The following is a 71,654-nucleotide window of genomic DNA, read 5'->3' as shown; positions in this document are numbered from 1 at the left end:
GGAGGGAGGGAGGGTGGGCCCTTTGGAGGCCCAAGGGCCAGTCCTCATCTTCCCCCTCCCAGAGATGGAACAGCCCCTCCTCTCTTGCTGGGCTCCACGGGCCAGATCCTGCTGGGGGTGGAGGACTTACGTTTAAGCCAGGCATTTTGCAGGCATCCAGGAGGACGTCCCTCAACAGAGCAGCTGCCCGGGCTCTGGGGGCAGGCCAGCTGACCCGGAGCCAGTATAAGAGTTGCTGTGGAAGGAAGGAAGGAAGAGGAAGGAAGGAAGCAGGCCCTCAGCCCACACCCTCGGACCAGGGCATGGTCCTCAGCACACCCTCCCCCTGCAGATCTGCCCACCAAGGAAGATCCCCAGAGAGGGTGGGCCCCAGGCTCTGGAAAGGGCTCTGTTCCTGTGGGAGAGCTGCCTGCCCCCAACCTGCCCCCTGAGGGGCCCGTCGTCTCCCAGCCTGGAGCCGGGGTGCCCAGTGACCCTTCCAGTTGGCGTGCTCCCACTGCTCACGGACGGCAGCTCCTTGGGAGTCCTTCCCCCAGGAGAGAGGCAAGCCACTCTGCTGCCGCCACAGAAAGCCAAATTCCAGGAATGGGGTTCTAGAGCAGCCAGGTGGGAGGGCCCCCCCATGCGGCAGGAGGGTGGGGGGGATTGTGTTGCGCCAGAGGTGACCCTTTCTCCCCGCTGGGCTCCCTTGGGATCCCCTTGGCCCATCTCCCTCCCACCTTCTCCAGCTACTTACGTCCAGCAGGGTGTCCAGGTGGCCTGCGGAGGGATCCTCGCGGATCAGGCCCCGCAGCATCCTGCGCAGGGCCTCCTCTGCCTTCTGCTGCAGGGCCTGATGGGAAGAGCGATCTGGCATGAAAAGGCTGACCCCCCCTCGCCCCAGGGCTGGCCAGGAAGCCTTGAAGACCACCACTCCATCCTCCAGGGAAGGAGGCCTCTGGATTCGGGACCCAAAGAGGGACCCTGCGTCTTTCGCCTCTTCCGGAGGAGGGACACAGCTCTCCCCACAGCTGGACCTCATCCTCCAGAGAAGACGGGACCGCCAGGTGTGTCTGCCACCCTCTTGAGAAATCAGGTGTCGCTCAAGGTACCTGGCCTGCGGGGTCTGCCTGTATCGGGGGGCCTCCGAGGACCATCCCCAGAGCCCAGGCTACAATCGACTGCCGGAGATCTGTCCTCAGGGGCGGATGGAACTTGCTGGCAGGGCAGAAGGGCCGGGATTAGACTCCGTGCTGGAAGGGAGGGCAATCCCCCAGCCCTGCCGGGGCTTCGTCTGAGGCTCGCCACTTCCCCCTGAGCAGCGTGAGGGTGAGGGTGGAGGAGAGGATGGCAGTGCAGCGCCTGAGAGTCAGGGAGAGCCTCGGGGAGGGAGGCACTGCTCCCAGCTGGAGAACAGGTGCTGCCCTCAGGCACTCTGCCCGCATCGCCCTGAGGCCGGGCAGGAAGCAGCCATGGCCTCCCGTCTCTCCCTTGGGCTGGCTCTGTTGACCATCCTGCAGCCCCAGGACGGTCTCCCTCCCTCCCTCCCCTCCGAGGGCCTGGCACCAAGGTTCCCTCAGGAAGAAACATACCTCAGCTCTGCCACAGCCTCCATACATCCAACCAATCTCGCCTCTAGGGCAAGGAATGACTTGTGCATGATGTCCTTGGGGAGACAAAGGTTTTAAAAAGAAAACATCAGAGCTCCTTGGGCTGGGGCAGGTCTGCTCCTGCCCCCCACTCCCTTTCCTCCCCCCCCCCAGTCCTGAGTCTCACTCACTCGTATTTTCTCTGCAATCCTTTGCTTGCAAGAAGGCAGAGAACGCTCCCGGCCGTGGCAGAACCCCCGGACCGCCTGTAAGAATGCCCGGTCCTGTCTGGGGCCCTGCAAGTGGCGAGAGGCAGGCTGTGAGCCTGGCCATGGAGGGCCAAGGAGAGAAGCAGCATCCCCAGTCAGGGGCAGTCCATCTGGCTGGACACGAGCCGCTGCTTCTCCTGCTCCCGAGGAGGCTCCCTCCTGAAAGTCTCCATGGCTGCCCTGGCCCTCAGGGCACATGGCTGGACCCCGAGGAGACGGCATCCTTTGCAGAAGGAGGCAGGGTAGAGGGTCCCGTCCCTCCAAGAGGTGCGCGTGGGACAGCTGTGGGGCTTCCTAACCCAGGGGCCTGGGAGGATGGGGACCCCGGTCCCTTTTCTGCAAGCACCCCTCTCGGGGGCGGCTGCAAGTCAGTGCGGGATCCGTGTGCCGGGCCCCCCTTGCTCCTGAGACTGCCATCCCTCTGCTACTGGAGCCAGCGAAATCCGAGAGGAAGGGGAACGGAAGGGGAACAGCCTCGCAAGGGAAGGGTCACTGCGCTTCTCCTGGTGCCTCGTGGGGCTTACCGTATCCTTGGCGGCCAGGAAGTGGGCGATGCATTCCGCCGCTCCCCTCTTGGGGCGCCTCCTGCAGGCAGCGGCAGCTGGGGAGGAAGGGCCCGGTTAATACGCGGAGAGATCCCGCTTTCCTTGCGCCTTCCATGGTGCCTTCCCTCAGAGCCCTTCCCAGCGGGCTCCCAGGGGCGAAGAGTCCGCTTGCGTGCCCCTGCGGGCTGATCCCCACCCAGAGGTCGGCAGAGGGAACACGTTCTGGGCTGGGTCCAATCCTGCCCTGGGGAGGGGGGGGCTTCCTTCCCTCTCGCCCCTCAGGGGTCCTCTGGATCATCGCTTCAGCAACAGGTCCAGTGGCTCCCCGGTTTGAGGGTGGGGCTCCATCCACAGCAGGAGAGAGAGCCTCCCCCCATCGACTTCTCTGCCTGTAGTGCGTGGCAGCCCCCCTCGGTGTCCCCCCAGCACCCCCAAGGGGCTCTGATGGCCACACAGCTCAGCCCGGACTGTGGAGCCCTCCTGTGTGGGGGGAGCCCGATTTGGCCTTCAGGCACAATTCTTCAGGGCCCCGACCGTGGGCACTGCTGTCGGGCACCTTCACAGAAACCATCAGGGGAGCCGTTTCGTCTCCGGGCCTCCCTCCGACTCCAGTGGGAGAATCGGCAAATTCTGTCACTCTAGGAGGAGACTCCCCCCCACACACACACCTTCTCCACATCGTGTCCCTTTCCCCCCTTCTTCAAAAGAATGGGGTCCATTAGGGCTACCCTTTTCTCCTCCCCACAGGAGCCCTCCACGAATGCCCCGTTGTCGTCTGTCATCACAGATCCGACTGGCGAAAGGGGCCATGACACACCGACAACGTACCCTAATCAATGGGGTCGTTCTTGAAGGTGCCACGAGATTTCCAAGCCCTGTCGGGCTGGTTCCAAAAGCACTCCTTGTGCTGGGAGCCACAGGGGGCCTGAGCCCTGGGAATGTCACTGTCCTCAACAGCTCTGCCGCTTCCGCCCCCCTCCCTGCCCCTCCCTGCCCTCCGTTCCACTCCTTACCTGCAGGCTGCACCTCTCCTCCGGCCCGGGGGGCGACCTTGGCCCGTTTGAAGAGGGCCCTTAAGCGCTGGAGGCTAGAAGGGAGGGAAGAGAAGGGGAGTCACTGGCCTGGCGGCACCCTGTGTCTGCAGTCCCACCTAACCACCCGCCCTGATAAGAAAGAGCACTTGAGGGAGTCTCTCTGGGATGAGGGCAGGTCCCTCCGTCTCCGCATCGTGACTCTGAGGGCATCGGAGGTCTGGAGAGAATCTCCCCTGGGCACCCGGTGGGGGGCTCTTGGCCCCTCTTGCCTGCGAGGGTGGAGGGACCGGAGAAGGCCTGACACACTCTTTCCCTCCCCTGACACGGAGCTGAGCGTTCGGACAGCCTCATCGCTTGGAGAAGATGAGGTGCCTACAGGTTACTAGGCAGATACTAACCAGTGCCTACAGGTTACTAGGCACTGTAGATCAATCATCAGAAAGGCCAAAGCTGAGAGTGAGCTAAAATTGGCCAGGGAAGCCCATTGATGAGTTCAAATCCCCTGGTCCGGATGAAGTGCACCCAAGAGTGCTCAAAGAACTTTCCAGAGAACTTGCACAGCCCTTGTCCATCATCTTCGGGCCCTCTTTAAGGACTGGAGATGTCCCGGAGGACTGGAAGAGAGCAAACGTTATTCCGATCTTCAAAAAAGGGAGGAAGGATGACCCGGGAAACTACAGACCAGTGAGTCTGACCTCTGTTGTGGGGAAGATAATGGAGCAGATATTAAAGGGAGTGATCTGCAAACATCTGGAGAGCAATTTCGTGATCCAAGGAAGTCAGCATGGATTTGTCTCCAACAGGTCCTGCCAGACCAACCTGGTTTCCTTTTTTGACCAAATAACAGGTTTGCTGGATCATGGAAATTCGGTTGATGTCATTTACTTGGATTTTAGTAAAGCTTTTGACAAGGTTCCCCAATATGTTCTGATGGATAAGTTGAAGGACTGCAATCTGGATTTCCAGATAGTTAAGTGGATAGGGAATTGGTTAGAGAACCGCACTCAAAGCGTTCTTGTCAATGGTGTTTCATCAGACTGGAGAGAGGTGAATAGCGGGGTACCTCAGGGCTCGGTGCTCGGCCCGGTACTTTTTAACATATTTATTAATGATCTAGATGAGGGGGTGGAGGGACTACTCATCAAGTTTGCAGCTGACACCAAATTGGGAGGACTGGCAAATACTCCGGAAGATAGAGACAGAGTTCAACGAGATCTGAACACAATGGAAAAATGGGCAAATGAGAACAAGATGCAATTTAATAAAGATAAGTGTAAAGTTCTGCATCTGGGTCAGAAAAATGCAAAGCATGTCTACTGGATGGGGGATACGCTTCTAGGTAACACTGTGTGTGAACGAGACCTTGGGGTACTTGTGGATTGTAAACTAAACATGAGCAGGCAGTGTGATGCAGCGGTAAAAAAGGCAAATGCCATTTTGGGCTGCATCAACAGGGGCATCACATCAAAATCACAAGATGGCATAGTCCCATTGTATACGGCACTGGTCAGACCACACCTGGAGTACTGTGTGCCGTTCTGGAGCCTCACTTCAAGAAGGACGTAGATAAAATTGAAAGTGTACAGAGGAGAGCGACGAAGATGATCTGGGGCCTAGGGACCAAGCCCTATGAAGATAGGTTGAGGGACTTGGGAATGTTCAGCCTGGAGAAAAGGAGGCTTAGAGGGGACATGATAGCCCTCTTTAAGTATTTGAAAGGTTGTCACTTGGAGGAGGGCAGGATGCTGTTTCTGTTGGATGCAGAGGAGAGGACACGCAGTAATGGGTTTAAACTTCAAGTACAACGATATAGGCTAGATATCAGGAAAAGATATCATGGCAAATAGATGGGGAAGAAATGGAGATAGTGACAGATTTTATTTTCCTGGGCTCCAAATCACTGCAGATGGGGACTGCAGCAAAGAAATTAAAAGACGCTTGCTTCTGGGAAGGAAAGCTATGGCAAATCTAGACAGCATCCTAAAAAGCAGAGACATCACCCTGCCAACAAAAGTGCGTTTAGTCAAGGCTATGGTCTTCCCAGTTGCAATGTATGGCTGCGAAAGTTGGACCATAAGGAAGGCCGAGCGTCAAAGAATTGAGGCTTTTGAACTGTGGTGCTGGAGAAGGCTCTTGCGAGTCCCTTGGACTGCAAGGCGAACAAACCGGTCAGTCCTAGAGGAGATCAGCCCTGACTGCTCTTTAGAAGGCCAGATCCTGAAGATGAAACTCAAATACTTTGGCCACCTCATGAGAAGGAAGGACTCCCTTGAGAAGAGCCTAATGCTGGGAGCGATCGAGGGCAAAAGAAGAAGGGGACCACAGAGAATGAGGTGGCTGGATGGAGTCACTGAAGCAGTAGGTGCAAACTTAAATGGACTCCGGGGAATGGTAGAGGACAGGAAGGCCTGGAGGATCATTGTCCATGGGGTCGCGATGGGTCGGACACGACTTCGCACATAACAACAACAATCAGGAAAAGATTTTTCACAGTCAGAGTAGTTCAGCAGTGGAATAGGCTGCCTAAGGAGGTGGTGAGCTCCCCCTCACTGGCAGTCTTCAAGCAAAGGTTGGATACACACTTTTCTTGGATGCTTTAGGATGCTTAGGGCTGATCCTGCGTTGAGCAGGGGGTTGGACTAGATGGCCTGTATGGCCCCTTCCAAATCTATGATTCTATGATTCTAAGAGCAACCCGTCCCGCTTCCCAACCAGGATCGCTTGGGAGATCGTGAGATAAAAATTGCATAGGAAAAGAATACAGGTGCCCCACTTACATTTTTAGATGTTTTTCAGCCATGGTCTTAAAAATATATACAACTAATATATACAAATGTACAAATAAATCAATATACAAATAAATATACAAATAAATAAATATATACAAATATATACATATATATATATATATATATATATATATATATATATATATATATATATATATATATATATATATATATATATATATATATATATATATATATATATATATATATATATATATATATATATATATAGAAAGAAATATACAAATATATACAGATATATACAGATATATACAAATAAATATAAAGGTAAAATTAAATAAATAAAAAACGAATAATATAAATGAATCAAAAAGAATAAATAAATGAATTAATAAAATAAAATAATTAAAATAAATAAATAAGTGAAATAAAATAAATAAAACAATTTAGTTAAATAAATGGATAAAGTGAAATCAAAAAGAAATAAACCAATAAACCAACAAAACACGATTTTTCTCCACCAATCTCTTTCAACTCCAACTCCAACGCTCCTTCAACAACCCACAAAGGACCCCCCGGGTGCGGCAGCCCAGGGCACCAGCAGGGGGTGATGTCACAAAGGAGGCCCCGTCCCGCCCGTCCCTCGGGTTACAGTGGCCCAGGGGGCTGTTTCCTGGCCTTCCCTCCCACTCCAGCATGGGATGAGTCACTCCCAGGGGGGGACAACAAAATCAGAGTCCAGGGGCACCTTTAAGACCAACAAAGATGTATTCAAGGCGTGAGCTTTCGAGTGCAAGCACTCTTCGTCAAACTAAGAACTGACCATTATAACTGTGGGCATATATAAGCACATGTTGATCTTGTTGCATTAATAAACTGTCTCACAGCAACCAAACACAGCCACATTAGAACTCTCTGCCAAACCAGCCAATCAAACCCCTCGAACCCATTTGTAGTTCACAAGGACATATCTTTAAACCCCACTTTAAACCCCAAGTTTGAAAATGAGCAGGAGCATAAGGGGAGAGATGTCAGGGAAGAAGGGTGGATGAATGAAAACATTTTCTGCTGTTGAAAAGCTCATGTTTTTAACGCCGCTGAACCATGTTTTCAGAACAGCGCAAAAAATGTTAAATGGGCATGGCCAATTCTGTGCGCAAAAAAAGTTACCCTCCAGAGCAAGACCAGAACCCATAGTTCCAGATACAAGTCATTTCTTGGCATATAAAATCTGAGTTACAGTTGGAAGTGGAATACAGAGACAGAAAAGCAAAAAGAGTAAGAAAAAGACACAGTAAATAAACAAAGCCCTCCCAGGAATTGATAAATATGCAAGAAAATTGTCCTGAATAACAGTCCGGACGCTGTTTGATGGCACCTTGCAAAAACCTGGCCACAGTTTCAGATATTTCTCTGTTGATGTCATCCAGAAGGAGGGGAACCTTAAGATGGTTGGGAAGTCCTTATGAGGCAAAACAGGGCACTACAGAGAGCCAGTTTGGTGTACAGGTTAGGAGTGCAGACTTCTAATCTGGCATGCCAGGTTCGATTCTGCGCTCCCACATATGGAACCAGCTGGGTGACCTTGGGCTCGCCACGGCACTGATAGAGCTGTTCTGACCGAGCAGTAATATCAGAGCTCTCTCAGCCTCACCCACCCCACAGGGTGTCTGTTGTGGGGAGAGGAAAGGGAAGGCGACTGTAAGCCGCTTTGAGCCTCCTTCGGGTAGGGAAAAGCGGCATATAAGAACCAACTCTTCTTCTTCTTTTTCTTCTAAAGTTTTCTACGACAACGTCCTCTCTTTCCAGAACCAAATATGATTGAAGGGGAGGGGAACGAAGAAACACATTTTTTTCTTTTTTAAGGAAGCCCACTGGATTCTGTGGCTGTTGTGGGTCCCTTGGCAACCACAGCAGTACTGTCAAACTTTATGCACCCTGATTTCTGGAAAGCTGTGGGAGGGAGGGAGGGAGGGAGGGAGGGAGGGGCGGCCAACCAGTCCCAGAAAGCCCCCTCCCTCAAGACCTTCCATCCCCCGACGGAGTAGGCCCCTACAGCGAAAGGTCCAGGAGCCCCTTCTGGAGATCCACGATCAAGACAATTCATCATGACTTGGCTGCGGTGGCCGTGGAGCCTTAGGCCTGAGCTGACAGCAGTAGCATCCACCTCTCCCTGGGACCTGCCACGACGTGGCCCCTTGCCTGGCTGTCACACAATTTGAGTATCTTAGAAGCGAAGCATGGCCAACCTTGTCTAGTATTTGGATGTGAAACCTCCAAGGATCTGGGTGCGAGTCCCTACAACATACATTGGGGTGTCATGACAGGGAGGCAGACAATGGCAAGTCGCCACCCAAGGTCCTTTGCCTGGCTGCCAGAATATCTGAGTATCTTTGACGCTAAGCACGGCCAAGCCTCGCTAGCATTTCGCCCTCTCTTGAAAAAAACAACGTTGGAACCGCGGGACCCTGCCAACTGAAGCCCAGGATCGCATTTAACGTTCCTGGGACAGGTGGTGGAAAGGGCCGCGGACCCGGAAACTTCAGCTAGTGCAAAATGCAGCTGCGAGGGACCTCACTGGCCCACCTTGGAGGGCCCACATCCAGCTTGTGCAGAGGCAGCTGCATGGGGTGCCCATTGCTGTCCGGATCCGGTTCAAGGTTTTGGTTCTAACCTTCAAGGCTTTACGCGGGTTGGGACCCACATATCTGAGGGACCGCCTTTCGCCTTTCGCTCTGCGGGGGGAAATCTATTGGTCGTTCCCGGCCCCAGAGAAGCGCGCCTAGCCTCAACCAGGGCCAGGACTTTCTCTGTCCTGGCCCCTACCTGGTGGAATGAGCTCCCGGGCGAGCTACGGGCCCTGCGGGATCCGTCGGCGTTCCGCAGGGCCTATAAAACGGAGCTCTTCCGCCAGGTCCCTGGTTGAGGCTAGGACTGGCGAGGGACAACATTGCCACCCCCCTGGGGTCTGAAGTATACAGTATTAGCCTCCATCCCCTAATGCCGTTGACTGGGTAGGGGAGAGTGGCATTTTCTGCCGTGTTGGGTATATTTATAGTCTATTAGTGGGGGTTTTAATGGGGTATTGTAAGACTACTGTTACCTGCCACAAGCCAGTAGGGAGTGGCAGGAAATGATGATGATGATGATAATAATAATAGTAATAATAATGATAATGATAATGATAATAATACAAAGTTCGCCCCAGGGGAAGCGACCTAAGTGGGGGAGCAAACGTACGTCCACCTCGTTCGGCTGTCCCCAGGCCGCCTGGCAAAACGAGCCCCTGGCCTCCGAGCCAGGTAAGCCGCGCTGGTTTACATGCCACCTCTTAGCGAGGCCCCGAACCCCAGGGAATCTGATCACACACCGGACTCCCTGCCAACACGCTCCAACCCATGCAGACCCGCCACAGAACGAAGCCAAACAGGCCCCGTTCCCGCCAACGCTCCATAACCAGGACCAATTCCATCAGGCCAGCCAAAAACCTTGTGCAACCACAGATCACACCCGGGTCCAACTAAAGAACCCCATCACTTGGCAAACCAAACCATCTGCAGAGGGCGCCCCCAGAGGTTGCTAAGCCAATTAAAGAACTGGCCCCCTCAGCTCCAGTCATTTCAGGGACTTTCGCCCCCAAACTCCCACTTCCACTGATCGTTCCTTAATGCTCTGGAAGCCGGGCACCGCTGGCCAGTCGGTCTCACCAGAAAAGCTACCACAACCTCAGGTGCCCCTGCGCCATGGGTATCTTGCATGGCAGTGCCATGTGCCTGGCCACTGTGTGCTGCGATATCCTGGCCTAGGAACATGGATGCAGCCCCTGAGACCCAGGTGACTCCCCCTTGACTCTCTTGCAGCGTTACGAGCACCAGCGGCATGAGAAAAGTCTGATCCGAAAGCCGGCACTCCCCTGCACGTAACCTCCAACCGCTTGGACCTTGTACGGAGTCCCGAGGGGGAGGCCCTGCAGCGGAACAGTTGGGGCAGCCCAAAGGAGCATCTGCCTCCGAATCCCTGTGGTCATCGATGGGGCACCGACACGGGGAACCTCCCTCCTAATGGTGTCCGGAAGGCGAGCCCCTTGATGTCGAGCCAGGGGATGGGAAGGTAGTATCCGCAGACATCAGTGCACATCACCCCCTGGGCCTGTGGCACACCCACTCCTTCGGCACACGCTTCCCTGCCCCACCACCAGCATTAGCAGCCGCGTTGATGTCTGACCTCCGACAATTCAGAAGGTGGAGAAATGCACCTTGGCCCAGCTGCTGAACTCCAGTCCCTGAACTGCTGGTCCACAGAGGGAAAGGCCCTCCAGATTAGCATCCTCCATTGTGCCTGAGCCAGCCGAGGGCAGCACGCCCTTCCCGCTGGGCGGACAAGGGCCTGAACCCGTCCCAGCCCTTCAAAGCTCAGCAGGAGGAAGGTGTCTAGAAGCCCGGCAGCCTGAATGGGATGGCTGGACGACTGCTCTGATGCTCTGATCCTCTGAAGGCAGGCAGGCCTTTCTGGTGAATGGGTTTAAACTGTGATGGGTGGGTGTGGGGTGAAAGGGGTGAGAGTGTAAGGAGTCCCACTGGAGGCTTTTCTGCCAACAGTATTACAAACATTTTATTTTTAATAAATAGAAAACAAACATTATCAAACAGGGAATGAAACAGGGAACCCCCCAAACATTTTAAACAAACTTTTTAAAACAGGGATGAAACAGGGAACCCCCCACCCCCACCCCACCCCAAACCACAATTTTAAAGCGCACTAGTCCCCTCTCCAGCACCACCATCTTCTTAGTAGCTGGTAATCTCTGCTGGAAATAACAGCATCTTACTGCTGTCCCAAAGTAGAGAGAAGCATTTGGGGGAAGAGGCTTCTCATAGCCACCACAGTCAAGTCAGCCTCCAAAACTTTAAATGTAGCCATGCTGTCCACCAGTGGAATTATTCCCTGGAACATCAAATAAAATCAGTGCCTATGTCCTCCACTGGAGTAGGTGTCGCCAACACTTCCTGGCTAGCCGCCTCCCCAACCCTTGCCTGTAGAGTGCTTCTGTCTTGTGTTTGTCAATCTCACAGGGGTGTTACTACAGTGAGGCAGTGAGGTCTGTTCAAGTGCTTTCAGACCAGAGAATCGGCTACTTAGTCAAACAACACAAGGATAGTGGCTGAAGACAAGGTTGAACACAAGAACATTAAACTTTATTTCACATAGCACACATAGGCAAAAGGTCACAAAACCGTCTCCTATTTCTGAAAAGGTAACTGGCCATAGCGTCCCGAACCTTGCACCCCTCCGAATAGATCCTTTTTTTTCTGGCTTGAGGGATGGCTGCTGCATCCTCAAGGACTACAGGGTCTGATTCAGCCACTGGGAAGGGGATGTGATGTCCCTTGTCCTCGCAGATGTTGTTCCAAGATGACACATGCGATGATCAATGGTGTCACATTGTCTATATGCACATGGAGTCGTGACATCAAGCGATGGAACCGAGCCTTCAAAGGGCCAAAGGCACGCTCCACGACATTCCTTGCGCGGGAGTGCCTGAGGTTGTAGTAGCTCTGCACATTTGTCCTCGGCCGCTTATAGGGAGTCATGAGCCAGCGTCGTGTGGGGTAGGCTCCATCTCCGAGCACCAAAGCCGGAACACGCACTCCCTCAATGGTGGCGGTGGGGTTGCCGGGGACAAAGACCCCTTGGTCCATGGTTGCCCTGAGGTTCGATTCACGGAACACAAGGGCATCGTGCCTCCTCCCACTCCACCCCACCTCAAAATCTATAAACCGTCCGGAGAAGTCCACGGTTCCCTGAAGGAGAACAGGACAAAAGTCCTTCCTGTTCCCGTGCTCCTTTATGCTTCCCTCAGGTGCTCGGATCGGGATGTGGGTACCGTCAACCGCGGTGAAACAAGGTGGGAACCCGTCTGAGGAAAGAAAAAGAAAAGAATAGACACCAGGGATTAAAGTTAACGAGGGGCGCATCGAGTATTCGTTGCTCACCTATCAAAAATTGTGGGGACACTGAATGTCAGATGTTAACAGAAAACGCGGATAAGATGCTTTTTAGGTAGCTTGCTGCTTCCCAAGGTAGAGCAGGAATGGCAAAAACTCCTATTGGGCAATGCTGGGAACGGCAGGAGACAGATGCATGGTTTTTTCGCAACTGGAGGACTTGCCAGAAGGCCTGGGAATGCTGGAATATGATTCATGAGGAGAGGCAAAAGAGATTGAAAGGGCAATGAGCACAGTATACAATATGGACGTAAGGAAACAGAACATGAAAACTCCTCCATACGTCCAGCTACTTTGTTCACTACATGGCAAAAGCAGCTGCTAGGATCCTTCATGCAACACGATGGAAAACAGAATCCTGACCAGCTACTACTGACTGATTAGACAAAGCGTTAGAATACGGGACACCAGCAACCCTTGCGTTCTTGAAGCAAAAGGCAAGAACTTTGCAATCCAGAAGAAAGCGGAGTCCCATAGGAAATCAGATTGGGGCGGGGGGGAAGGAGGTGGAGAGAAATCCTCGACTTTCAGACTGGCTATGTAAGCCTGGGGGGAAGAAGCATCAGTATGTCATCTACCGCGTTAGGGAGATGTACAAGAAGAAGAGAAGCATAGGGAAATGGCAGCCTGATGTGTGTGTGTTTTGTTGTTTTTTCCCTATCTTGGAATAGTAGTCCTGTAATATGCAAGCTGTATCGTTTCTCTCTTTACTGAACCAAAACGGTCTAGTAAAAAAAGAAAAGGGCTCGGAGTCCCTTTCGGCCCCTGCGTTCCCGTCCCCGGGGAGGCCGCGAAAAACAGCGGCACGGGACAAAAAAAGAAAGCAGAGGTTTAAGGGGACGGCCCTGAGTGCCTTTAAAGCCCTGCTCTCTGCTCAAAACACGAACCGCCACCAATTCTTGAAAAGTTCATGCAAGTTTGTGACGGCAGGCTAAAAATCGTCATGAACTTCAGTTGGTGAACCGCTTGGTGCCCATGCCTACCCCTCGCATTCACTCTCCGTCCACACACACACACACTCACACACACACACACGTTCTGTCCACCAGAAGGAACGGGCACCCCACCTCAGTCCACACGAAGGGACGAGGCCCCCGGCTCCGTCCATGCAAAGGGACGGGCACCCCAGCTGCGTCCACTTCATGGGACGTGCACCCGTGCTCCGGCCATCTGAAGGGTCGGGCACTGTGCTCCGTTCATCTGTGTGGACTGGCACTCAAACTCTGTCCATGCGAACGGATGGGCTCGCAAGCCCTGTCCGTCCAGACAGAGGAGCGCTCAAGCCCTGTCCGCCGCAGCAGATGGGCACTCAAGCCCTGTCCGTCGAAACGAATGGGCATTCTGTCCCTGTCCGTCGGAACGGATGGGCACGCAGGGTTGCACTCACTCACTCGCTCACTCACACTCTCACTCTGCATCCCTACGCAACCCCCTCCCCCCAGCTACCTACCACTGACGCCCACCCCCACCCCCCGGCCGAATGCTGCCAGCTTCTGCCAGCCAACGTCATCAGGAGCTTCAGGCGTGGCATCACGCCAGGCTTCGGGTCGCCTGGTGCCCCCTGCTTAGCAAGCCCTTCCGCCTCCGCGGAAGAACTTGCCTTCTGGATGCTCCCCCGTCTCTTCGCACGTGGCCCTCCTCTCCCGATCAGCTCTCCTCCTCTCTGGATGGCCTCGATCTGCAAGCTTCCTCAGTCTGCTGAAGAAACAGACAACAAGGCTACAAGGCCAGTCTGAGAACTAAGGGCCCCTTCCACCTCAGCCCGCTCCCCTTCCCACTTCCCGAAAGAGCACACAGTGAGCCCAAGGTTTAGCTCTCCCAGACACTGCCTTCCCCGTTGCTGGCATACAGGTCACAAGCCCTCCTTGCCCATCCCACCCACTGGGAACCAGGAGGGGCAGAGGGGCAAGCGAAGGAGTTGGGGAACATCGCTCACCTCTTTCAGTGGCCACCACTGCCTTGAGGGCTTGCAGGAGAACCTCATCAAAACTCCCCCGGGGTATCCCTACAAGGAAAACCCGTGGTAAGCAGGGACGGCTCCTGCCCTTCCCTCCACCGGCATCCTCCAGGCTCCTCCACTGCCTTCGGTTGGCCAGCATCAACTGGCGGCTGCAAGCCCGAGTACATCTATTTCAACCTGTGCACTACTTCCCCTTCATACCTTAACTAAGGGAGCCCCTCCTCACACACACACACACACACACACACACACCACTCTATTCACACCACTCCCTGCCCCACTCAAACCATCCCCTAGGCATGGGCACCAACCAGGGATATGCGGTTAGGTTCCTGGCTGAACTAGGAACGGAACCGCAATCCGAACGGCGCGTCGGGAGGAGAAATAAGGGGCCGAAGAGGACTAGGAGTTGCCTTGCAGCTTCGCATATGAAGTCCTACAAACCAGCGGCAGCACCGGTTGAGAGTACGGACTGGATTCCGGACCCTCAAGGAAGGAAGCAGTGTGAAAACAGAGAGAATGGACCCTAAGGAAGCCATTCATAAGGACTGAGGATTAAAAAAAAAAAAACTGCTGAGAATGATCCAGAGGAAAGATCAAGAGTAAAGCTTGAGACTGCTTGCTAAACATATCGTTTCAGTGTCAAAAGAGACAAGCCCATCGCTTTGGCCAATGGCTTCGATACGCAAACTTCAAAAGAAAAAAAACAGAATGAGACAGTGTAATTTTGGAGAGGGGAAGGAACGGCAAATTATTAAGGCTGAAGGGAAGACTGTAGCTTGGCTAATTTAACCTCCAGCAGGCTCTACAAGGGAATAACCAGTGACTGTAGGAGGCCTGCTTATGCTCATTTGCTAGCGGGCCATTCAAAACATATCGTTATTGCAGGGTGACTCCAGAAGTTGACAAGTTAAAGACTGCGCGCCACAATGGGCTTGAAGCCTTGGAAAGAAGAGAAGCCTGGCCCAGTGGGAGTCATTGTGGGGACACTGAATGTCAGATGTTAACAGAAAACGGGGATAAGATGCTTTTTAGGTAGCTTGCTGCTTCCCAAGGTAAAGCAGGAATTGCAAAAATTCCTATCGGCCAATGCTGGGAACGGCAGGAGACAGATGCATGGTTTTTTCGCATCTGGAGGACTTGCCAGAAAGCCTGGGAATGCTGGAATATGATTCATGAGGAGAGGCAAAAGAGATTGAAAGGGCAATTAGCACACTATACAATATGGACGTAAGGAAACAGAACATGAAAACTCCCCCACACGTCCAGCTACTTTGTTCACTGCATGGCAAAAGCAGCTGCTAGGATCCTTCATGCAACAAGATGGAAAACAGAATCCTGACCAGCTACTACTGACTGATTAGACAAAGCGTTAGAATACGGGACACCAGCAACCCTTGCGTTCTTGAAGCAAAAGGCAAGAACTTTGCAATCCAGAAGAAAGCGGAGTCCCATAGGAAATCAGATTGGGGCGGGGGGGAAGGAGGTGGAGAGAAATCCTCGACTTTCAGACTGGCTATGTAAGCCTGGGGGGAAGAAGCATCAGTATGTCATCTACGGCGTTAGGGAGATGTACAAGAAGAAGAGAAGCATAGGGAAATGGCAGCCTGATGTGTGTGTGTTTTGTTGTTTTTTCCCTATCTTGGAATAGTAGTCCTGTAATATGCAAGCTGTATCGTTTCTCTCTTTACTGAACCAAAACGGTCTAGTAAAAAAAGAAAAGGGCTCGGAGTCCCTTTCGGCCCCTGCGTTCCCGTCCCCGGGGAGGCCGCGAAAAACAGCGGCACGGGACAAAAAAAGAAAGCAGAGGTTTAAGGGGACGGCCCTGAGTGCCTTTAAAGCCCTGCTCTCTGCTCAAAACACGAACCGCCACCAATTCTTGAAAAGTTCATGGAAGTTTGTGACGGCAGACTAAAAATCGTCATGAACTTCAGTTGGTGAACCGCTTGGTGCCCATGCCTACCCCTCGCATTCACTCTCCGTCCACACACACACACACTCACACACACACACACGTTCTGTCCACCAGAAGGAACGGGCACCCCACCTCAGTCCACACGAAGGGACGAGGCCCCCGGCTCCGTCCATGCGAAGGGACGGGCACCCCAGCTGCGTCCATTTCATGGGACGTGCACCCGTGCTCCGGCCATCTGAAGGGTCGGGCACTGTGCTCCGTTCATCTGTGTGGACTGGCACTCAAACTCTGTCCCTGCGAACGGATGGGCTCGCAAGCCCTGTCCGTCCAGACAGAGGAGCGCTCAAGCCCTGTCCGCCGCAGCAGATGGGCACTCAAGCCCTGTCCGTCGAAACGAATGGGCATTCGGTCCCTGTCCGTCGGAACGGATGGGCACGCAGGGTTGCACTCACTCAGTCGCTCACTCACACTCTCACTCTGCATCCCTACGCAACCCCCTCCCCCCAGCTACCTACCACTGACGCCCACCCCCACCCCCCGGCCTACTGCCGCCAGCTTCTGCCAGCCAACGTCATCAGGAGCTTCAGGCGTGGCATCACGCCAGGCTTCGGGTCGCCTGGTGCCCCCTGCTTAGCAAGCCCTTCCGCCTCCGCGGAAGAACTTGCCTTCTGGATGCTCCCCCGTCTCTTCGCACGTGGCCCTCCTCTCCCGATCAGCTCTCCTCCTCTCTGGATGGCCTCGATCTGCAAGCTTCCTCAGTCTGCTGAAGAAACAGACAACAAGGCTACAAGGCCAGTCTGAAAACTAAGGGCCCCTTCCACCTCAGCCCGCTCCCCTTCCCACTTCCCGAAAGAGCACACAGTGAGCCCAAGGTTTAGCTCTCCCAGACACTGCCTTCCCCGTTGCTGGCATACAGGTCACAAGCCCTCCTTGCCCAACCCACCCACTGGGAACCAGGAGGGGCAGAGGGGCAGAGGGGCAAGCGAAGGAGTTGGGGAACATCGCTCACCTCTTTCAGTGGCCACGACTGCCTTGAGGGCTTGCAGGAGAACCTCATCAAAACTCCCCCGGGGTATCCCTACAAGGAAAACCCGTGGTAAGCAGGGACGGCTCCTGCCCTTCCCTCCACCGGCATCCTCCAGGCTCCTCCACTGCCTTCGGTTGGCCAGCATCAACTGGCGGCTGCAAGCCCGAGTACATCTATTTCAACCTGTGCACTACTTCCCCTTCATACCTTAACTAAGGGAGCCCCTCCTCACACACACACACACACACACCACTCCATTCACACCACTCCCTGCCCCACTCAAACCATCCCCTAGGCATGGGCAGCAACCAGGGATATGCGGTTAGGCTCCTGGCTGAACTAGGAACGGAACCGCAATCCGAACGGCGCGTCGGGAGGAGAAATAAGGGGCCGAAGAGGACTAGGAGTTGCCTTGCAGCTTCGCATATGAAGTCCTACAAACCAGCGGCAGCACCGGTTGAGAGTACGGACCGGATTCCGGACCCTCAAGGAAGGAAGCAGTGTGAAAACAGAGAGAATGGACCCTAAGGAAGCCATTCATAAGGACTGAGGATTAAAAAAAAAAAAACTGCTGAGAATGATCCAGAGGAAAGATCAAGAGTAAAGCTTGAGAGAGAGAGGGCGGAGCTATGGCACTTAGATAGCTTGAATACTTCGAGCTCCTGTTCCACTGAGGGTCAATCGCTGCTGTGATTGACAGAATCGGGTTTTGGATACGCAAATCCACCTACCATCAACTCAGGAATTCCTTGTGAATCTCTGGGGCCTCTCTGTTCCGCAGGGAAATTAATATTCCCTGGAACGCAAGCTCAGTGTGCACAGGGTCCAGTAAGTGCCGTTCGCCATTTTAAAACTTTCATCTTTCCTTACAACTCTGCAATCTACACAGCTCTTACTCTAATCTTCAAAGCTAATTGGATTCCTCCTTGCAAGACTTTTGACTCATTACAACTCCGGAGTGAAAACAACTGGCAGACATCAGATCAAGCCTACAAACAGTGAGTGGGGGTTTCCCTCGGCACCTTCTCTTCTGGAACAAACTCTTGGCGTGCAAAGCTGCTTTCTTTAACTTAAGCAAGCTAGAGATACAGAAAGATATGTGAGAGAAGGTAAAGAAAGGAGTTAAGGTAGCCAGAATATCCCCTCGCCACTGCTTATAAATCGGAGATTGAAAAAATAGATACAAGAATCTCGCGAGAGCTGCTTGCCAGAACGAGAATTGGCTCGGAAAAGCTTCAACAGGTCATTAAAGCGACGGACGACAGCTGGTGAGACATTACTGTAATACCAAAACAGACTGTTGCTCTTCGTTTGGACACCGAAGGACCTCTACTGGTTATATGCAAAATTGCCTACAAAATGTCCATGCTAAAGAGATTTGCTTATCTACTGGAACTACAGACAGAAGACCTGAAAGCACATATAGATGGCTTGCTTAAAGATATGCTCAAGGAGTTCAAGGGTGGTAAGGAAGAAGTCTCCAACAGGAATGATAAATCAATAACAGTGGCTGATGACAGCTCTAAACAAGGTGAAGATATGCTCAAGGAGCTCAAGGGCGGCAAGGAAGAAGTCTCCAACAGGAATGATGAATCAATAACAGTGGCTGGTGATAGCTCTAAACAAGGTGGAAAATTACCAGTAGAAGAGAAATTGGAAATTATGGAGATGGAAAAGGGGATGCCGGAGTTTTGCAGCCTAGATAAGGACTCCCTACCCAAGAAGACATACAGCCACTCCAAAACAACAGTATACAAGAACCAATCAAAAGATATATGGATCTGCTGTGAAAGTAATCGACTGAAAGGAGCTTCTTGGAAAAAAAACTGTACTGATATTGGAGCCCAGGAGGTACAACTGTTTCAAGATTCACCGATGTATACACCGAGGGAAAGACTACAACTCCACTCGAACATGGGTCAGTGGGAACAACAAGATGCGGCAGGCCTCGATATGAGACCCCCTTAAGCCTCCTCCTGCTTTCTTCAGTAGCCATATAGGCAAGCTGAATTTGAATTAACATATCTCTGTAGTGACTCTCAGCTTAAACTTAAAGCATAACTAACAGGAGGCAGCTAACTGAGGAGGTGTAAATGTAACTAACGAAGACCTTATTTTACAAACTAATGAAGACTCTATCTAATCATTTTTTGTATTTAATACTGTACACTTATATAGCTTACAACCTTAACAACCTATACATATATATATATATTTCTTTTTCCATACAATTAAGTAGGCTTTTATTCTTTTGTTTTCTTTTCCCTAGTGGAAATGAGGATGGCTCTGAGACCACGTTAAGTACAAATTGTTTATGATTGTTAAAAGTGTTAAAAACTATGCAAACAAATGTTGAAACTTCTCTTTTTAAATGTGGTGGAAAGGTGAAAAACTTTATAAGCTTTGGGTAAAAGTCTATAATATTGTAGCCATGTGGAGTCTTATAATTTAAATGAAGAGAAGAGGCTTTTCAAGAACAATGGGGCTCTTATCTGATCTACCCAAGAAAATAAGTTAAAAGGGGATTGAAACGGGGTATCAAGTGTATCAATCGAAGAACATAATCTTTTTCTTTCTGTATCAATAATGTAGATTATTTGCATTGTATTATCTTTAAATATTACAAAAGGGGATTGAAACGGGGGACTAAATGTATCAAATGAAGAGCATAACCTTTCTTTTTCTGTATTAACAATGTAGATTGCCTGTACTTTATTATCTTTAATCTTGGAAAACAAAAATAAAAATCTTATTAAAAAAAAAAAAAAAAAGAGTAAAGCTTGAGACTGCTTGCTAAACATATCGTTTCAGTTTCAAAAGAGACCAAGCCCATCGCTTTGGCCAATGGCTTCGATACGCAAACTTCAAAAGAAAAAAAACAGAATGAGACAGTGTAATTTTGGAGAGGGGAAGGAACGGCAAATTATTAAGGCTGAAGGGAAGACTGTAGCTTGGCTAATTTAACCTCCAGCAGGCTCTACAAGGGAATAACCAGTGACTGTAGGAGGCCTGCTTATGCTCATTTGCTAGCGGGCCATTCAAAACATATCGTTATTGCAGGGTGACTCCAGAAGTTGACAAGTTAAAGACTGCGCGCCACAATGGGCTTGAAGCCTTGGAAAGAAGAGAAGCCTGGCCCAGTGGGAGTCATTGTGGGGACACTGAATGTCAGATGTTAACAGAAAACGGGGATAAGACGCTTTTTAGGTAGCTTGCTGCTTCCCAAGGTAGAGCAGGAATGGCAAAAACTCCTATCGGCCAATGCTGGGAACGGCAGGAGACAGATGCATGGTTTTTTCTCATCTGGAGGACTTGCCAGAAAGCCTGGGAATGCTGGAATATGATTCATGAGGAGAGGCAAAAGAGATTGAAAGGGCAATTAGCACAGGATACAATATGGACGTAAGGAAACAGAACAAGAAAACTCCCCCACACGTCTAGCTACTTTATTCAATGCATGGCAAAAGCAGCTGCTAGGATCCTTCATGCAACAAGATGGAAAACAGAATCCTGACCAGCTACTACTGACTGATTAGACAAAGCGTTGGAATATGGGACACCAGCAACACTTGCGTTCTTGAAGCAAAAGGCAAGAACTTTGCAATCCAGAAGAAAGCGGAGCCCCATAGGAGATCAGATTGGGGCGGGGGGGAAGGAGGTGGAGAGAAATCCTCGACTTTCAGACTGGCTATGTAAGCCTGGGGGGAAGAAGCATCAGTATGTCATCTACGGCGTTAGGGAGATGTACAAGAAGAAGAGAAGCATAGGGAAATGGCAGCCTGATGTGTGTGTGTTTTGTTGTTTTTTCCCTATCTTGGAATAGTAGTCCTGTAATATGCAAGCTGTAGCATTTCTCTCTTTACTGAACCAAAACGGTCTAGTAAAAAAAGAAAAGGGCTCGTAGCCCCTTTCGGCCCCTGCGTTCCCGTCCCCGGAGAGGCCGCGAAAAATAGTGGCACGGGACAAAAAAAGAAAGCAGACGTTTAAGGGGACGGCCCTGAGTGTCTTTAAAGCCCTGCTCCCTGCTCAAAACACGAACCGCCACCAATTCTTAAAAAGTTCATGGAAGTTTGTGACGGCAGGCAAAAAATCGTCATGAACTTCATTTGTAAGCACGAACGACTCCTGCCCTTCCCTCCACCAGCCTCCTCCAGGCTCCTCCACTGCCTTCGGTTGGCCAGCATCAACTGGCAGCTGCAAGCCCGAGTACATGTATTTCAACCTGTGCACTACCTCCCCTTCATACCTTAACTAAGGGAGCCCCTCCTCACACACACAAACACATACACACATACACACCACTCCATTCACACCACTCCCTGCCCCACTCAAACCATCCGCTAGGCATGGGCACCAACCAGGGATATGCGGTTAGGTTCCTGGCTGAACTAGGAATGGAACCGCAATCCGAACAGCGCGTCGGGAGGAGAAATAAGGGGCCGAAGAGGACTATGAGTTGCCTTGCAGCTGCGCATATGAAATCCTACAAACCAGCGGCAGCACCGGTTGAGAGTACGGACTGGATTCCGGACCCTCAAGGAAGGAAGCAGTGTGAAAACAGAGAGAATGGACCCTAAGGAAGCCATTCATAAGGACTGAGGATTTAAAAAAAAAAACTGCTGAGAATGATCCAGAGGAAGGATCAAGAGTAAAGCTTGAGACTGCTTGCTAAACATGTCGTTTCAATGTCAAAAGAGACCAAGCCCATCGCTTTGGCCAATGGCTTCGATACGCAAACTTCAAAAGAAAAAAAACAGAATGAGACAGTGTAATTTTGGAGAGGGGAAGGAACGGCAAATTATTAAGGCTGAAGGGAAGACTGTAGCTTGGCTAATTTAACCTCCAGCAGGCTCTACAAGGGAATAACCAGTGACTGTAGGAGGCCTGCTTATTCTCATTTGCTAGCGGGCCATTCAAAACATATCGTTATTGCAGGGTGACTCCAGAAGTTGACAAGTTAAAGACTGCGCGCCACAATGGGCTTGAAGCCTTGGAAAGAAGAGAAGCCTGGCCCAGTGGGAGTCATTGTGGGGACACTGAATGTCAGATGTTAACAGAAAACGGGGATAAGATGCTTTTTAGGTAGCTTGCTGCTTCCCAAGGTAGAGCAGGAATGGCAAAAACTCCTATCGGCCAATGCTGGGAACCCGCTCCCGTTCCCAAATGTCGGGCTGGCTCTTTAAGACTGGGCAGAGGAGAAGCAGTCTGTCATCTATGGCATTAGGGAGGAGTACCAGAAGAAGCTCCTCCTCCCACACACATACACACACAGACCCCACTCATACCCGTCAGCTCACTCCAGTCCCGTCCTCCGTTCTTCTGAAGGGACCGTAACTCAAAGTGTTTCCCTTCAAACTAATGGGTTCACAAGCCCTGTCCACTGGAACGGAAGTGCAGAAAAGCCCTGTCCGTTGGGAACGGATGGGAACGCAAGCCCTGTCCGTAGGAATGTACGGGCACGCACGGTCCCACTCACTTACTTACTCACTCACTCTCCCACCCTCGGATGGTCCTTCCATCTGAAGGGACCAGGACTCAAGGATCCCCCCCTCACAGACTGTTTTGTGCCAGGCATGAACCTCAGTGTTTTCTCCCTCTTCCCCACCAGGGAAGGCCTCAATTTCTCATGACGCTTGTGAAAAAACCATGGTGATATTTTACTCATACATCTTTTGTCATTTCTGTCCTTCGACATTCATGGGCTGGCTGAGATCTCCCTGCTCATCTCCTTTGCCAATTACCCCCTCCCCTTCCCTGCCATTTCCTTATTCTCATTACTGAGCTGCCCCTGTTTGGTTTTTCAATTTATTGAACACATTTGTAAGCCATTTTTTTGCCTCGTGGAACTCAAGGCAGCTTATTATATTTTATGTATCTATGTATGTTCGTCTGCATTTAGATTTTTTTACCCTCCATTCTCAGAAGCCATCTCATGGCGAGTTACCTTAAAAGATAAAAACCCCACATACATTAAGACATTCAAAATCACCATACTCCAGCACAAACTCCGAGAGGTGCTGACTTTTCCAGATACCTCTAGGTCTTTTGTCTGATTGATCTTAAAGATAGTTCTTAGCTGTGGAGGGGCCCCACGATCTTCCATGCCCAGGCCACAACAGAAGACCTGGGGGAAAAAATCCTTTTTACTGGTCCTGCATCGCCCTCAGCTGTCCTGGGAGCTTGTTCCACCAAGTCGGGGCCAGGACCGAAAAGGCCTCTAGTGGGCCAGGAATCCCTTGGCCAGGAATATAACCTCACCTTTCTCAAAACACACTTTAAAAAGCCATTGTCAAACCTAGGAATGTCACAACCTCAACCCTTTTCTCCTTCCTATTCACCATCCAACTTACCTTTCGGGGGTCCCCTGTCTTTAGCTTTCCCCCCTGCTGTTCTCTCCTGCATGGTCTCCCCACAAAAGGTCTCCCTCGGTGGCCTTGTGGTCACCACCTCCAGGCAGGTGCCCGCTGTGTGCCTCTCTTGGCCTAGGCTTGAGCCCCCTCTGCAAAGTCAGGTCTGGTCATCTCAGGGGTGCGTCTCCAGAAGTGGCTCCTGGGACTTTCCTTGGTGAGGCCTCCTGCATCAGGGCATCAATGAACCAGGGCCCTTTGGGGGCTGTTTCAGAACCCCAGTCTAGTCCTGCCTCCATCAAGGCTGAGAACGTCTGCGAGTTCTGCTGGGGTTGCCAAGTGACCCTCAACCGCCACGGAATTCAGGGCTTGGGGGAGGGGTTAGAAGCACGGACTTTTCATCTGGCGAGCCGGGTTCGATCCCGCGCTCCCCCACATGCAGCCAGCGGGGCAACCTTGGGCTCGCCACAGCACTGTCTGTGGTGCAGAGAGGAAAGGGAAGGCGATTGTAAGCCACTTTGAAACGCCTTTGGGTAGAGAAAAGCAGCATATAAGAACCAACTCTTCTTCTTCAGTGATCTCAGGGCTCTCTCAGCCTCACCTCCCTCACAGGGTGTCTGTGGTGGGGAGTGGAAAGGGAAGGCGAATGTAAGCCACTTTGAAATTCCCTCTGCTGGAGAAAAACAGCATATAAGGACCAAATGTTCTTTTCTTCTTCTTCTTCTTCTTTTCTTCTTCTTCTTCTTCTTCTTCTTAAAGCGACAGATGTTGCTTCTTCTGGGGAGTTTTGATTCCGTGAAGCATTGCTTCCCTCGGAATTTTTTCCTCCAGACTTGGGACTCCTTCAGGCTTGAATGGAGATCCCGACCCCACTCCCAGTCTGTCCCTACTTCCACTTTGGTTTTCTACTGTGGGACAGTAGAGACACGGATATATGGCTGATCCCAGGAGAGTTCCAGGCCCCGCCTGAGTAGGATTCCTAGCCCCCAGGTGAGGCCTGGGGATCTCCTGGGATGACCGTCTCTTTCCAGTCTAAGGCATCAGTTCCCTTGAGGAAAATTGATGCTTTGGACACTGGATGATGTTTGAGGGTTCTGATGTCATTGGAGAGATTCAGGGTTATTTGGGAGAGGGTCTGTGGAGAGAGATCTGTAGTGTTTGCTCTCTTTCCAATCTCCAAGCCATCCAACAAGGTGGGGGTAGAGGGTCCCCTTAGATTCCCTCATTTAAACCTTGGTGTTGTAGACACCAGGTTTTTAAAAAAAGAATAAGCACTCAGTAATGCTGCCCTAAGCAGCGTGACCTCCTAAGGCCACTGATTTCAAGCCGTGAACTGAGAAGAGGGTGCCTCTGAGCACAATGGCACCACAGTGTTTGTTGCCTGTACAACAACAAAAAAATTGAAAGGGTACAGAGGAGAGCGACGAAGATGATCTGGGGCCAAGGGACCAAGCCCTATGAAGATAGGTTGAGGGACTGGGGAATGTTCAGCCTGGAGAAAAGGAGGTTGAGAGGGTAAATGATAGTCCTCTTTAAGTATTTGAAAGGTTGTCACTTGGAGGAGGGCAGGATGCTGTTTATGTTGGCTGCAGAGGAGAGGACATGCAGTAATGGGTTTAAACTTCAAGTACAACGATATAGGCTAGATATCAGGGAAAAAAATTTCACAGTCAGAGTAGTTCAGCAGTGGAATAGGCTGCCTAAGGAGGTGGTGAGCTGCCCCTCACTGGCAGTCTTCAAGCAAAGGTTGAATACACACTTTTCTTGGATGCTTTAGGATGCTTAGGGCTGATCCTCTGTTGAGCAGGGGGTTGGACTAGATGGCCTGTATGGCCCCTTCCAACTCTATGATTCTATCTGGCAGGCATGACTGAGAGTTAAAAGCATCAGGCCAATGGCCCATCCAGTCCAACACTCTGTCTCGCACAATGGCCAAAACCAAGGGGCCATCAGGAGGTCCACTGCAGGGCCAGAGCTCCAGAAGCAGTCCCACTGTAGGCCTATGCAGACCAACACATTGCGTCACACCGTGGCCAAAACCCAGAGAAGAGGAGGTGGCTAGAATTCCAGGAGTCTTCCTGTTGTTGCTTCACAAGCACCAAAAACACAGATTGCCACTGCCCCAGATATAGACACAAGAGAAGCCATGTTGGGTCAGGCCAATGGCCCATCCAGTCCAACCCTCTGGGTCACACAAAACCTAGCTTCTGCCAGGAAGGCCACAAGGAGGGCCCGGCTTCCTCTGAGAAGGCAGTGCTGTTCTGCCTAGATTCCTGTTTTCCCCCCACAGCTTTTAAACCACCTTTGACCTTCAGGGATTTTTGCCTGTCAATAACCCATGGTCTGAAGTGACAGAACTAATTTAAAAATGTTTATCCCACGAGGCAAATAATGTCTTTATTTGCCCCATTCTCTGAAATGGATTGACGGCCAACTCCGGATTGCATCCCTTGCTCAGAGGAGCAGCCAACCTGGATGCAAAGGGCAGGATTCCCAGCTGTTGTGCCTTGTAGAATCACACTTAGAAGAGAACTTGGGACCTCCTCCTTATAATAAAAGGTGTGTATGGATGAGAGCCATTCTTTCTGACTTAGGGTGACCCAATGAATCAATATCCTCTAAAACGTCCAGTCCTGAACCGCCTTGCTCCGGTCCTGCAAACAGAGGGTCGTAGCTTCCTTCCTTGAGTCTCCTCACCTCTTTTCCTGCAGCCTTCCAATTTTCCCTGGCGTTATTGTTTCATTATATTGCTAGCAACAAAGCCCCTTGTGCAAAAATAACAACAATAATAATAATATAACGGGCTCTAGAAAACTGATGCTCAGGGGAAAGGTGGACATGTCAGCTTTACATACATAAAAGCAAAGAAAGTAAATCCATCCATCCCTTCATACATGGGTTTCTTGATGGCCCACAAAGGGCTTCCCAAAGGGGTGGGAGTTCATTAATTTTTAATATGTATTTTTGTATGCTATGACCATTGTATTCTCTTGACAAAATTCTACCAGCCTGTGCCCTGCTTCATTTTGTACTCCAAGGCCAAACTTGCCTATTATCCCGGTTTTCTTTTGGCTTCCTATTTTAGCATTCCAATCCCCCATGATGATAAGCACATCATTTTTTGGCGTTGCTTCTAGAAGGTGTTGTAGGGCTTCATAGAACTGGTCAACTTCATCCTCTTCAGCAGCAGTGGTTGGGGCATAGACCTGGATTACTGTGAGGTTGAATGGTTTGCCTTGGATTCGAACTGAGATCATTCTGTCATTTTAGGGATTGTATCCCAAGACTGCTTTTCCTACTCTCTTACTGATTATGAAGGCTACTCCATTTCTTCTGCAAGATTCTGGTCCACAGTAGAATACCTGATGGTCATCTGAATTAAATTCACCCATTCCTGTCCATTTTAGTTCACTGATTCCTAAAATGTCGATGTTCAGTCTTGTCATCTCTTGTTTAACCATGTCCAGTTTGCCTTGATTCATGGATCTGACGTTCCAGGTTCCTATGGAATAAAAATCTTTACAGCATCGGACTGTCTTTTCGCCTCCAGTTGCCTCCACAACCGAGCATCCTTTCGGCTTTGGCCCAGTCGCTTCATTCATTCTGGCGCTACTCGTACTAGCCGTCTGCTCATCCCCAGTAGCATAGTGGACTCCTTCCGACCTGAGGGGCTCATCTTCCGGCGTCATATCGGTTTGCCTTTTGGAACTGTCCTTTGGGTTTTCATGGCAAGGATACTGGAGTGGTTTGCCATTTCCTTCTCCAGTGGATCACCTTTTGTCAGAGCTCTCAGTTATGACCTGTCCATCCTGGGTAGCCCTGCACAGCAGAGCTCATAGCTTCACTGAGCTACGCAAGTCCCCTTGCCACGGCAAGGCAGTGATCCTTGAAGGGGGAATATGCATTTTAAAATCTGTTAAACATTGACCAGGTGATATGACCATATATGGGAGGGGAGCCGCCCTAGGGCATGTCCACAGCTCTGCTTCCCAACCATCTTCTGCACGACTGTGCCACTGCTGGGGTGTCTCGGAGCCTGGAGAAGGTTTCTGGGGTTTCTCAGGATTAAAAAGGGGGAGAGAGGCTGCCTTAACAGGTCGCACAGTTCTATCTCCCCCTGCCTCCCAGGATCTCAGAAACAGGATATGTGCTTCCACCTCCCCCCATCCAAAACCCCCTTGTGTTAGTCTGAGAGAGAGAAAGAGAGCGAGAGCAGCTGGCCCACGGCTACTCAGCCAGTTTCGGAAGAAAGGATCTGAACCCGCTTCCCCAGAAGAGACTTGCTCAGCCTTGGATCGTGGCCATGCGTGTCATTTGTTCTCACCGGACAGCTGAGAAGGTTCCGATGGTGAAGAGGACATCACAGGACTGAGAAACCTAGTTGCGGGTGTGAGAGTCAGCAAAACCCAAAACTCCAAATGAAACAGACAAGAGTCCCAGGGGAAGCAGAAATAAAATATATTTGCCAATATGGGGACAGCACAGCAACAGGGCTGAAATGCAGATCTCTATCCCAGCAAGGCTGGCAAAGATTTTCAATAACTTTCCTTTCTTGTAACTTTGCAATTCACATATTCCCATGGGTCTCGACATCATTCTTAAGTGTGGATGACACCGGTTGGTTGGCCAAGCTCTCAGGGCAATTGTTCTCCCCCCCTCCCAAGTATGGGTTGACTCATGGTGAAGACTTAATATCCTGAAAGTTAGCAGAGCGCCTTAGTAAGGCAAGGAAGCGCAGAGGGGAAGAAGGGGGAAGCAAACAACAAACAAAGAACAGCACACCCACAACGCTGGCATTGAAGTCACAGAGGAGTTTGCTTCAGCAAGGCCAACCACGTAGTCAAAAGCGGAGTAGTAAAAATCAGCTCTGCATCTTGATCCCCAGCCCACAACATCCCCTGGCTTTTAAGGAATTGGCCCACATGGGTGCATGTTCCCACTGCTGTATAGAACATTGTTGAGCAATTGATGTGTCGTAACTGAAAGGTGAAAACTTGGGGCCATTCTGCACAAGGACCAATGTTGCCAATTGTTCACAGAATGCAGAAACGCTATATTAAATAGTGGAATTTCGTCATTCCGCATAACTTTCTGCATACATATCGTTTCAGTGTCAAAAGAGACCAAGCCCATCGCTTTGGGCAATGCCTTCGATACGCAAACTTCAAAAGAAAAAGAACAGAATGAGACAGTGTAATTTTGGAGAGGGGAAGGAACGGCAAATTATTAAGGCTGAAGGGAAGACTGTAGCTTGGCTAATTTAACCTCCAGCAGGCTCTACAAGGGAATAACCAGTGACTGAAGGAGGCCTGCTTATGCTCATTTGCTAGCGGGACATTCAAAACATATCGTTATTGCATGGTGACTCCAGAAGTTGACAAGTTAAAGACTGCGCGCCACAATGGGCTTGAAGCCTTGGAAAGAAGAGAAGCCTGGCCCAGTGGGAGTCATTGTGGGGACACTGAATGTCAGATGTTAACAGAAAACGGGGATAAGATGCTTTTTAGGTAGCTTGCTGCTTCCCAAGGTAGATCAGGAATGGCAAAAACTCCTATCAGCCAATGCTGGGAACGGCAGGAGACAGATGCATGGTTTTTTCGCATCTGGAGGACTTGCCAGAAAGCCTGGGAATGCTGGAATATGATTCATGAGGAGAGGCAAAAGAGATTGAAAGGGCAATTAGCACAGTATACAGTATGGACGTAAGGAAACAGAACATGAAAACTCCCCCACACGTCCAGCTACTTTGTTCACTGCATGGCAAAAGCAGTTGCTAGGATCCTTCATACAACAAGATGGAAAACAGAATCCTGACCAGCTACGACTGACTGATTAGATAAAGCGTTAGAATACGGGACACCAGCAACCCTTGCGTTCTTGAAGCAAAAGGCAAGAACTTTGCAATCCAGAAGAAAGCGGAGTCCCATAGGAGATCAGATTGGGGCGGGGGGGAAGGAGGTGGAGAGAAATCCTGGACTTTCAGACTGGCTATGTAAGCCTGGGGGGAAGAAGCATCAGTCTGTCATCTACGGCGTTAGGGAGATGTACAAGAAGAAGAGAAGCATAGGGAAATGGCAGCCTGATGTGTGTGTGTTTTGTTGTTTTTTCCCTATCTTGGAATAGTAGTCCTGTAATATGCAAGCTGTAGCATTTCTCTCTTTACTGAACCAAAACGGTCCAGTAAAAAAAGAAAAGGGCTCGGAGTCCCTTTCGGCCCCTGCGTTCCCGTCCCCGGGGAGGCCGCGAAAAACAGCGGCACGGGACAAAAAAAGAAAGCAGAGGTTTAAGGGGATGGCCCTGAGTGCCTTTAAAGCCCTGCTCTCTGCTCAAAACACGAACCGCCACCAATTCTTGAAAAGGTCATGGAAGTTTGTGACGGCAGGCTAAAAATCGTCATGAACTTCAGTTGGTGAACCGCTTGGTGCCCATGCCTACCCCTCGCATTCACTCTCCGTCCACACACACACACACTCACACACACACACACACGTTCTGTCCACCAGAAAGAACGGGCACCCCACCTCAGTCCACACGAAGGGACGAGGCCCCCGGCTCCATCCATGCGACGGGACGGGCACCCCAGCTGCGTCCACTTCAGGGGACGTGCACCCGTGCTCCGGCCATCTGAAGGGTCGGGCACTGTGCTCCGTCCATCTGTCTGGACTGGCACTCAAACTCTGTCCCTGCGAACGGATGGGCTTGCAAGCCCTGTCCGTCCAGACAGAGGAGCGCTCAAGCCCTGTCCGCCGCAGCAGATGGGCACTCAAGCCCTGTCCGTCGAAACGAATGGGCATTCGGTCCCTGTCCGTCGGAACGGATGGGCACGCAGGGTTGCACTCACTCACTCGCTCACTCACACTCTCACTCTGCATCCCTACGCAACTCCCTCCCCCCAACACTTCCTGGCTAGCCGCCTCCCCAACCCTTGCCTGTAGAGTGCTTCTGTCTTGTGTTTGTCAATCTCACAGGGGTGTAACTACAGTGAGGCAGTGAGGTCTGTTCAAGTGCTTTCGGACCAGAGAATCGGCTACTTAGTCAAACAACACAAAGATAGTGGCTGAAGACAAGGTTGAACAAAGAACATGGCAACCACAGCAGTACTGTCAAACTTTATGCACCCTGATTTCTGGAAAGCTGAGGGAGGGAGGGAGGGAGGGAGGGGAGGGGCCTCAACCAGGGCCAGGCCTGGCCCCTACCTGGTGGAATGAGCTCCCGGGCGAGCTACGGGCCCTGCGGGATCCGTCGGCGTTCCGCAGGGCCTATAAAACGGAGCTCTTCCGCCAGGTCCCTGGTTGAGGCTAGGACTGGCGAGGGACAACATTGCCACCCCCCTGGGGTCTGAAGTATACAGTATTAGCCTCCATCCCCTAATGCCGTTGACTGGGTAGGGGAGAGTGGCATTTTCTGCCGTGTTGGGTATATTTATAGTCTATTAGTGGGGGTTTTAATGGGGTATTGTAAGACTACTGTTACCTGCCACAAGCCAGTAGGGAGTGGCAGGAAATGATGATGATGATGATGATAATAATAATAATAGTAATAATAATGATAATGATAATGATAATAATACAAAGTTCGCCCCAGGGGAAGCGACCTAAGTGGGGGAGCAAACATACGTCCACCTCGTTCGGCTGTCCCCAGGCCGCCTGGCAAAACGAGCCCCTGGCCTCCGAGCCAGGTAAGCCGCGCTGGTTTACATGCCACCTCTTAGCGAGGCCCCGAACCCCAGGGAATCTGATCACACACCGGACTCCCTGCCAACACGCTCCAACCCATGCAGACCCGCCACAGAACGAAGCCAAACAGGCCCCGTTCCCGCCAACGCTCCATAACCAGGACCAATTCTATCAGGCCAGCCAAAAACCTTGTGCAACCACAGATCACACCCGGGTCCAACTAAAGAACCCCATCACTTGGCAAACCAAACCATCTGCAGAGGGCGCCCCCAGAGGTTGCTAAGCCAATTAAAGAACTGGCCCCCTCAGCTCCAGTCATTTCAGGGACTTTCGCCCCCAAACTCCCACTTCCACTGATCATTCCTTAATGCTCTGGAAGCCGGGTGTCAGGATTGTAGAATCTCTGTCATAAATTAGCCTGAGTTCCTCCATGTCAGTTATATTGCTTGATTGGGCCTGGCGCCTGCTTGCCCTGGCCTTGTAGTTTGTAAGCTATAAAATAGAATAGTGATGTTATGTTAACCTTTATCTTGTTGTGGGCTCACAGGGTTGTTGTCACCTCTCTCAAGGCTGGGAGAATGGAATCCTGTTTTTGTAACACACATGTCTTTTCTCTCCTACCCCCCTCCTTGGGAACTGTCAAGTTTTGGGCGGGAGAAATGTATTGATAAGCTGGGGCAAATCTGGCCTCTGGTCAGATTTGACTTTCAGTCCAATGCGTATAGTGCTAATCAATAAAACTCTTTTCTTTGGAAGTTTTGTTGTGAGTTTCCTGTGCGTCTGACACCGGGCACCGCTGGCCAGTCGGTCTCACCAGAAAAGCTACCACAACCTCAGGTGCCCCTGCGCCATGGGTATGTTGCATGGCAGTGCCATGTGCCTGGCCACTGTGTGCTGCGATATCCTGGCCTAGGAACATGGATGCAGCCCCTGAGACCCAGGTGACTCCCCCTTGACTCTCTTGCAGCGTTACGAGCACCAGCGGCATGAGAAAAGTCTGATCCGAAAGCCGGCACTCCCCTGCACGTAACCTCCAACCGCTTGGACCTTGTACGGAGTCCCGAGGGGGAGGCCCTGCAGCGGAACAGTTGGGGCAGCCCAAAGGAGCATCTGCCTCCGAATCCCTGTGGTCATCGATGGGGCACCGACACGGGGAACCTCCCTCCTAATGGTGTCCGGAAGGCGAGCCCCTTGATGTCGAGCCAGGGGATGGGAAGGTAGTATCCGCAGACATCAGTGCACATCACCCCCTGGGCCTGTGGCACACCCACTCCTTCGGCACACGCTTCCCTGCCCCACCACCAGCATTAGCAGCCGCGTTGATGTCTGACCTCCGACAATTCAGAAGGTAGGCTCATAAGGTGGAGACATACACCTTGGCCCAGCTGCTGAACTCCAGTCCCTGAACTGCTGGTCCACAGAGGGAAAGGCCCTCCAGATTAGCATCCTCCATTGTGCCTGAGCCAGCCGAGGGCAGCAAGCCCTTCCCGCTGAGCGGACAAGGGCCTGAACCCGTCCCAGCCCTTCAAAGCTCAGCAGGAGGAAGGTGTCTAGAAGCCCAGCAGCCTGAATGGGATGGCTGGACGACTGCTCTGATGCTCTGATCCTCTGAAGGCAGGCAGGCCTTTCTGGTGAATGGGTTTAAACTGTGATGTGTGGGTGTGGGGTGAAAGGGGTGAGAGTGTAAGGAGTCCCACTGGAGGCTTTTCTGCCAACAGTATTACAAACATTTTATTTTTAATAAATAGAAAACAAACATTATCAAACAGGGAATGAAACAGGGAACCCCCCAAACATTTTAAACAAACTTTTTAAAACAGGGATGAAACAGGGAACCCCCCACCCCCACCCCACCCCAAACCACAATTTTAAAGCGCACTAGTCCCCTCTCCAGCACCACCATCTTCTTAGTAGCTGGTAATCTCTGCTGGAAATAACAGCATCTTACTGCTGTCCCAAAGTAGAAAGAAGCATTTGGGGGAAGAGGCTTCTCATAGCCACCACAGTCAAGTCAGCCTCCAAAACTTTAAATGTAGCCATGCTGTCCACCAGTGGAATTATTCCCTGGAACATCAAATAAAATCAGTGCCTATGTCCTCCACTGGAGTAGGTGTCGCCAACACTTCCTGGCTAGCCGCCTCCCCAACCCTTGCCTGTAGAGTGCTTCTGTCTTGTGTTTGTCAATCTCACAGGGGTGTTACTACAGTGAGGCAGTGAGGTCTGTTCAAGTGCTTTCGGACCAGAGAATCGGCTACTTAGTCAAACAACACAAGGATAGTGGCTGAAGACAAGGTTGAACACAAGAACATTAAACTTTATTTCACATAGCACACATAGGCAAAAGGTCACAATCAAAACCGTCTCCTATTTCTGAAAAGGTAACTGGCCATAGCGTCCCGAACCTTGCACCCCTCCGAATAGATCCTTTTTTTTCTGGCTTGAGGGATGGCTGCTGCATCCTCAAGGACTACAGGGTCTGATTCAGCCACTGGGAAGGGGATGTGATGTCCCTTGTCCTCGCAGATGTTGTTCCAAGATGACACATGCGATGATCAATGGTGTCACATTGTCTATATGCACATGGAGTCGTGACATCAAGCGATGGAACCGAGCCTTCAAAGGGCCAAAGGCACGCTCCACGACATTCCTTGCGCGGGAGTGCCTGAGGTTGTAGTAGCTCTGCACATTTGTCCTCGGCCGCTTATAGGGAGTCATGAGCCAGCGTCGTGTGGGGTAGGCTCCATCTCCGAGCACCAAAGCCGGAACACGCACTCCCTCAATGGTGGCGGTGGGGTTGCCGGGGACAAAGACCCCTTGGTCCATGGTTGCCCTGAGGTTCGATTCACGGAACACAAGGGCATCGTGCCTCCTCCCACTCCACCCCACCTCAAAATCTATAAACCGTCCGGAGAAGTCCACGGTTCCCTGAAGGAGAACAGGACAAAAGTCCTTCCTGTTCCCGTGCTCCTTTATGCTTCCCTCAGGTGCTCGGATCGGGATGTGGGTACCGTCAACCGCGGTGAAACAAGGTGGGAACCCGTCTGAGGAAAGAAAAAGAAAAGAATAGACACCAGGGATTAAAGTTAACGTGGGGCGCATCGAGTATTCGTTGCTCACCTATCAAAAATTGTGGGGACACTGAATGTCAGATGTTAACAGAAAACGCGGATAAGATGCTTTTTAGGTAGCTTGCTGCTTCCCAAGGTAGAGCAGGAATGGCAAAAACTCCTATCGGCCAATGCTGGGAACGGCAGGAGACAGATGCATGGTTTTTTCGCATCTGGAGGACTTGCCAGAAAGCCTGGGAATGCTGGAATATGATTCATGAGGAGAGGCAAAAGAGATTGAAAGGGCAATGAGCACAGTATACAATATGGACGTAAGGAAACAGAACATGAAAACTCCTCCATACGTCCAGCTACTTTGTTCACTGCATGGCAAAAGCAGCTGCTAGGATCCTTCATGCAACACGATGGAAAACAGAATCCTGACCAGCTACTACTGACTGATTAGACAAAGCGTTAGAATACGGGACACCAGCAACACTTGCGTTCTTGAAGCAAAAGGCAAGAACTTTGCAATCCAGAAGAAAGGGGAGTCCCATAGGAGATCAGATTGGGGCGGGGGGGAAGGAGGTGGAGAGAAATGCTCTGGATGCTCCCCCGTCTCTTCGCACGTGGCCCTCCTCTCCCGATCAGCTCTCCTCCTCTCTGGATGGCCTCGATCTGCAAGCTTCCTCAGTCTGCTGACGAAACAGACAACAAGTCTACAAGGCCAGTCTGAGAACTCAGGGCCCCTTCCACCTCAGCCCGCTCCCCTTCCCCGTTGCTGGCATAAAGGTCACAAGCCCTCCTTGCCCAACCCACCCACTGGGGACCAGGAGGGGCAGAGAGGCAAGCGAAGGAGTTGGGGAACATCGCTCACCTCTTTCAGTGGCCACGACTCCCTTGAGGGCTTGCAGGAGAACCTCATCAAAACTCCCCCGGGGTATCCCTACAAGGAAAACCCGTGGTAAGCAGGGACGGCTCCTGCCCTTCCCTCCACCGGCATCCTCCAGGCTCCTCCACTGCCTTCGGTTGGCCAGCATGAACTGGCGGCTGCAAGCCCGAGTACATCTATTTCAACCTGTGCACTACCTCCCCTTCATACCTTAACTAAGGGAGCCCTTCCTCACACACACACACACACACCACTCCATTCACACCACTCCCTGCCCCACTCAAACCATCCCCTAGGCATGGGCACCAACCAGGGATATGCGGTTAGGTTCCTGGCTGAACTAGGGACGGAACCGCAATCCGAACGGCGCATCGGGAGGAGAAATAAGGGGCCGAAGAGGACTAGGAGTTGCCTTGCAGCTTCGCATATGAAGTCCTACAAACCAGCGGCAGCACCGGTTGAGAGTACGGACTGGATTCCGGACCCTCAAGGAAGGAAGCAGTGTGAAAACAGAGAGAATGGACCCTAAGGAAGCCATTCATAAGGACTGAGGATTTAAAAAAAAAAAAACTGCTGAGAATGATCCAGAGGAAAGATCAAGAGTAAAGCTTGAGACTGCTTGCTAAACATATCGTTTCAGTGTCAAAAGAGACCAAGCCCATCGCTTTGGCCAATGGCTTCGATACGCAAACTTCAAAAGAAAAAAAACAGAATGAGACAGTGTAATTTTGGAGAGGGGAAGGAACGGCAAATTATTAAGGCTGAAGGGAAGACTGTAGCTTGGCTAATTTAACCTCCAGCAGGCTCTACAAGGGAATAACCAGTGACTGTAGGAGGCCTGCTTATTCTCATTTGCTAGCGGGCCATTCAAAACATATCGTTATTGCAGGGTGACTCCAGAAGTTGACAAGTTAAAGACTGCGCGCCACAATGGGCTTGAAGCCTTGGAAAGAAGAGAAGCCTGGCCCAGTGGGAGTCATTGTGGGGACACTGAATGTCAGATGTTAACAGAAAACGGGGATAAGATGCTTTTTAGGTAGCTTGCTGCTTCCCAAGGTAGATCAGGAATGGCAAAAACTCCTATCAGCCAATGCTGGGAACGGCAGGAGACAGATGCATGGTTTTTTCGCATCTGGAGGACTTGCTAGAAAGCCTGGGAATGCTGGAATATGATTCATGAGGAGAGGCAAAAGAGATTGAAAGGGCAATTAGCACAGTATACAATATGGACGTAAGGAAACAGAACAAGAAAACTCCTCCACACGTCTAGCTACTTTGTTCAATGCATGGCAAAAGCAGCTGCTAGGATCCTTCATGCAACAAGATGGAAAACAGAATCCTGACCAGCTACTACCGACTGATTAGACAAAGCGTTAGAATACGGGACACCAGCAACACTTGCGTTCTTGAAGCAAAAGGCAAGAACTTTGCAATCCAGAAAAAAGCGGAGTCCCATAGGAGATCAGATTGGGGCGGGGGGGGAAGGAGGTGGAGAGAAATCCTCGACTTTCAGACTGGCTATGTAAGCCTGGCGGGAAGAAGCATCAGTATGTCATCTACGGCGTTAGGGAGATGTACAAGAAGAAAAGAAGCATAGGGAAATGGCAGCCTGATGTGTGTGTGTTTTGTTGTTTTTTCCCTATCTTGGAATAGTCGTCCTGTAATATGCAAGCTGTAGCATTTCTCTCTTTACTGAACCAAAACGGTCTAGTAAAAAAAGAAAAGGGCTCGGAGTCCCTTTCGGCCCCTGCGTTCCCGTCCCCGGGGAGGCCGCGAAAAACAGCGGCACGGGACAAAAAAAGAAAGCAGAGGTTTAAGGGGACGGCCCTTAGTGCCTTTAAAGCCCTGCTCTCTGCTCAAAACACGAACCGCCACCAATTCTTGAAAAGTTCATGGAAGTTTGTGACGGCAGGCTAAAAATCGTCATGAACTTCAGTTGGTGAGCCGCTTGGTGCCCATGCCTACCCCTCGCATTCACTCTCCGTCCACACACACACACACACTCACACACACACACACACACGTTCTGTCCACCAGAAGGAACGGGCACCCCACCTCAGTCCACACGAAGGGACGAGGCCCCCGGCTCCGTCCATGCGAATGGACGGGCACCCCAGCTGCGTCCACTTCAGGGGACGTGCACCCGTGCTCCGGCCATCTGAAGGGTCGGGCACTGTGCTCCTTTCATCTGTGTGGACTGGCACTCAAACTCTGTCCCTGCGAACGGATGGGCTCGCAAGCCCTGTCCGTCCAGACAGAGGAGCGCTCAAGCCCTGTCCGCCGCAGCAGATGGGCACTCAAGCCCTGTCCGTCGAAACGAATGGGCGTTCGGTCCCTGTCCGTCGGAACGGATGGGCACGCAGGGTTGCACTCACTCACTCGCTCACTCACACTCTCACTCTGCATCCCTACGCAACCCCCTCCCCCCAGCTACCTGCCACTGATGCCCACCCCCACCCCCCGGCCGACTGCCGCCAGCTTCTGCCAGCCAACGTCATCAGGAGCTTCAGGCGTGGCATCACGCCAGGCTTCGGGTCGCCTGGTGCCCCCTGCTTAGCAAGCCCTTCCGCCTCCGCGGAAGAACTTGCCTTCTGGATGCTCCCCCGTCTCTTCGCACGTGGCCCTCCTCTCCCGATCAGCTCTCCTCCTCTCTGGATGGCCTCGATCTGCAAGCTTCCTCAGTTTGCTGAAGAAACAAACAACAAGTCTACAAGGCCAGTCTGAGAACTCAGGGCCCCTTCCACCTCAGCCCGCTCCCCTTCCCAGTTCCCGAAAGAGCACACAGTGAGCCCAAGGTTTAGCTCTCCCAGACACTGCCTTCCCCGTTGCTGGCATACAGGTCACAAGCCCTCCTTGCCCAACCCACCCACTGGGGACCAGGAGGGGCAGAGAGGCAAGCGAAGGAGTTGGGGAACATCGCTCACCTCTTTCAGTGGCCACGACTCCCTTGAGGGCTTGCAGGAGAACCTCATCAAAACTCCCCCGGGGTATCCCTACAAGGAAAACCCGTGGTAAGCAGGGACGGCTCCTGCCCTTCCCTCCACCGGCATCCTCCAGGCTCCTCCACTGCCTTCGGTTGGCCAGCATCAACTGGCGGCTGCAAGCCCGAGTACATCTATTTCAACCTGTGCACTACCTCCCCTTTATACCTTAACTAAGGGAGCCCCTCCTCACACACACACACACACACACACACACACACACACACACACACACACACCACTCCATTCACACCACTCCCTGCCCCACTCAAACCATCCCCTAGGCATGGGAACCAAACAGGGATATGCGGTTAGGTTCCTGGCTGAACTAGGGACGGAACCGCAATCCGAACGGCGCGTCGGGAGGAGAAATAAGGGGCCGAAGAGGACTAGGAGTTGCCTTGCAGCTTCGCATATGAAGTCCTACAAACCAGCGGCAGCACCGGTTGAGAGTACGGACTGGATTCCGGACACTCAAGGAAGGAAGCAGTGTGAAAACAGAGAGAATGGACCCTAAGGAAGCCATTCATAAGGACTGAGGATTTAAAAAAAAAACTGCTGAGAATGATCCAGAGGAAAGATCAAAAGTAAAGCTTGAGACTGCTTACTAAACATATCGTTTCAGTGTCAAAAGAGACCAAGCCCATCGCTTTGGCCAATGACTTCGATACGCAAACTTCAAAAGAAAAAAAACAGAATGAGACAATGTAATTTTGGAGAGGGGAAGGAACGGCAAATTATTAAGGCTGAAGGGAAGACTGTAGCTTGGCTAATTTAACCTCCAGCAGGCTCTACAAGGGAATAACCAGTGACTGTAGGAGGCCTGCTTATTCTCATTTGCTAGCGGGCCATTCAAAACATATCGTTATTGCAGGGTGACTCCAGAAGTTGACAAGTTAAAGACTGCGCGCCACAATGGGCTTGAAGCCTTGGAAAGAAGAGAAGCCTGGCCCAGTGGGAGTCATTGTGGGGACACTGAATGTCAGATGTTAACAGAAAACGGGTATAAGATGCTTTTTAGGTAGCTTGCTGCTTCCCAAGGTAGAGCAGGAATGGCAAAAACTCCTATCAGCCAATGCTGGGAACGGCAGGAGACAGATGCATGGTTTTTTCGCATCTGGAGGACTTGGAAAACAGAATCCTGACCAGCTACGACTGACTGATTAGATAAAGCGTTAGAATACGGGACACCAGCAACCCTTGCGTTCTTGAAGCAAAAGGCAAGAACTTTGCAATCCAGAAGAAAGCGGAGCCCCATAGGAGATCAGATTGAGGCGGGGGGGGGGAGGAGGTGGAGAGAAATCCTCGACTTTCAGACTGGCTATGTAAGCCTGGGGGGAAGAAGCATCAGTCTGTCATCTACGGCGTTAGGGAGATGTACAAGAAGAAGAGAAGCATAGGGAAATGGCAGCCTGATGTGTGTGTGTTTTGTTGTTTTTTCCCTATCTTGGAATAGTAGTCCTGTAATATGCAAGCTGTAGCATTTCTCTCTTTACTGAACCAAAACGGTCTAGTAAAAAAAGAAATGGGCTCAGAGTCCCTTTCGGCCCCTGCGTTCCCGTCCCCGGGGAGGCCGCGAAAAACAGCGGCACGGGACAAAAAAAGAAAGCAGAGGTTTAAGGGGACGGCCCTGAGTGCCTTTAAAGCCCTGCTCTCTGCTCAAAACACGAACCGCCACCAATTCTTGAAAAGTTCATGGAAGTTTGTGACGGCAGGCTAAAAATCGTCATGAACTTCAGTTGGTGAGCCGCTTGGTGCCCATGCCTACCCCTCGCATTCACTCTCCGTCCACACACACACACACACACACACGTTCGGTCCACCAGAAGGAACGGGCACCCCACCTCAGTCCACACGAAGGGACGAGGCCCCCGGCTCCGTCCATGCGAAGGGACGGGCACCCCAGCTGCGTCCACTTCAGGGGACGTGCACCCGTGCTCCGGCCATCTGAAGGGTCGGGCACTGTGCTCCGTTCATCTGTGTGGACTGGCACTCAAACTCTGTCCCTGCGAACGGATGGGCTCGCAAGCCCTGTCCGTCCAGACAGAGGAGCGCTCAAGCCCTGTCTGCCGCAGCAGATGGGCACTCAAGCCCTGTCCGTCGAAACGAATGGGCGTTCGGTCCCTGTCCGTCGGAACGGATGGGCACGCAGGTTTGCACTCACTCACTCACTTGCTCACTCACACTCTCACTCTGCATCCCTACGCAACCCCCTCCCCCCAGCTACCTGCCACTGATGCCCACCCCCACCCCCCGGCCGACTGCCGCCAGCTTCTGCCAGCCAACGTCATCGGGAGCTTCAGGCGTGGCATCACGCCAGGCTTCGGGTCGCCTGGTGCCCCCTGCTTAGCAAGCCCTTCCGCCTCCGCGGAAGAACTTGCCTTCTGGATGCTCCCCCGTCTCTTTGCACGTGGCCCTCCTCTCCCGATCAGCTCTCCTCCTCTCTGGATGGCCTCGATCTGCAAGCTTCCTCAGTCTGCTGAAGAAACAGACAACAAGTCTACAAGGCCAGTCTGAGATCTCAGGGCCCCTTCCACCTCAGCCCGCTCCCCATCCCACTTCCCGAAAGAGCACACAGTGAGCCCAAGGTTTAGCTCTCCCAGACACTGCCTTCCCCGTTGCTGGCATACAGGTCACAAGCCCTCCTTGCCCAAACCACCCACTGGGGACCAGGAGGGGCAGAGAGGCAAGCGAAGGAGTTGGGGAACATCGCTCACCTCTTTCAGTGGCCACGACTCCCTTGAGGGCTTGCAGGAGAACCTCATCAAAACTCCCCCGGGGTATCCCTACAAGGAAAACCCGTGGTAAGCAGGGACGGCTCCTGCCCTTCCCTCCACCGGCATCCTCCAGGCTCCTCCACTGCCTTCGGTTGGCCAGCATCAACTGGCGGCTGCAAGCCCGAGTACATCTATTTCAACCTGTGCACTACCTCCCCTTCATACCTTAACTAAGGGAGCCCCTCCTCACACACACACACACACACACACACACACACCACTCCATTCACACCACTCCATTCACACCACTCCCTGCCCCACTCAAACCATCCCCTAGGCATGGGAACCAAACAGGGATATGCGGTTAGGTTCCTGGCTGAACTAGGGACGGAACCGCAATCCGAACGGCGCGTCGGGAGGAGAAATAAGGTGCCGAAGAGGACTAGGAGTTGCCTTGCAGCTTCGCATATGAAGTCCTACAAACCAGCGGCAGCACCGGTTGAGAGTACGGACTGGATTCCGGACCCTCAAGGAAGGAAGCAGTGTGAAAACAGAGAGAATGGACCCTAAGGAAGCCATTCATAAGGACTGAGGATTAAAAAAAAAAAACTGCTGAGAATGATCCAGAGGAAAGATCAAGAGTAAAGCTTGAGACTGCTTGCTAAACATATCGTTTCAGTGTCAAAAGAGACCAAGCCCATTGCTTTGGCCAATGACTTCGATACGCAAACTTCAAAAGAAAAAAAACAGAATGAGACAGTGTAATTTTGGAGAGGGGAAGGAACGGCAAATTATTAAGGCTGAAGGGAAGACTGTAGCTTGGCTAATTTAACCTCCAGCAGGCTCTACAAGGGAATAACCAGTGACTGAAGGAGGCCTGCTTATGCTCATTTGCTAGCGGGACATTCAAAACATATCGTTACTGCAGGGTGACTCCAGAAGTTGACAAGTTAAAGACTGCGCGCCACAATGGGCTTGAAGCCTTGGAAAGAAGAGAAGGCTGGCCCAGTGGGAGTCATTGTGGGGACACTGAATGTCAGATGTTAACAGAAAACGGGGATAAGATGCTTTTTAGGTAGCTTGCTGCTTCCCAAGGTAGATCAGGAATGGCAAAAACTCCTATCAGCCAATGCTGGGAACGGCAGGAGACAGATGCATGGTTTTTTCGCATCTGGAGGACTTGCTAGAAAGCCTGGGAATGCTGGAATATGATTCATGAGGAGAGGCAAAAGAGATTGAAAGGGCAATTAGCACAGTATACAATATGGACGTAAGGAAACAGAACAAGAAAACTCCTCCATACGTCTAGCTACTTTGTTGAATGCATGGCAAAAGCAGCTGCTAGGATCCTTCATGCAACAAGATGGAAAACAGAATCCTGACCAGCTACTACTGACTGATTAGACAAAGCGTTAGAATACGGGACACCAGCAACACTTGCGTTCTTGAAGCAAAAGGCAAGAACTTTGCAATCCAGAAGAAAGCGGAGTCCCATAGGAGATCAGATTGGGGTGGGGGGGAAGGAGGTGGAGAGAAATCCTCGACTTTCAGACTGGCTATGTAAGCCTGGGGGGAAGAAGCATCAGTATGTCATCTACGGCGTTAGGGAGATGTACAAGAAGAAGAGAAGCATAGGGAAATGGCAGCCTGATGTGTGTGTGTTTTGTTGTTTTTTCCCTATCTTGGAATAGTAGTCCTGTAATATGCAAGCTGTAGCATTTCTCTCTTTACTGAACCAAAACGGTCTAGTAAAAAAAGAAAAGGGCTCGGAGTCCCTTTCGGCCCCTGCGTTCCCGTCCCCGGGGAGGCCGCGAAAAACAGCGGCACGGGACAAAAAAAGAAAGCAGAGGTTTAAGGGGACGGCCCTGAGTGCCTTTAAAGCCCTGCTCTCTGCTCAAAACACGAACCGCCACCAATCCTTGAAAAGTTCATGGAAGTTTGTGACGGCAGGCTAAAAATCGTCATGAACTTCAGTTGGTGAGCCGCTTGGTGCCCATGCCAACCCTCGCATTCACTCTCCGTCCACACACACACACACACTCACACACACACACACACGTTCGGTCCACCAGAAGGAACGGGCACCCCACCTCAGTCCACACGAAGGGACGAGGCCCCCGGCTCCGTCCATGCGAAGGGACGGGCACCCCAGCTGCGTCCACTTCAGGGGACGTGCACCCGTGCTCCGGCCATCTGAAGGGTCGGGCACTGTGCTCCGTTCATCTGTGTGGACTGGCACTCAAACTCTGTCCCTGCGAACGGATGGGCTCGCAAGCCCTGTCCGTCCAGACAGAGGAGCGCTCAAGCCCTGTCTGCCGCAGCAGATGGGCACTCAAGCCCTGTCCGTCGAAACGAATGGGCGTTCGGTCCCTGTCCGTCGGAACGGATGGGCACGCAGGTTTGCACTCACTCACTCACTTGCTCACTCACACTCTCACTCTGCATCCCTACGCAACCCCCTCCCCCCAGCTACCTGCCACTGATGCCCACCCCCACCCCCCGGCCGACTGCCGCCAGCTTCTGCCAGCCAACGTCATCGGGAGCTTCAGGCGTGGCATCACGCCAGGCTTCGGGTCGCCTGGTGCCCCCTGCTTAGCAAGCCCTTCCGCCTCCGCGGAAGAACTTGCCTTCTGGATGCTCCCCCGTCTCTTTGCACGTGGCCCTCCTCTCCCGATCAGCTCTCCTCCTCTCTGGATGGCCTCGATCTGCAAGCTTCCTCAGTCTGCTGAAGAAACAGACAACAAGTCTACAAGGCCAGTCTGAGATCTCAGGGCCCCTTCCACCTCAGCCCGCTCCCCATCCCACTTCCCGAAAGAGCACACAGTGAGCCCAAGGTTTAGCTCTCCCAGACACTGCCTTCCCCGTTGCTGGCATACAGGTCACAAGCCCTCCTTGCCCAAACCACCCACTGGGGACCAGGAGGGGCAGAGAGGCAAGCGAAGGAGTTGGGGAACATCGCTCACCTCTTTCAGTGGCCACGACTCCCTTGAGGGCTTGCAGGAGAACCTCATCAAAACTCCCCCGGGGTATCCCTACAAGGAAAACCCGTGGTAAGCAGGGACGGCTCCTGCCCTTCCCTCCACCGGCATCCTCCAGGCTCCTCCACTGCCTTCGGTTGGCCAGCATCAACTGGCGGCTGCAAGCCCGAGTACATCTATTTCAACCTGTGCACTACCTCCCCTTCATACCTTAACTAAGGGAGCCCCTCCTCACACACACACACACACACACACACACACACCACTCCATTCACACCACTCCATTCACACCACTCCCTGCCCCACTCAAACCATCCCCTAGGCATGGGAACCAAACAGGGATATGCGGTTAGGTTCCTGGCTGAACTAGGGACGGAACCGCAATCCGAACGGCGCGTCGGGAGGAGAAATAAGGGGCCGAAGAGGACTAGGAGTTGCCTTGCAGCTTCGCATATGAAGTCCTACAAACCAGCGGCAGCACCGGTTGAGAGTACGGACTGGATTCCGGCCCCTCAAGGAAGGAAGCAGTGTGAAAACAGAGAGAATGGACCCTAAGGAAGCCATTCATAAGGACTGAGGATTAAAAAAAAAAAACTGCTGAGAATGATCCAGAGGAAAGATCAAGAGTAAAGCTTGAGACTGCTTGCTAAACATATCGTTTCAGTGTCAAAAGAGACCAAGCCCATTGCTTTGGCCAATGACTTCGATACGCAAACTTCAAAAGAAAAAAAACAGAATGAGACAGTGTAATTTTGGAGAGGGGAAGGAACGGCAAATTATTAAGGCTGAAGGGAAGACTGTAGCTTGGCTAATTTAACCTCCAGCAGGCTCTACAAGGGAATAACCAGTGACTGAAGGAGGCCTGCTTATGCTCATTTGCTAGCGGGACATTCAAAACATATCGTTACTGCAGGGTGACTCCAGAAGTTGACAAGTTAAAGACTGCGCGCCACAATGGGCTTGAAGCCTTGGAAAGAAGAGAAGGCTGGCCCAGTGGGAGTCATTGTGGGGACACTGAATGTCAGATGTTAACAGAAAACGGGGATAAGATGCTTTTTAGGTAGCTTGCTGCTTCCCAAGGTAGATCAGGAATGGCAAAAACTCCTATCAGCCAATGCTGGGAACGGCAGGAGACAGATGCATGGTTTTTTCGCATCTGGAGGACTTGCTAGAAAGCCTGGGAATGCTGGAATATGATTCATGAGGAGAGGCAAAAGAGATTGAAAGGGCAATTAGCACAGTATACAATATGGACGTAAGGAAACAGAACAAGAAAACTCCTCCATACGTCTAGCTACTTTGTTGAATGCATGGCAAAAGCAGCTGCTAGGATCCTTCATGCAACAAGATGGAAAACAGAATCCTGACCAGCTACTACTGACTGATTAGACAAAGCGTTAGAATACGGGACACCAGCAACACTTGCGTTCTTGAAGCAAAAGGCAAGAACTTTGCAATCCAGAAGAAAGCGGAGTCCCATAGGAGATCAGATTGGGGTGGGGGGGAAGGAGGTGGAGAGAAATCCTCGACTTTCAGACTGGCTATGTAAGCCTGGGGGGAAGAAGCATCAGTATGTCATCTACGGCGTTAGGGAGATGTACAAGAAGAAGAGAAGCATAGGGAAATGGCAGCCTGATGTGTGTGTGTTTTGTTGTTTTTTCCCTATCTTGGAATAGTAGTCCTGTAATATGCAAGCTGTAGCATTTCTCTCTTTACTGAACCAAAACGGTCTAGTAAAAAAAGAAAAGGGCTCGGAGTCCCTTTCGGCCCCTGCGTTCCCGTCCCCGGGGAGGCCGCGAAAAACAGCGGCACGGGACAAAAAAAGAAAGCAGAGGTTTAAGGGGACGGCCCTGAGTGCCTTTAAAGCCCTGCTCTCTGCTCAAAACACGAACCGCCACCAATCCTTGAAAAGTTCATGGAAGTTTGTGACGGCAGGCTAAAAATCGTCATGAACTTCAGTTGGTGAGCCGCTTGGTGCCCATGCCAACCCTCGCATTCACTCTCCGTCCACACACACACACACACTCACACACACACACACACGTTCGGTCCACCAGAAGGAACGGGCACCCCACCTCAGTCCACACGAAGGGACGAGGCCCCCGGCTCCGTCCATGCGAAGGGACGGGCACCCCAGCTGCGTCCACTTCAGGGGACGTGCACCCGTGCTCCGGCCATCTGAAGGGTCGGGCACTGTGCTCCGTTCATCTGTGTGGACTGGCACTCAAACTCTGTCCCTGCGAACGGATGGGCTCGCAAGCCCTGTCCGTCCAGACAGAGGAGCGCTCAAGCCCTGTCCGCCGCAGCAGATGGGCACTCAAGCCCTGTCCGTCGAAACGAATGGGCGTTCGATCCCTGTCCGTCGGAACGGATGGGCACGCAGGGTTGCACTCACTCACTCAGTCGCTCACTCACACTCTCACTCTGCATCCCTACGCAACCCCCTCCCCCCAGCTACCTGCCACTGATGCCCACCCCCACCCCCCGGCCGACTGCCGCCAGCTTCTGCCAGCCAACGTCATCGGAAGCTTCAGGCGTGGCATCACGCCAGGCTTCGGGTCGCCTGGTGCCCCCTGCTTAGCAAGCCCTTCCGCCTCCGCGGAAGAACTTGCCTTCTGGATGCTCCCCCGTCTCTTCGCACGTGGCCCTCCTCTCCCGATCAGCTCTTCTCCTCTCTGGATGGCCTCGATCTGCAAGCTTCCTCAGTCTGCTGAAGAAACAGACAACAAGTCTACAAGGCCAGTCTGAGAACTCAGGGCCCCTTCCACCTCAGCCCGCTCCCCTTTCCACTTCCCGAAAGAGCACACAGTGAGCCCAAGGTTTAGCTCTCCCAGACACTGCCTTCCCCGTTGCTGGCATACAGGTCACAAGCCCTCCTTGCCCAAACCACCCACTGGGGACCAGGAGGGGCAGAGAGGCAAGCGAAGGAGTTGGGGAACATCGCTCACCTCTTTCAGTGGCCACGACTGCCTTGAGGGCTTGCAGGAGAACCTCATCAAAACTCCCCCGGGGTATCCCTACAAGGAAAACCCGTGGTAAGCAGGGACGGCTCCTGCCCTTCCCTCCACCGGCATCCTCCAGGCTCCTCCACTGCCTTCGGTTGGCCAGCATCAACTGGCGGCTGCAAGCCCGAGTACATCTATTTCAACCTGTGCACTACCTCCCCTGCATACCTTAACAAAGGGAGCCCCTCCTCACACACACACACACACACACACACACACACACACACACCACTCCATTCACACCACTCCCTGCCCCACTCAAACCATCCCCTAGGCATGGGCACCAACCAGGGATATGCGGTTAGGTTTCTGGCTGAACTAGGGACGGAACCGCAATCCGAACGGCGCGTCGGGAGGAGAAATAAGGAGCCGAAGAGGACTAGGAGTTGCCTTGCAGCTTCGCATATGAAGTCCTACAAACCAGCGGCAGCACCGGTTGAGAGTACGGACTGGATTCCGGACCCTCAAGGAAGGAAGCAGTGTGAAAACAGAGAGAATGGACCCTAAGGAAGCCATTCATAAGGACTGAGGATTCAAAAAAAAAAACTGCTGAGAATGATCCAGAGGAAAGATCAAGAGTAAAGCTTGAGACTGCTTGCTAAACATATCGTTTCAGTGTCAAAAGAGACCAAGCCCATTGCTTTGGCCAATGACTTCGATACGCAAACTTCAAAAGAAAAAAAACAGAATGAGACAGTGTAATTTTGGAGAGGGGAAGGAACGGCAAATTATTAAGGCTGAAGGGAAGACTGTAGCTTGGCTAATTTAACCTCCAGCAGGCTCTACAAGGGAATAACCAGTGACTGAAGGAGGCCTGCTTATGCTCATTTGCTAGCGGGACATTCAAAACATATCGTTACTGCAGGGTGACTCCAGAAGTTGACAAGTTAAAGACTGCGCGCCACAATGGGCTTGAAGCCTTGGAAAGAAGAGAAGGCTGGCCCAGTGGGAGTCATTGTGGGGACACTGAATGTCAGATGTTAACAGAAAACGGGGATAAGATGCTTTTTAGGTAGCTTGCTGCTTCCCAAGGTAGATCAGGAATGGCAAAAACTCCTATCAGCCAATGCTGGGAACGGCAGGAGACAGATGCATGGTTTTTTCGCATCTGGAGGACTTGCTAGAAAGCCTGGGAATGCTGGAATATGATTCATGAGGAGAGGCAAAAGAGATTGAAAGGGCAATTAGCACAGTATACAATATGGACGTAAGGAAACAGAACAAGAAAACTCCTCCATACGTCTAGCTACTTTGTTGAATGCATGGCAAAAGCAGCTGCTAGGATCCTTCATGCAACAAGATGGAAAACAGAATCCTGACCAGCTACTACTGACTGATTAGACAAAGCGTTAGAATACGGGACACCAGCAACACTTGCGTTCTTGAAGCAAAAGGCAAGAACTTTGCAATCCAGAAGAAAGCGGAGTCCCATAGGAGATCAGATTGGGGTGGGGGGGAAGGAGGTGGAGAGAAATCCTCGACTTTCAGACTGGCTATGTAAGCCTGGGGGGAAGAAGCATCAGTATGTCATCTACGGCGTTAGGGAGATGTACAAGAAGAAGAGAAGCATAGGGAAATGGCAGCCTGATGTGTGTGTGTTTTGTTGTTTTTTCCCTATCTTGGAATAGTAGTCCTGTAATATGCAAGCTGTAGCATTTCTCTCTTTACTGAACCAAAACGGTCTAGTAAAAAAAGAAAAGGGCTCGGAGTCCCTTTCGGCCCCTGCGTTCCCGTCCCCGGGGAGGCCGCGAAAAACAGCGGCACGGGACAAAAAAAGAAAGCAGAGGTTTAAGGGGACGGCCCTGAGTGCCTTTAAAGCCCTGCTCTCTGCTCAAAACACGAACCGCCACCAATCCTTGAAAAGTTCATGGAAGTTTGTGACGGCAGGCTAAAAATCGTCATGAACTTCAGTTGGTGAGCCGCTTGGTGCCCATGCCAACCCTCGCATTCACTCTCCGTCCACACACACACACACACTCACACACACACACACACGTTCGGTCCACCAGAAGGAACGGGCACCCCACCTCAGTCCACACGAAGGGACGAGGCCCCCGGCTCCGTCCATGCGAAGGGACGGGCACCCCAGCTGCGTCCACTTCAGGGGACGTGCACCCGTGCTCCGGCCATCTGAAGGGTCGGGCACTGTGCTCCGTTCATCTGTGTGGACTGGCACTCAAACTCTGTCCCTGCGAACGGATGGGCTCGCAAGCCCTGTCCGTCCAGACAGAGGAGCGCTCAAGCCCTGTCCGCCGCAGCAGATGGGCACTCAAGCCCTGTCCGTCGAAACGAATGGGCGTTCGATCCCTGTCCGTCGGAACGGATGGGCACGCAGGGTTGCACTCACTCACTCAGTCGCTCACTCACACTCTCACTCTGCATCCCTACGCAACCCCCTCCCCCCAGCTACCTGCCACTGATGCCCACCCCCACCCCCCGGCCGACTGCCGCCAGCTTCTGCCAGCCAACGTCATCGGAAGCTTCAGGCGTGGCATCACGCCAGGCTTCGGGTCGCCTGGTGCCCCCTGCTTAGCAAGCCCTTCCGCCTCCGCGGAAGAACTTGCCTTCTGGATGCTCCCCCGTCTCTTCGCACGTGGCCCTCCTCTCCCGATCAGCTCTTCTCCTCTCTGGATGGCCTCGATCTGCAAGCTTCCTCAGTCTGCTGAAGAAACAGACAACAAGTCTACAAGGCCAGTCTGAGAACTCAGGGCCCCTTCCACCTCAGCCCGCTCCCCTTTCCACTTCCCGAAAGAGCACACAGTGAGCCCAAGGTTTAGCTCTCCCAGACACTGCCTTCCCCGTTGCTGGCATACAGGTCACAAGCCCTCCTTGCCCAAACCACCCACTGGGGACCAGGAGGGGCAGAGAGGCAAGCGAAGGAGTTGGGGAACATCGCTCACCTCTTTCAGTGGCCACGACTGCCTTGAGGGCTTGCAGGAGAACCTCATCAAAACTCCCCCGGGGTATCCCTACAAGGAAAACCCGTGGTAAGCAGGGACGGCTCCTGCCCTTCCCTCCACCGGCATCCTCCAGGCTCCTCCACTGCCTTCGGTTGGCCAGCATCAACTGGCGGCTGCAAGCCCGAGTACATCTATTTCAACCTGTGCACTACCTCCCCTGCATACCTTAACAAAGGGAGCCCCTCCTCACACACACACACACACACACACACACACACACACACACCACTCCATTCACACCACTCCCTGCCCCACTCAAACCATCCCCTAGGCATGGGCACCAACCAGGGATATGCGGTTAGGTTCCTGGCTGAACTAGGGACGGAACCGCAATCCGAACGGCGCGTCGGGAGGAGAAATAAGGAGCCGAAGAGGACTAGGAGTTGCCTTGCAGCTTCGCATATGAAGTCCTACAAACCAGCGGCAGCACCGGTTGAGAGTACGGACTGGATTCCGGACCCTCAAGGAAGGAAGCAGTGTGAAAACAGAGAGAATGGACCCTAAGGAAGCCATTCATAAGGACTGAGGATTCAAAAAAAAAAACTGCTGAGAATGATCCAGAGGAAAGATCAAGAGTAAAGCTTGAGACTGCTTGCTAAACATATCGTTTCAGTGTCAAAAGAGACCAAGCCCATCGCTTTGGCCAATGACTTCGATACGCAAACTTCAAAAGAAAAAAAACAGAACGAGACAGTGTAATTTTGGAGAGGGAAAGGAACGGCAAATTATTAAGGCTGAAGGGAAGACTGTAGCTTGGCTAATTTACTCTCCAGCAGGCTCCAAAAGGGAATAACCAGTGACTGTAGGAGGCCTGCTTATTCTCATTTGCTAGCGGGCCATTCAAAACATATCGTTATTGCAGGGTGACTCCAGAAGTTGACAAGTTAAAGACTGCGCGCCACAATGGGCTTGAAGCCTTGGAAAGAAGAGAAGCCTGGCCCAGTGGGAGTCATTGTGGGGACACTGAATGTCAGATGTTAACAGAAAACGGGGATAAGATGCTTTTTAGGTAGCTTGCTGCTTCCCAAGGTAGAGCAGGAATGGCAAAAACTCCTATCAGCCAATGCTGGGAACGGCAGGAGACAGATGCATGGTTTTTTCGCATCTGGAGGACTTGCTAGAAAGCCTGGGAATGCTGGAATATGATTCATGAGGAGAGGCAAAAGAGATTGAAAGGGCAATTAGCACAGTATACAATATGGACGTAAGGAAACAGAACAAGAAAACTCCCCCACACGTCTAGCTACTTTGTTCAATGCATGGCAAAAGCAGCTGCTAGGATCCTTCATGCAACAAGATGGAAAACAGAATCCTGACCAGCTACTACGGACTGATTAGACAAAGCGTTAGAATACGGGACACCAGCAACACGTGCGTTCTTGAAGCAAAAGGCAAGAACATTGCAATCCAGAAGAAAGCGGAGTCCCATAGGAGATCAGATTGGGGCGGGGGGGAAGGAGGTGGAGAGAAATCCTCGACTTTCAGACTGGCTATGTAAGCCTGGGGGGAAGAAGCATCAGTCTGTCATCTACGGCGTTAGGGAGATGTACAAGAAGAAGAGAAGCATAGGGAAATGGCAGCCTGATGTGTGTGTGTGTTTTGTTGTTTTTTCCCTATCTTGGAATAGTCGTCCTGTAATATGCAAGCTGTAGCATTTCTCTCTTTACTGAACCAAAACGGTCTAGTAAAAAAAGAAAAGGGCTCGGAGTCCCTTTCGGCCCCTGCGTTCCCGTCCCCGGGGAGGCCGCGAAAAACAGCGGCACGGGACAAAAAAAGAAAGCAGAGGTTTAAGGGGACGGCCCTGAGTGCCTTTAAAGCCCTGCTCTCTGCTCAAAACACGAACCGCCACCAATTCTTGAAAAGTTCATGGAAGTTTGTGACGGCAGGCTAAAAATCGTCATGAACTTCAGTTGGTGAGCCGCTTGGTGCCCATGCCTACCCCTCGCATTCACTCTCCGTCCACACACACACACACACTCACACACACACACACACACACACATGTTCTGTCCACCAGAAGGAACGGGCACCCCACCTCAGTCCACACGAAGGGACGAGGCCCCCGGCTCCGTCCATGCGAAGGGACGGGCACCCCAGCTGCGTCCACTTCAGGGGACGTGCGCCCGTGCTCCGGCCATCTGAAGGGTCGGGCACTGTGCTCCGTTCATCTGTGTGGACTGGCACTCAAACTCTGTCCCTGCGAACGGATGGGCTCGCAAGCCCTGTCCGTCCAGACAGAGGAGTGCTCAAGCCCTGTCCGCCGCAGCAGATGGGCACTCAAGCCCTGTCCGTCGAAACGAATGGGCGTTCGGTCCCTGTCCGTCGGAACGGATGGGCACGCAGGGTTGCACTCACTCACTCGCTCACTCACACTCTCACTCTGCATCCCTACGCAACCCCCTCCCCCCAGCTACCTACCACTGATGCCCACCCCCACCCCCCGGCCGACTACCGCCAGGTTCTGCCGGCCAACGTCATCAGGAGCTTCAGGCGTGGCATCACGCCAGGCTTCGGGTCGCCTGGTGCCCCCTGCTTAGCAAGCCCTTCCGCCTCCGCGGAAGAACTTGCCTTCTGGATGCTCCCCCGTCTCTTCGCACGTGGCCCTCCTCTCCCGATCAGCTCTTCTCCTCTCTGGATGGCCTCGATCTGCAAGCTTCCTCAGTCTGCTGAAGAAACAGACAACAAGTCTACAAGGCCAGTCTGAGAACTCAGGGCCCCTTCCACCTCAGCCCGCTCCCCTTTCCACTTCCCGAAAGAGCACACAGTGAGCCCAAGGTTTAGCTCTCCCAGACACTGCCTTCCCCGTTGCTGGCATACAGGTCACAAGCCCTCCTTGCCCAAACCACCCACTGGGGACCAGGAGGGGCAGAGAGGCAAGCGAAGGAGTTGGGGAACATCGCTCACCTCTTTCAGTGGCCACGACTGCCTTGAGGGCTTGCAGGAGAACCTCATCAAAACTCCCCCGGGGTATCCCTACAAGGAAAACCCGTGGTAAGCAGGGACGGCTCCTGCCCTTCCCTCCACCGGCATCCTCCAGGCTCCTCCACTGCCTTCGGTTGGCCAGCATCAACTGGCGGCTGCAAGCCCGAGTACATCTATTTCAACCTGTGCACTACCTCCCCTGCATACCTTAACAAAGGGAGCCCCTCCTCACACACACACACACACACACACACACACACACCACTCCATTCACACCACTCCCTGCCCCACTCAAACCATCCCCTAGGCATGGGCACCAACCAGGGATATGCGGTTAGGTTCCTGGCTGAACTAGGGACGGAACCGCAATCCGAACGGCGCGTCGGGAGGAGAAATAAGGAGCCGAAGAGGACTAGGAGTTGCCTTGCAGCTTCGCATATGAAGTCCTACAAACCAGCGGCAGCACCGGTTGAGAGTACGGACTGGATTCCGGACCCTCAAGGAAGGAAGCAGTGTGAAAACAGAGAGAATGGACCCTAAGGAAGCCATTCATAAGGACTGAGGATTCAAAAAAAAAAACTGCTGAGAATGATCCAGAGGAAAGATCAAGAGTAAAGCTTGAGACTGCTTGCTAAACATATCGTTTCAGTGTCAAAAGAGACCAAGCCCATCGCTTTGGCCAATGACTTCGATACGCAAACTTCAAAAGTAAAAAAACAGTATGAGACAGTGTAATTTTGGAGAGGGGAAGGAACGGCAAATTATTAAGGCTGAAGGGAAGACTGTAGCTTGGCTAATTTAACCTCCAGCAGGCTCTACAAGGGAATAACCAGTGACTGTAGGAGGCCTGCTTATGCTCATTTGCTAGCGGGCCATTCAAAACATATCGTTATTGCAGGGTGACTCCAGAAGTTGACAAGTTAAAGACTGCGCGCCACAATGGGCTTGAAGCCTTGGAAAGAAGAGAAGCCTGGCCCAGTGGGAGTCATTGTGGGGGACACTGAATGTCAGATGTTAACAGAAAACGGGGATAAGATGCTTTTTAGGTAGCTTGCTGCTTCCCAAGGTAGAGCATTAATGGCAAAAACTCCTATCGGCCAATGCTGGGAACGGCAGGAGACAGATGCATGGTTTTTTCGCATCTGGAGGACTTGCTAGAAAGCCTGGGAATGCTGGAATATGATTCATGAGGAGAGGCAAAAGAGATTGAAAGGGCAATTAGCACAGTATACAATATGGACGTAAGGAAACAGAACAAGAAAACTCCCCCACACGTCTAGCTACTTTGTTCAATGCATGGCAAAAGCAGCTGCTAGGATCCTTCATGCAACAAGATGGAAAACAGAATCCTGACCAGCTACTACTGACTGATTAGACAAAGCGTTAGAATACGGGACACCAGCAACACTTGCGTTCTTGAAGCAAAAGGCAAGAACTTTGCAATCCAGAAGAAAGCGGAGTCCCATAGGAGATCAGATTGGGGCGGGGGGGAAGGAGGTGGAGAGAAATCCTGGACTTTCAGACTGGCTATGTAAGCCTGGGGGGAAGAAGCATCAGTATGTCATCTACGGCGTTAGGGAGATGTACAAGAAGAAGAGAAGCATAGGGAAATGGCAGCCTCATGTGTGTGTGTTTTGTTGTTTTTTCCCTATCTTGGAATAGTAGTCCTGTAATATGCAAGCTGTAGCCTTTCTCTCTTTACTGAACCAAAACGGTCTAGTAAAAAAAGAAAAGGGCTCGGAGTCCCTTTCGGCCCCTGCGTTCCCGTCCCCGGGGAGGCCGCGAAAAACAGCGGCACGAGACAAAAAAAGAAAGCAGAGGTTTAAGGGGACGGCCCTGAGTGCCTTTAAAGCCCTGCTCTCTGCTCAAAACACGAACCGCCACCAATTCTTGAAAAGTTCATGGAAGTTTGTGACGGCAGGCTAAAAATCGTCATGAACTTCAGTTGGTGAGCCGCTTGGTGCCCATGCCTCCCCCTCGCATTCACTCTCCGTCCACACACACACACACACTCACACACACACACACACACACACACACGTTCTGTCCACCAGAAGGAACGGGCACCCCACCTCAGTCCACACGAAGGGACGAGGCCCCCGGCTCCGTCCATGCGAAGGGACGGGCACCCCAGCTGCGTCCACTTCAGGGGACGTGCGCCCGTGCTCCGGCCATCTGAAGGGTCGGGCACTGTGCTCCGTTCATCTGTGTGGACTGGCACTCAAACTCTGTCCCTGCGAACGGATGGGCTCGCAAGCCCTGTCCGTCCAGACAGAGGAGCGCTCAAGCCCTGTCCGCCGCAGCAGATGGGCACTCAAGCCCTGTCCGTCGAAACGAATGGGCGTTCGGTCCCTGTCCGTCGGAACGGATGGGCACGCAGGGTTGCACTCACTCACTCGCTCACTCACACTCTCATTCTGCATCCCTACGCAACCCCCTCCCCCCAGCTACCTACCACTGATGCCCACCCCCACCCCCCGGCCGACTGCCGCCAGGTTCTGCCGGCCAACGTCATCAGGAGGTTCAGGCGTGGCATCACGCCAGGCTTCGGGTCGCCTGGTGCCCCCTGCTTAGCAAGCCCTTCCGCCTCCGCGGAAGAACTTGCCTTCTGGATGCTCCCCCGTCTCTTCGCACGTGGCCCTCCTCTCCCGATCAGCTCTTCTCCTCTCTGGATGGCCTCGATCTGCAAGCTTCCTCAGTCTGCTGAAGAAACAGACAACAAGTCTACAAGGCCAGTCTGAGAACTCAGGGCCCCTTCCACCTCAGCCCGCTCCCCTTTCCACTTCCCGAAAGAGCACACAGTGAGCCCAAGGTTTAGCTCTCCCAGACACTGCCTTCCCCGTTGCTGGCATACAGGTCACAAGCCCTCCTTGCCCAAACCACCCACTGGGGACCAGGAGCGGCAGAGAGGCAAGCGAAGGAGTTGGGGAACATCGCTCACCTCTTTCAGTGGCCACGACTGCCTTGAGGGCTTGCAGGAGAACCTCATCAAAACTCCCCCGGGGTATCCCTACAAGGAAAACCCGTGGTAAGCAGGGACGGCTCCTGCCCTTCCCTCCACCGGCATCCTCCAGGCTCCTCCACTGCCTTCGGTTGGCCAGCATCAACTGGCGGCTGCAAGCCCGAGTACATCTATTTCAACCTGTGCACTACCTCCCCTGCATACCTTAACAAAGGGAGCCCCTCCTCACACACACACACACACACACACACACACACACACACACACCACTCCATTCACACCACTCCCTGCCCCACTCAAACCATCCCCTAGGCATGGGCACCAACCAGGGATATGCGGTTAGGTTCCTGGCTGAACTAGGGACGGAACCGCAATCCGAACGGCGCGTCGGGAGGAGAAATAAGGAGCCGAAGAGGACTAGGAGTTGCCTTGCAGCTTCGCATATGAAGTCCTACAAACCAGCGGCAGCACCGGTTGAGAGTACGGACTGGATTCCGGACCCTCAAGGAAGGAAGCAGTGTGAAAACAGAGAGAATGGACCCTAAGGAAGCCATTCATAAGGACTGAGGATTCAAAAAAAAAACTGCTGAGAATGATCCAGAGGAAAGATCAAGAGTAAAGCTTGAGACTGCTTGCTAAACATATCGTTTCAGTGTCAAAAGAGACCAAGCCCATCGCTTTGGCCAATGACTTCGATACGCAAACTTCAAAAGTAAAAAAACAGTATGAGACAGTGTAATTTTGGAGAGGGGAAGGAACGGCAAATTATTAAGGCTGAAGGGAAGACTGTAGCTTGGCTAATTTAACCTCCAGCAGGCTCTACAAGGGAATAACCAGTGACTGTAGGAGGCCTGCTTATTCTCATTTGCTAGCGGGCCATTCAAAACATATCGTTATTGCAGGGTGACTTCAGAAGTTGACAAGTTAAAGACTGCGCGCCACAATGGGCTTGAAGCCTTGGAAAGAAGAGAAGCCTGGCCCAGTGGGAGTCATTGTGGGGACACTGAATGTCAGATGTTAACAGAAAACGGGGATAAGATGCTTTTTAGGTAGCTTGCTGCTTCCCAAGGTAGAGCAGGAATGGCAAAAACTCCTATCAGCCAATGCTGGGAACGGCAGGAGACAGATGCATGGTTTTTTCGCATCTGGAGGACTTGCTAGAAAGCCTGGGAATGCTGGAATATGATTCATGAGGAGAGGCAAAAGAGATTGAAAGGGCAATTAGCACAGTATACAATATGGACGTAAGGAAACAGAACAAGAAAACTCCTCCACACGTCTAGCTACTTTGTTCAATGCATGGCAAAAGCCGCTGCTAGGATCCTTCATGCAACAAGATGGAAAACAGAATCCTGACCAGCTACTACGGACTGATTAGACAAAGCGTTAGAATACGGGACACCAGCAACACTTGCGTTCTTGAAGCAAAAGGCAAGAACTTTGCAATCCAGAAAAAAGCGGAGTCCCATAGGAGATCAGATTGGGGCGGGGGGGAAGGAGGTGGAGAGAAATCCTGGACTTTCAGACTGGCTATGTAAGCCTGGGGGGAAGAAGCATCAGTATGTCATCTACGGCGTTAGGGAGATGTACAAGAAGAAGAGAAGCATAGGGAAATGGCAGCCTCATGTGTGTGTGTTTTGTTGTTTTTTCCCTATCTTGGAATAGTAGTCCTGTAATATGCAAGCTGTAGCATTTCTCTCTTTACTGAACCAAAACGGTCTAGTAAAAAAAGAAAAGGGCTCGGAGTCCCTTTCGGCCCCTGCGTTCCCGTCCCCGGGGAGGCCGCGAAAAACAGCGGCACGGGACAAAAAAAGAAAGCAGAGGTTTAAGGGGACGGCCCTGAGTGCCTTTAAAGCCCTGCTCTCTGCTCAAAACACGAACCGCCACCAATTCTTGAAAAGTTCATGGAAGTTTGTGACGGCAGGCTAAAAATCGTCATGAACTTCAGTTGGTGAGCCGCTTGGTGCCCATGCCTACCCCTCGCATTCACTCTCCGTCCACACACACACACACACTCACACACACACACACACACACACGTTCTGTCCACCAGAAGGAACGGGCACCCCACCTCAGTCCACACGAAGGGACGAGGCCCCCGGCTCCGTCCATGCGAAGGGACGGGCACCCCAGCTGCGTCCACTTCAGGGGACGTGCGCCCGTGCTCCGGCCATCTGAAGGGTCGGGCACTGTGCTCCGTTCATCTGTGTGGACTGGCACTCAAACTCTGTCCCTGCGAACGGATGGGCTCGCAAGCCCTGTCCGTCCAGACAGAGGAGCGCTCAAGCCCTGTCCGCCGCAGCAGATGGGCACTCAAGCCCTGTCCGTCGAAACGAATGGGCGTTCGGTCCCTGTCCGTCGGAACGGATGGGTACGCAGGGTTGCACTCACTCACTCGCTCACTCACACTCTCACTCTGCATCCCTACGCAACCCCCTCCCCCCAGCTACCTACCACTGATGCCCACCCCCACCCCCCGGCCGACTGCCGCCAGCTTCTGCCGGCCAACGTCATCAGGAGCTTCAGGCGTGGCATCACGCCAGGCTTCGGGTCGCCTGGTGCCCCCTGCTTAGCAAGCCCTTCCGCCTCCGCGGAAGAACTTGCCTTCTGGATGCTCCCCCGTCTCTTCGCACGTGGCCCTCCTCTCCCGATCAGCTCTCCTCCTCTCTGGATGGCCTCGATCTGCAAGCTTCCTCAGTCTGCTGAAGAAACAGACAACAAGTCTACAAGGCCAGTCTGAGAACTCAAGGCCCCTTCCACCTCAGCCCGCTCCCCTTCCCACTTCCTGAAAGAGCACACCGTGAGCCCAAGGTTTAGCTCTCCCAGACACTGCCTTCCCCGTTGCTGGCATACAGGTCACAAGCCCTCCTTGCCCAACCCACCCACTGGGGACCAGGAGAGGCAGAGAGGCCAGCGAAGGAGTTGGGGAACATCGCTCACCTCTTTCAGGGGCCACGACTCCCTTGAGGGCTTGCAGGAGAACCTCATCAAAACTCCCCCGGGGTATCCCTACAAGGAAAACCCGTGGTAAGCAGGGACGGCTCCTGCCCATCTCTCCACCGGCATCCTCCAGGCTCCTCCACTGCCTTCGGTTGGCCAGCATCAACTGGCGGCTGCAAGCCCGAGTACATCTATTTCAACCTGTGCACTACCTCCCCTTCATACCTTAACTAAGGGAGCCCCTCCTCACACACACACACACACCACTCCATTCACACCACTCCCTGCCCCACTCAAACCATCCCCTAGGCATGGGCACCAACCAGGGATATGCGGTTAGGTTCCTGGCTGAACTAGGGACGGAACCGCAATCCGAACGGCGCGTCGGGAGGAGAAATAAGGGGCCGAAGAGGACTAGGAGTTGCCTTGCAGCTTCGCATATGAAGTCCTACAAACCAGCGGCAGCACCGGTTGAGACTACGGACTGGATTCCGGACCCTCAAGGAAGGAAGCAGTGTGAAAACAGAGAGAATGGACCCTAAGGAAGAGATTCATAAGGACTGAGGATTTAAAAAAAAAACTGCTGAGAATGATCCAGAGGAAAGATCAAGAGTAAAGCTTGAGACTGCTTGCTAAACATATCGTTTCAGTGTCAAAAGAGACCAAGCCCATCGCTTTGGCCAATGACTTCGATACGCAAACTTCAAAAGTAAAAAAACAGTATGAGACAGTGTAATTTTGGAGAGGGGAAGGAACGGCAAATTATTAAGGCTGAAGGGAAGACTGTAGCTTGGCTAATTTAACCTCCAGCAGGCTCTACAAGGGAATAACCAGTGACTGTAGGAGGCCTGCTTATGCTCCTTTGCTAGCGGGCCATTCAAAACATATCGTTATGGCAGGGTGACTCCAGAAGTTGACAAGTTAAAGACTGCGCGCCACAATGGGCTTGAAGCCTTGGAAAGAAGAGAAGCCTGGCCCAGTGGGAGTCATTGTGGGGACACTGAATGTCAGATGTTAACAGAAAACGGGGATAAGATGCTTTTTAGGTAGCTTGCTGCTTCCCAAGGTAGAGCAGGAATGGCAAAAACTCCTATCGGCCAATGCTGGGAACCCGCTCCCGTTCCCAAATGTCGGGCTGGCTCTTTAAGACTGGGCAGAGGAGAAGCAGTCTGTCATCTATGGCATTAGGGAGGAGTACCAGAAGAAGCTCCTCCTCCCACACACATACACACACAGACCCCACTCATACCCGTCAGCTCACTCCAGTCCCGTCCTCCGTTCTTCTGAAGGGACCGTAACTCAAAGTGTTTCCCTTCGAACTAATGGGTTCACAAGCCCTGTCCACTGGAACGGAAGTGCAGAAAAGCCCTGTCCGTTGGGAACGGATGGGAACGCAAGCCCTGTCCGTAGGAATGTACGGGCACGCACGGTCCCACTCACTTACTTACTCACTCACTCTCCCACCCTCGGGTGGTCCTTCCATCTGAAGGGACCAGGACTCAAGGATCCCCCCCTCACAGACTGTTTTGTGCCAGGCATGAACCTCAGTGTTTTCTCCCTCTTCCCCACCAGGGAAGGCCTCAATTTCTCATGACGCTTGTGAAAAAACCATGGTGATATTTTACTCATACATCTTTTGTCATTTCTGTCCTTCGACATTCATGGGCTGGCTGAGATCTCCCTGCTCATCTCCTTTGCCAATTACCCCCTCCCCTTCCCTGCCATTTCCTTATTCTCATTACTGAGCTGCCCCTGTTTGGTTTTTCAATTTATTGAACACATTTGTAAGCCATCTTTTTGCCTCGTGGAACTCAAGGCAGCTTATTATATTTTATGTATCTATGTATGTTCGTCTGCATTTAGATTTTTTTACCCTCCATTCTCAGAAGCCATCTCATGGCGAGTTACCTTAAAAGATAAAAACCCCACATACATTAAGACATTAAAAATCACCATACTCCAGCACAAACTCCGAGAGGTGCTGACTTTTCCAGATACCTCTAGGTCTTTTGTCTGATTGATCTTAAAGATAGTTCTTAGCTGTGGAGGGGCCCCACGGTCTTCCATGCCCAGGCCACAACACAAGACCTGGGGGGAAAAATCCTTTTTACTGGTCCTGCATCGCCCTCAGCTGTCCTGGGAGCTTGTTCCACCAAGTCGGGGCCAGGACCGAAAAGGCCTCTAGTGGGCCAGGAATCCCTTGGCCAGGAATATAACCTCACCTTTCTCAAAACACACTTTAAAAAGCCATTGTCAAACCTAGGAATGTCACAACCTCAACCCTTTTCTCCTTCCTATTCACCATCCAACTTACCTTTCGGGGGTCCCCTGTCTTTAGCTTTCCCCCCTGCTGTTCTCTCCTGCATGGTCTCCCCACAAAAGGTCTCCCTCGGTGGCCTTGTGGTCACCACCTCCAGGCAGGTGCCCGCTGTGTGCCTCTCTTGGCCTAGGCTTGAGCCCCCTCTGCAAAGTCAGGTCTGGTCATCTCAGGGGTGCGTCTCCAGAAGTGGCTTCTGGGACTTTCCTTGGTGAGGCCTCCTGCATCAGGGCATCAATGAACCAGGGCCCTTTGGGGGCTGTTTCAGAACCCCAGTCTAGTCCTGCCTCCATCAAGGCTGAGAACGTCTGCGAGTTCTGCTGGGGTTGCCAAGTGACCCTCAACCACCACGGAATTCAGGGCTTGGGGGAGGGGTTAGAAGCGCGGACTTCTCCTCTGGCGATCCGGGTTCGATCCCGCGTTCCCCCACATGCAGCCAGTGGGGCGACCCTGGGCTCGCCACAGCACTGTCTGTGGTGCAGAGAGGAAAGGGAAGGCGATTGTAAGCCACTTTGAAACGCCTTTGGGTAGAGAAAAGCAGCATATAAGAACCAACTCTTCTTCTTCTTCAGTGATCTCAGGGCTCTCTCAGCCTCACCTCCCTCACAGGGTGTCTGTAGTGGGGAGAGGAAAGGGAAGGCGAATGTAAGCCACTTTGAAATTCCCTCTGCTGGAGAAAAACAGCATATAAGGACCAAATGTTCTTTTCTTCTTCTTCTTCTTCTTCAAGCGACAGATGTTGCTTCTTCTGGGGAGTTTTGATTCCGTGAAGCATTGCTTCCCTCGGAATTTTTTCCTCCAGACTTGGGACTCCTTCAGGCTTGAATGGAGATCCCGACCCCACTCCCAGTCTGTCCCTACTTCCACTTTGGTTTTCTACTGTGGGACAGTAGAGACACGGATATATGGCTGATCCCAGGAGAGTTCCAGGCCCCGCCTGAGTAGGATTCCTAGCCCCCAGGTGAGGCCTGGGGATCTCCTGGGATGACCGTCTCTTTCCAGTCTAAGGCATCAGTTCCCTTGAGGAAAATTGATGCTTTGGACACTGGATGATGTTTGAGGGTTCTGATGTCATTGGAGAGATTCAGGGTTATTTGGGAGAGGGTCTGTGGAGAGAGATCTGTAGTGTTTGCTCTCTTTCCAATCTCCAAGCCATCCAACAAGGTGGGGGTAGAGGGTCCCCTTAGATTCCCTCATTTAAACCTTGGTGTTGTAGACACCAGGTTTTTAAAAAAAGAATAAGCACTCAGTAATGCTGCCCTAAGCAGCGTGACCTCCTAAGGCCACTGATTTCAAGCCGTGAACTGAGAAGAGGGTGCCTCTGAGCACAATGGCACCACAGTGTTTGTTGCCTGTACAACAACAAAAAATTGAAAGGGTACAGAGGAGAGCGACGAAGATGATCTGGGGCCAAGGGACCAAGCCCTATGAAGATAGGTTGAGGGACTGGGGAATGTTCAGCCTGGAGAAAAGGAGGTTGAGAGGGTAAATGATAGTCCTCTTTAAGTATTTGAAAGGTTGTCACTTGGAGGAGGGCAGGATGCTGTTTATGTTGGCTGCAGAGGAGAGGACATGCAGTAATGGGTTTAAACTTCAAGTACAACGATATAGGCTAGATATCAGGGAAAAAAATTTCACAGTCAGAGTAGTTCAGCAGTGGAATAGGCTGCCTAAGGAGGTGGTGAGCTGCCCCTCACTGGCAGTCTTCAAGCAAAGGTTGAATACACACTTTTCTTGGATGCTTTAGGATGCTTAGGGCTGATCCTCTGTTGAGCAGGGGGTTGGACTAGATGGCCTGTATGGCCCCTTCCAACTCTATGATTCTATCTGGCAGGCATGACTGAGAGTTAAAAGCATCAGGCCAATGGCCCATCCAGTCCAACACTCTGTCTCGCACAATGGCCAAAACCAAGGGGCCATCAGGAGGTCCACTGCAGGGCCAGAGCTCCAGAAGCAGTCCCACTGTAGGCCTATGCAGACCAACACATTGCGTCACACCGTGGCCAAAACCCAGAGAAGAGGAGGTGGCTAGAATTCCAGGAGTCTTCCTGTTGTTGCTTCACAAGCACCAAAAACACAGATTGCCACTGCCCCAGATATAGACACAAGAGAAGCCATGTTGGGTCAGGCCAATGGCCCATCCAGTCCAACCCTCTGGGTCACACAAAACCTAGCTTCTGCCAGGAAGGCCACAAGGAGGGCCCGACTTCCTCTGAGAAGGCAGTGCTGTTCTGCCTAGATTCCTGTTTTCCCCCCACAGCTTTTAAACCACCTTTGACCTTCAGGGATTTTTGCCTGTCAATAACCCATGGTCTGAAGTGACAGAACTAATTTAAAAATGTTTATCCCACGAGGCAAATAATGTCTTTATTTGCCCCATTCTCTGAAATGGATTGACGGCCAACTCCGGATTGCATCCCTTGCTCAGAGGAGCAGCCAACCTGGATGCAAAGGGCAGGATTCCCAGCTGTTGTGCCTTGTAGAATCACACTTAGAAGAGAACTTGGGACCTCCTCCTTATAATAAAAGGTGTGTATGGATGAGAGCCATTCTTTCTGACTTAGGGTGACCCAATGAATCAATATCCTCTAAAACGTCCAGTCCTGAACCGCCTTGCTCCGGTCCTGCAAACAGAGGGTCGTAGCTTCCTTCCTTGAGTCTCCTCACCTCTTTTCCTGCAGCCTTCAAATTTTCCCTGGCGTTATTGTTTCATTATATTGCTAGCAACAAAGCCCCTTGTGCAAAAATAACAACAATAATAATAATATAACGGGCTCTAGAAAACTGATGCTCAGGGGAAAGGTGGACATGTCAGCGTTACATACATAAAAGCAAAGAAAGTAAATCCATCCCTTCATACATGGGTTTCTTGATGGCCCACAAAGGGTTTCCCAAAGGGGTGGGAGTTCATTAATTTTTAATATGTATTTTTGTATGCTATGACCATTGTATTCTCTTGACAAAATTCTACCAGCCTGTGCCCTGCTTCATTTTGTACTCCAAGGCCAAACTTGCCAATTATCCCGGTTTTCTTTTGGCTTCCTATTTTAGCATTCCAATCCCCCATGATGATAAGCACATCATTTTTTGGCATTGCTTCTAGAAGGTGTTGTAGGGCTTCATAGAACTGGTCAACTTCATCCTCTTCAGCAGCAGTGGTTGGGGCATAGACCTGGATTACTGTGATGTTGAATGGTTTGCCTTGGATTCGAACTGAGATCATTCTGTCATTTTAGGGATTGTATCCCAAGACTGCTTTTCCTACTCTCTTATTGATTATGAAGGCTACTCCATTTCTTCTGCAAGATTCTGGTCCACAGTAGAATACCTGATGGTCATCTGAATTAAATTCACCCATTCCTGTCCATTTTAGTTCACTGATTCCTAAAATGTCGATGTTCAGTCTTGTCATCTCTTGTTTAACCATGTCCAGGTTTCCTTGATTCATGGATCTGACATTCCAGGTTCCTATGGAATAAAAATCTTTACAGCATCGGACTGTCTTTTCGCCTCCAGTTGCCTCCACAACCGAGCATCCTTTCGGCTTTGGCCCAGTCGCTTCATTCATTCTGGCGCTACTCGTACTAGCCGTCTGCTCATCCCCAGTAGCATAGTGGACACCTTCCGACCTGAGGGGCTCATCTTCCGGCGTCATATCGGTTTGCCTTTTGGAACTGTCCTTTGGGTTTTCATGGCAAGGATACTGGAGTGGTTTGCCATTTCCTTCTCCAGTGGATCACCTTTTGTCAGAGCTCTCAGTTATGACCTGTCCATCCTGGGTGGCCCTGCACAGCAGAGCTCATAGCTTCACTGAGCTACGCAAGTCCCCTTGCCACGGCAAGGCAGTGATCCTTGAAGGGGGAATATGCATTTTAAAATCTGCTAAACATTGACCAGGTGATATGACCATATATGGGAGGGGAGCCGCCCTAGGGCATGTCCACAGCTCTGCTTCCCAACCATCTTCTGCACGACTGTGCCACTGCTGGGGTGTCTCGGAGCCTGGAGAAGGTTTCTGGGGTTTCTCAGGATTAAAAAGGGGGAGAGAGGCTGCCTTAACAGGTCGCACAGTTCTATCTCCCCCTGCCTCCCAGGATCTCAGAGACAGGATATGTGCTTCCACCTCCCCCCATCCAAAACCCCCTTGTGTTAGGCTGAGAGAGAGAAAGAGAGCGAGAGCAGCTGGCCCACGGCTACTCAGCCAGTTTCGGAAGAAAGGATCTGAACCCGCTTCCCCAGAAGAGACTTGCTCAGCCTTGGATCGTGGCCATGCGTGTCATTTGTTCTCACCGGACAGCTGAGAAGGTTCCGATGGTGAAGAGGACATCACAGGACTGAGAAACCTAGTTGCGGGTGTGAGAGTGAGCAAAACCCAAAACTCCAAACGAATCAGACAAGAGTCCCAGGGGAAGCAGAAATAAAATATATTTGCCAATATGGGGACAGCACAGCAACAGGGCTGAAATGCAGATCTCTATCCCAGCAAGGCTGGCAAAGATTTTCAATTCCTTTCTTGTAACTTTGCAATTCACATATTCCCATGGGTCTCGACATCATTCTTAAGTGTGGATGACACCGGTTGGTTGGCCAAGCTCTCAGGGCAATTGTTCTCCCCCCTCCCAAGTATGGGTTGACTCATGGTAAAGACTTAATATCCTGAAAGTTAGCAGAGCGCCTTAGTAAGGCAAGGAAGCGCAGAGGGGAAGAAGGGGGAAGCAAACAACAAACAAAGAACAGCACACCCACAACGCTGGCATTGAAGTCACAGAGGAGTTTGCTTCAGCAAGGCCAACCACGTAGTCAAAAGCGGAGTAGTAAAAATCAGCTCTGCATCTTGATCCCCAGCCCACAACATCCCCTGGCTTTTAAGGAATTGGCCCACATGGGTGCATGTTCCCACTGCTGTATAGAACATTGTTGAGCAATTGATGTGTCGTAACTGAAAGGTGAAAACTCCTATCGGCCAATGCTGGGAACGGCAGGAGACAGATGCATGGTTTTTTCGCATATGGAGGACTTGCCAGAAAGCCTGGGAATGCTGGAATATGATTCATGAGGAGAGGCAAAAGAGATTGAAAGGGCAATTTGCACAGGATACAATATGGACGTAAGGAAACAGAACAAGAAAACTCCTCCACACGTCTAGCTACTTTGTTCAATGCATGGCAAAAGCAGCTGCTAGGATCCTTCATGCAACAAGATGGAAAACAGAATCCTGACCAGCTACTACTGACTGATTAGACAAAGCTTTCGGACCAGAGAATCGGCTACTTAGACAAACAACACAAAGATAGTGGCTGAAGACAAGGTTGAACAAAGAACATTGCACTTTATTTCACATAGCACACATAGGCAAAAGGTCACAATCCAAACCGTCTCCTATTTCTGAAAAGGTAACTGGCCATAGCGTCCCGAACCTTGCACCCCTCCGAATAGATCCTTTTTTTTCTGGCTTGAGGGATGGCTGCTGCATCCTCAAGGATTACAGGGTCTGATTCAGCCACTGGGAAGGGGATGTGATGTCCCTTGTCCTCGCAGATGTTGTTCCAAGATGACACATGCGATGATCAATGGTGTCACATTGTCTATATGCACATGGAGTCGTGACATCAAGCGATGGAACCGAACCTTCAAAGGGCCAAAGGCACGCTCCACGACATTCCTTGCGCGGGAGTGCCTGAGGTTGTAGTAGCTCTGCACATTTGTCCTCGGCCGCTTATAGGGAGTCATGAGCCAGCGTCGTGTGGGGTAGGCTCCATCTCCGAGCACCAAAGCCGGAACACGCACTCCCTCAATGGTGGCGGTGGGGTTGCCGGGGACAAAGACCCCTTGGTCCATGGTTGCCCTGAGGTTCGATTCACGGAACACAAGGGCATCATGCCTCCTCCCACTCCACCCCACCTCAAAATCTATAAACCGTCCGGAGAAGTCCACGGTTCCTTGAAGGAGAACAGGACAAAAGTCCTTCCTGTTCCCGTGCTCCTTTATGCTTCCCTGAGGTGCTCGGATCGGGATGTGGGTACCGTCAACCGCGGCGAAACAAGGTGGGAACGCCAGCCCGGCGAACCCGTCTGAGGAAAGAAAAAGAAAAGAATAGAGACCAGGGATTAAAGTTAACGTGGGGCGCATCGAGTCTTCGTTGCTCACCTATCAAAAATGAAAAAAAAATTAAAGGGCAAAGGGGATATAAGGACACCCACCGCTCCAAGCCGGTCTCCGAGGCACACCACTTTGCTGTACAATTCTGCCTCCATGGCGAAGCAGAACTCCAGCAGGATCTCGCTGACCGTGGAGACTCCTAATCCGAATTGCTGGGCAACTGTCCGGAAGTACTGTGGGGTGGACAAGTACCACAAGGCGGCTGCCACCCTTTTCCCCACAGGAATAGGGCACCGCATGCCAGTTACTTGCCTCTCCATGCGGCCATGGAGAGCTTCCACAATTTCAAAAAACGTTCCCCTTGACATTCTGAAGTTTGCAATCCAGTGGTCATCATCCCAGACGGCCACGGGGAGCCAGAAGCACTAACCTGTCTCTGTGCCTTTCAAATCCAGGTGGTTGTTCCAGGTAGACTTCTTCCTTCATTCCTCCACGAGGAAATGCTGTCTTTCCATCCAGAGGCTCCACGTGCATCTTTCTTGCTGCTGCTATGCCCAAGAGCAGAGGGAGTCAAACTGTGGCCCTCCAGATGTCCATGAACTACAATTCCCATGAGCCCCTGCCAGCATTCAATCCAGTGGTCATCATCCCAGCGAGACATCACAAAATCTTCCCACCAGTCAGTGGATCTTTCGTCCACCCAGAACTGTCTGGGGAACCAGACCTCTGATAGAGCTTGCCAGCGTTTCCTAGCCACCACGCGTGCCCTAAGAAATTTGCTTCTAGTGATGGCCCTCCTTCTGTCTACACGTAGTCTGGAATCCCAAAAAGTAGACCTCATCCGTGACACGGCGGCACGGACACGCTGGGCTATTGCTAGCATCTGAGCCAGCAACACAAGAACAATCCTCTCCATTGCTACGTTTAGCTGTGCGGTGGCTACGAGGCTCGGAGAACAAAGGGTGAGGCCGACCATGTGTTTGCCTAGGTACACATAGGCAGGTAAGCTGTGGGCGTGTACTGTGGGCGGGATACAGGCTTCCCTCATAAAACATTTTTTCATAGGAAACATTGGAAACCCTCTCCAAATGCCCCACTGATTTATCGATGATTCGTTGCTACAGGTTTTTCGGGGTTAAAACAAAAAAAAAGGGAACACCCCCCCTCCCCCGATTGTGGCTTGTGGATGGAGGTCAAAGGTGTCCCAGCTGTTTGATTGACGGCCACGGGGAGTCAGAAGCACTAACCTGTCTCTGTGCCTTTCAAATCCAGGTGGTTGTTCCAGGTAGACTTCTTCCTTCATTCCTCCACGAGGAAATGCTGTCTTTCCATCCAAAGGCTCCACGTGCATCTTTCTTGCTGCTGCTATGCACAAGAGCAGAGGGAGTCAAACTGTGGCCCTCCAGATGTCCATGGACTACAATTCCCATGAGCCCCTGCCAGCATTCATGGGCAGGGGCTCATGGGAATTGTAGTCCACGGAAATCTGGAGGGCCGCAGTTTGACTACCCCTGCCCAAGAGCATTCTAGTTGAAGTGTGTCCACCACTGGTGCGGAGGTTTCATCATTGTCTTCTCCGTCCTTCTGGAAGTATCCTTTGGCAACCAATGGGGCTTTGTGCCTTTGTCCTTCCCCTTCGGCACCACGATCCACTTGCCTCCCACTGTCCTCTTCCCTGGAGGCAGATCTGTGAGTGTCCAGGTTTGGTTCTTGATCAGAGATTCAGTCTCTTCTTCTGCAGCTTTCTCCACTTTGCTGCTTCGTTGGCAGGCATCCTTTCGATCTCTCTCCATGTGAAAGGCTCAGGTGCTGCTGCTGCCGCCTTGACCACATGAGAAAACCCGTCTGGCGGGACTCCTTTGCTTGCTCTGGGCGATTGTCTGACACTTGGCCCGGGAGCCCCTTCTGGTTCCTGAGGATCTGCAGTTGTGTCTTGTTCTGTGTTGTCCTCAACACTGAGAAACATTGTTTCTGGGTGCGAGGAAGCTCGCTTTGTGTTGCCCACAGCTCTGAGGAACACTGTTTCTACTTGCGAGGCTCTACCCCCCTCTGCAACTCCTTCTGGTTCCTGAGGTTCTGCAATTGTGTCCTCCTCTGTGTTGTCCACAGCACTGAGAAACACTGTTTCTGACTGCGGTGCCCCAGGAGGGTACAGTTCTACTGGAATGAGCAAGTGTTTCGGGTCCAGCGCCAGACGGGAGAGAGAGAGACTTCTGTTGCTCTCCCCAGGGAGCACCTTGGGGTTGAGAGTTTCACAGCCACCCCGTCCCGGGGCTCCAGCTGTGGCGTTGGCCGCTTAGCTGCTTTGTCCTTCAGCAGGCTTCCAAGGAAGCTGGCCCTGGTCTGATCTCAGCCTCGTTCAAATGTGCACTGGGACAGGAACACAGGCGAGTCTTCTGGCTTCTCAGGAGGAGGGACCAGACCCGTCCCAAGAGGAGGGGGAGCCGCTGGGGACCGCTGCAAGAGTTGCCAACGACAAATGGCTGGAATGGGTTTGGGAGGCTTGGTTTTGCTCCAGAGTCCCAGCATGAGGAAGGCAGGAGGAGGGGGGGGAGGAAGGGCACTCCTGCAGGGTCTTCTTTCATCTGTAGGGGAGAGAAGAAAAGCAGGGAGGCCCCTGCGTCAGCTCACTGGCACCGATCAGTGAAATGTGCCAGAGATCGCTGACTCGCTTCGAGGTTGGGGTCCCAAAGGGGGCGGGTCAACCTGCCGGTTGTCCGAAGGCCCTTCCTCAGAAGGAGCCCTGGCTGCCCCGAGGCAAAGGGATCTCGAGAAACAGCGACCATCGACAGGAGGATGCACAGGGGTGTAGCAGATCTGCGGGCCACACCTGCTGCGACAGCAGGGCTCCCGGGGTGGAGCTGGGTGCATCGGCCTCTTTCACGAAGGCGAGCATGGGGTCGGCAGGCGAAAGAACAGGGTCAGGAGGAGAGCAAGTCTTCGTTACCTGGAAGCCCTCTGAAGTGGCTGAGACGAACTGGAATGGTCCCCAAGGTCCAGGAATCTTGGTCAACCCAACAGGCAAAGAGGTGTCGTGGGGGGCAGATGGGCGGAAACATTTTGGAATCCAGACAAATCCCTGAAGGCCCTTGTGGTTGTTCCCTTTGGAGGGAGGTCTGAATCTTGGATATCATGTGGAGGTACGGGATTATCTAAAAAGTCTCTGGGGGTCTGTTGGGGGGCACATGACGCTGACCTGGCATGTAACCCGTGCTCTCTCGAGTCCCAGCATGGGAACGGGTGGTGGGAGGAGGACGAGGACGAGGAGGAGGAGGAAGGGCACTCCTGCAGGGTCCTTTTACTCATCTGTAGGGGAGAAAAGAAAAGCTGGCAGGCCCAGGGTCAGCTCTCTTGCATTGGTCCATAAAATAGGCAAGAGATGGCAGACTTGCTTCTGAGCTGGGGAAAAGCAGCAAGGGATTTCCTCCGAGGAGCCTTCATTGCCCGGAGACCAATGAGGGGCCTTGGTGTGGAGCAGCCAGAGCCCTGGCCCCTCACGCAGTCCCAAAGCCACGGCTCCTTGCCCACCCCTGATTCCCCGGAGAGGAACATTACCTGAACTTGGCAGGAGTGCCGCAATTTCGGGGGGGACCTCTCTGCCCCGCCACATATTATAGAGCAGGGCAGAGAGGTTGCTCCGGAGGTCTTCGATCTGGGGAGATGGAGAAATGCCCCCAGTGATTCCTGCCCTCTTCACAGCCCAGGCCAGAGGGTGGGACGTTTGCCTCCCCCCTCTACGTGTGATCTCCCCCTCTACGCACCTCCTCCTCCTCCTCCAGCAGGGCCCTGGCCTGGCTCAGGAGGGAGAGGAGGACCAAGAGGCCTCCCTCCCTCACCCACCGCCCGTCCAGGCTCAGGGCGTCCTCCAGAGCGGCCTCCTGGAGAGAGAGCCTCTGCCTCGCGCTGAGGTGACCTCCGAACACCTGAAACCAGGAAGAGACCCTGTCAGTCCTCTCCAAACGGAAGCCCTGGTGCCTCTTCCCCAGAGGGGTTGGCTCCGGCCCTCCCTCCCTCGCCCCTCTCCAACTGCCCTGCGAGGAAATGGGATTCCCACAATGAATCAGGGCATGCTCCAGAGCTGTGGCATGCCGAAGGGACAGGAGGACTCCCAGTCTCTCTGCACACCACTGCCAGAAGTATCGCCCAAGGGGGATCTCCTGTGTCCCTCCCTCCCTCCCTCCCGGGGAATAAACAAAGCCCCCCTTGACCCTGGCCCAAGAGGGGAGGCCTTTCCAAGAATGCCTGGCCAGCACCACAGACGGGCCTCCGTACCTCAGCTGCCGTGATGAGGTGGGCGTAGCTCTCCCTCCAGGGCCGTTCTGGGTCCTCCTCCCAGGTGAACTGGCTCCGGCCTGAAAGGCAGAAATCGGGAAGAGCTCTAGTGGACAGGCCCGGCACAGAACAGCTGTGCTTCCTCCTGGCCTGGGGGTGTCTCTTCCCCCTCCCCCGGGGCCTCGCTGGTCTCCCCCTCTGGCCTCGGAGGAGGGCTGGGCTCATGGGGAAAGAGCACCAGGAAAGGCAGCTGAATCGGAACAGATGTCTGGAGGCTGTGGTGGGGAAGGCTGATCTGCACAGAAGGAACCCCGTTGCTCTGAAGGGAGGGAGGGGGTGCCCTACCCCGGAAAAGGGACCCTAACTCACCCTGCTTCTTCTGCTGCAATTGCATCAGCTGTCCAAAGACCTCCCTGGCCTTCTCCCGGACCTCCGCTTCCGGGTCGGCCAGGGAGACGGACAGCTT

The 71,654-nt window shown here is 52.2% G+C and overlaps 1 long non-coding RNA gene across 1 annotated transcript; it reads right to left on the bottom strand.

Moving 5' to 3' along the window:
* Positions 1–58,164: 58,164 nt before the first annotated feature.
* LOC143844297 (uncharacterized) lies at positions 58,165–61,101 on the bottom strand. Its single transcript, XR_013233936.1, has 3 exons — positions 60,815–61,101; positions 58,501–58,569; positions 58,165–58,262 (listed from the first exon to the last, which is right to left on the bottom strand). It is a non-coding gene; the product is annotated as an uncharacterized LOC143844297 (long non-coding RNA).
* Positions 61,102–71,654: the final 10,553 nt, after the last annotated feature.

This window comes from Paroedura picta, chromosome 9 (assembly GCF_049243985.1).
Source record: "Paroedura picta isolate Pp20150507F chromosome 9, Ppicta_v3.0, whole genome shotgun sequence".
Lineage (NCBI taxonomy): Eukaryota > Metazoa > Chordata > Lepidosauria > Squamata > Gekkonidae > Paroedura > Paroedura picta.
Note: the sequence above shows the minus strand (reverse complement) of the source record. Positions and strands in the feature narration are given on the sequence as shown.